Source organism: Polypterus senegalus, chromosome 2 (assembly GCF_016835505.1).
Source record: "Polypterus senegalus isolate Bchr_013 chromosome 2, ASM1683550v1, whole genome shotgun sequence".
In the NCBI taxonomy this organism is placed as follows: Eukaryota; Metazoa; Chordata; class Cladistia; order Polypteriformes; family Polypteridae; genus Polypterus; species Polypterus senegalus.
Genome location: NC_053155.1, coordinates 1,462,552 through 1,534,640, shown reverse-complemented (window position 1 = coordinate 1,534,640; position 72,089 = coordinate 1,462,552). Strand labels below are relative to the sequence as shown.

Here is a 72,089-nt window from a genome sequence, read left to right as displayed (position 1 = left end):
GGGGTCGAGTACAGCAACGTTCATTTGGTTACACGTTTTGGGATTAATTGGCTTTATAACTGAAGTCATCACAAACATTCAAGTCCTAGTGGCTTCAGTTATCTCGTGAATTTCACCTTGGGATTAAGGTTTTAAAGATAATGATTACATCTTGCCTGAAGAAGGGGCCTGAGTTGCCTCGAAAGCTTGCATACTGTAATCTTTTTAGTTAGCCAATAAAAGGTGTCATTTTTCTTGGCTTTTCTCTACATTCATAATGGCTAACACGGTACAACAACCTAGTACTACCTTGGGATTAATAAATTATCTATCTGTTTCTGTATAGTGCCTTTCTATCTGTCTATTATCTGTCTATTTGTTATATCGTGCCTTTCACATCTATCTATCTATCTATCTATCTATCTATCTATCTATCTATCTATCTATCTATCTATCTATCTGTCTGTCTGTCTGTCTGTCTGTCTGTCTGTCTGTCTGTCTGTCTGTCTGGGAGGAGTAGGAGGAGTGTAAAGGGGAGTAGTGATGGTAGTCTGATGTATGCCTTTTTCTTTTATCCTTAATATTGGGCTAGTCTGTCATTTGACTGTGTATATTGGTAATATTTTTTTTTATGTTCATAATAAAGGTCATTTTAAAAATAAAAATATCTATATCTATCTAGTGCCTTTCACATCTATCTATCTATCTATCTAGTGCCTTTCATTTCTATCTATCTATCTATCTATCTATCTATCTATCTATCTATCTATCTATCTATCTATCTATCTATCTATCTATTATATAGTGCCTTTCACATGTATCTATCTATCTATCTATCTATCTATCTATCTATCTATCTATCTATCTATCTATCTATCTATCTATCTATCTGTTATATAGTGCCTTTCTATCTATCTATTATCTGTCTATCTATGTTATATTGTGCCTTTCATATCTATGGTTTGAACCTGTGACATTGTCATTTTTACAGGAGATTGTTGGTCATTTAAAACCTGCAGGGTCCCCAAACGATGGTGTCCCGCCTCGACTCTTTAAAGAGGTTTTATCCACAATTGGACCGCTGGTTCTTGAACTGGAAAATCATAGTTTGTCATCAGGTGTGGTCCCTAAGGATTTTAAACATGCAGTGGTTCAACCTCTGATTAAAAAAACGGCTCTAGATCCTTTAGCTCTTGCAAGTTATAGGCCTATCTCCAAACTACCTTTTCTTTCTAAAATCCTTGAAAAGATAGTTCACAACCAATTGATGGCCTTTCTGGAAAAACAAAATATTTTTGAGATTTTCCAATCTGGTTTTAAACACTTACATAGCACCGAATCAGCCCTTTTAAAAGTTTTTAATGATATATTTTTAGCTACTGACTCTGGCGACTGTGTTGTTCTTGTGCTTTTAGATTTGACAGCTGCGTTTGATACAGTGGACCATGCCATTTTACTCTCGTTTGGAGCAGTGGGTGGGCATCCAGGGTATAGCACTAGAGTGGTTCAGGTCCTACTTGGCTGAGCGAACCTTTTGTGTCAGTCTTGGTGACTATGTGTCCTCTTCCACTCCTCTCTTGTGTGGTGTCCCACAAGGCTCAGTTTTAGGCCCCCTCCTTTTTTCTTTGTATTTGCTCCCTCTTGGTTTTATACTTAGAAAACATGATGTTGGGTTCCACTTTTATGCGGATGACTGTCAGATCTATGTTCCTCTAAAGAAAAAGGCACATTTTCTGTACAGCCATTACTTCAGTGCCTTGATGATGTTAAAGCCTGGATGGCTTCTAATTTCTTAAAATTCAATGAAAAAAAGACTGAGATGATCATTTTTGGTGGCCCCACTGAGACCCCTAAAGTGTATTTAAGTTCCTTGGCCCAGTACAATAAGCCAATTGTCACAAATCTTGTGGTCAAGGTGGATGCTGATCTTAAGTTTGATAGCCAGATTAAGTCCGTCATTAAATCAAGCTTTTTCCAGTTGAGGCACTTGGCTAAAATAAAGCCAATTCTTTCCCGGCACCATTTTGAAACAGTAATCCATGCCTTTGTTACTACTCGGCTGGACTACTGTAATACACGTTAAGTAGGAGTCAGTGCCTCATTGATTACTCATCTCCAGAGGGTCCAAAATGCTGCTGCTCGTCTTTTAACTGGCACTCGGAAATTTGAGCACATTTCCCCTGTTTTAGTTACACTTCACTGGTTGCCCGTTTCTTTTAGGATCCATTTTAAAATTCTTTTATTTGCTTTTAAAGCTCTTCATGGCCTTGCCCCACCCTATCTCTCTGAGCTCCTACAGCCTTATTCACCTACTCGCTCTCGCAGGTCAGCTGATCAGCTGCTCCTGAATGTACCAAGGACTAAGCATAAACTTAGAGACCACCGTGCTTTTGCTGTAGCAGCGCCCAAGCTATGGAATGATTTGCCTCTAGAGATTAGACAGGCCTCTTCTCTGTCTGTTTTTAAATCTCTTTTAAAAACCCATCTCTTTACCCTGGCCTTTGACACCTTGTGAGAAGTTCGTTTTAGCTCATTTTACTTTTGTTGTTTCTAGTTGATTTTATCCCATTTTATATTGTTTTATTGTAAGGCTGTTTTATTATACCATTTTTATTCTATTCTTATTTAAGTGCAAGAATGTTGTGTTGTTTTACCTATCAACTATTTATTGTACAGCACTTTGATCCTGTGCTGGTTGTTTTAAAGTGCTTTATAAATAAAATTGGATTGGATTGGATTGGATATCTATCTATCTATCTATCTATCTATCTATCTATCTATCTATCTATCTATCTATCTATCTATCTATCTATCTATCTATCTATCTATTATATAGCCTTTCATATCTATTATCTATCTATCTATCTATCTATCTATCTATCTATCTATCTATCTATTATATAGTGCCTCTATCTATCTATCTATCTATCTATCTATCTATCTATCTATCTATCTATCTATCTATCTATTATATAGTGCCTTTCACTCTATCTATCTATCTATCTATCTATCTATCTATCTATCTATCTATCTATCTATCTATCTATTATATAGTGCCTTTCACTCTATCTATCTATCTATCTATCTATCTATCTATCTATCTATCTGTCTGTCTGTCTGTCTGTGTATCTCAAATGACAAATCTGAATGATATTTGTAGGTCCTACCATTGCATGTCCAAGTCCTCTTGGGTTTTCAGACATTTCTTCACCCCGCACATTGCAGGATGTGTGTTAATCTCCTACATCTCAAACACTGACTTGTACACCAGTGTGCCTTCAAACTCTTTCATTCATTTGTTGCACTATACAAATTCAAACTTCATTTTCACTCCAACTGGAACATTAAAAACTTTCTTTTTGCTATTTATATTTGTTGAGTCAAATCTGGGTGTCACCAACGGTGTCGATACAAGTGTGACAAAAAAGTTAGTTGTACCACAAAATGCAAAACCAAATGCGTTGTAAAAGGACTCAGAAAGAGAAAGAGAATTCTGATAAGACCCAAGTGTGTCCTTCTGTGTGTCCAAACAGAAACTGACAGTGAAATCAAGAGGAGACCTGAGGAAAGAGAGAAGACACTGAAGGAGATGGAGCTGACAAGGGCAGTGGAGAGGATGAAGGTGAGTGGAATTAAGATGACATATTAAATGAAAGAAATCAGAAATGAATAATGACAACCAGAAGAGCCAGCAGAGCTTCACACGCAGTGACAAGTAGAGTCCAGAAAAGGGAGATGGAGAGAAGATGTTTTATGTTATCCTTCATTGCACTTTACAGTCAACAGTGCTTCTTGTTATTTCATGACAGATTCAGACAGTGTGACCCTAAATTAGTGAAAGACGGATTCACCCGTCTAAACCCATGCTTTTCTTGACTTGTGTTGCTCAGTCTTTTTCTTCTACTGATTGTTTCCATTAATGCACCAGTCATACATGCTAAACTTACAGTTATTAGTACCCCTCTGGTTCAAAGGTAACCCACCCCAGGACACATTTTCAGGTATGCATTATGCCTTCTGATCTCCTCCTCACTTGTACCTGGACTAGCACATGGCACAGGTAAAACTTTTGACACGATCACCTCAGCTTTGCTCTTTCCTCCTTGTTTCTCCAGCAGGGCTGTCACTCAATGACAAGTAGATAACATTGACACTAACATGGGTTGGCCAGGAACATAACACTCCATATGAGGCTATCTAAGGTCAGGAGCAAACCTTCATCCCGACTCCCATAATAATTCAATCCCATACTCTCACTGCTTCCCTCTTTCTGGGTACTGGTTTTGAGGTCAACATTTAGGGTCTCTCATTCCTGCTTACTATCTCAGTCTCTTTTGAGTCACCATCTACCTGTGAAAGGTCCTAAAAACAGATGGACATCTCCAGCTTTGGGGTTGTTGACCCTGGACAGTTTGCACCTCTTACACTTATATTATTAGACTATGACACCCTACTCGATGTCTTGGCCTAAGTGACTTTGAAGTGTGCACTCATCTCCTGCAACACCTGGGTGAGCCATACAAATATACTGTAAGCCATAGTAGCAATGGCAGAGTTACCTGTGGTAATGAGAAGCTAACAAATGAACTAGCAATTTATCAACCTGGGAAATGCTGACTCAAAATCCTGACTTTGGCACTGGAACAGAGATGAGGGACAGTAAATAATCTAGAGCGTTCATGAAATGACATGGTCAGAGTTTCCTGACCAAGCACAACATGATCATGTTTGATATCTCCAACTGACAGGTTTGACATTATGACCAACATGGAGCCCCCAAAGCAGAACACAACTACACAACACACAAGTCTCTCCTCCCAAAAGTCTCCACAAGCAACACACAACCTTTTCTTTATAATATCTAAACTCCCTTTCTTCTTCTAATCCCCAATCCACCTCACCTGGCTAAGCAGGAGAGACTGATCTTTAACTTCCAGCACATGCGAGAGACACCCCAGAAGCCCTTCTGGGTTAGAGTTCTCATAAGACAAAGGTGTTGTCCCCTCAGTAGATCCTTCAAATAGCTCTAAAGGACCTCAAATGGGCCAATTGTTCAGACATTCTATCCCATTTATTCTTGAAGGCACCCGAATGGAAGGACTGGCAGAGGGAACATTGTATGAAAATATATAATGGGGACGCTTTCTCTCACTGTCCCTCCACTATTCTAGTCTCCTGTTCGAGTGAGACACCACCAAACATCTTGACCAGGAAAACCTCCAATCCACACTTATCCTTTACAACATCAGATACCAACAGAAGTGTCCCATGACTGGTAATTCTTATCATCAGGTGACTCAATGCAATGTCTTTCTTTCTTCACTCAGATATCAGCAGAACGAGAGGTAGCAGAAAATGAAAAGAGATTCACTGAACTGATCAGCTGCATTAAAGTAGCTCAGGAGAATTTGATTGCGAGGATTAGAGAACAAGAGAAGAAAGAAAAGGAGAAGGTTGAAAAAGTCATGGAACAATTAAAGAAGGAGAGTGAGGTGCTGAAGAAGAAAGGTGATGAACTGAAGGAGCTTTCAGAGATGAAGGACCATGTCCAGTTCCTGCAGGTGAGAGCAATACTTCACAGGTAGTCGGATCAGATTGGGGTGTGTGGGACCTGAGAACATTTAGAAAGAAATTGAATACATCTGAGGAGTTTTTACATCATGGCAAGAAAAGGCCAACAAAGAATGCCTTTTTATATTCCCCTAATATTTCTCTTTCCGTCTGCGCTTTTTCCTTGTATCTACACATGTCTGTGTGAGGAACAAAACAGGTATGAAGTGTACAATCAAATAACTTTTTATTAAAAGATCCCAGCAGATAAAGACAACTCCCCTTATATTTTACGCCCCTCTGTCAGGTCACCTCCCAATGCCTCTATCGTAAAACTCATCAGATTCAAATCCTTCAAACCCCACAGTTCAGTCTTGTCCATCTTCTCTCGACTGTCTCTGGTTTCTCTAGTATGTAGACTAACACTGCATGCAGTTTTCCCGATTGTGGACTCCCTAGCGTGTTCTACAGATTATGGAGATCCTCTTCTTGATTAATACTTCACACATCACAGCTCGGCTTCTCACTGGCCTTCTTTCCTCAATCTAGTTGAGGATGGTGATGAGCACACAAAGTCTTCATCACAAGGTACACCTTCCATTGTGTCATTACGCTCAAGAGCTTTCTTCTACATGTGTAATTGTGTGCATTTAATTAATTTCATCTCAGAACTCTGAAAAGCCCAATGTCTTGCTCTTTGTGTCAAGTCCGTTCTTCACCCGTCTGCCCGATGTACCCTCATTCTCTTTAGCAACAGTCTGATGACTCATCTCTCATGGAGTCCTGCATGGAAAGCTTATTGAAAGTCATGTCGATGATACCTTGTTTCCCACTACACTGACATACTCTTGTCATTAATAACCAATAAATGACTGAGAGGTAATCTCGCCATTTAGATCTAAGTTGGATGTCCATCACGAGTGTGGTGCGGACACGTAATATATTTCACTGGTTTGTCTGACCGGTCTCTCTGTTGTGTCTTCTTAAATGTGAGCAATGTCTCTATCTGGGGCATATAGAAAAAACTGGAAAGAAACAAGCAGGCATTATGAGCAATAACGAGGACCTTTGTGCAGTACGGTCAGTTGTGACAATTTCTGGGAAGCTGCTATGTTCATAGATGTCAACCTACAGTTAAAGAAGGAGCATAAAATGGAAAGAAAGAAGGAGCAAAACAAAACACAAAGTTTATGGAGGATGAAACAGTAGACGTGGACCATCTAAGACCACAGAGAAGATTGCCTCACTTGGATATTGAGTCCTCTTTTGTTTTGGAAGGGACCACCTTGAAGAATTTCCCAGGCTGGCTTTTCCTGAGCTGACGTAGTACATCAAGAAAGGAACGGGACAGTTTGGAGAATCAAGACTGGGGGAGCTGTAGACGCTCTTTTTAGTCTGGGGTGCACGCCAGAAGTGATAAAACTCTATGAACACACTTGTCTTATCGTTTTTCCTCATGTATTATTTGTATACTGTATGTGTTGGGTGTGTTGGGTTACGAATTCCAATTGTTGTCACTTACTTTTGTGACTTGTGTATTATTTTTTATTGCATTTTGTTCTCCGCTCTGTCTGTTTCACAAACACCAACAATTTGGACACTTCTGTAGACCTTGCATTTCCATAGGAGCCTCCAGGGTCTGCCCATAAGAATGTTATGGACATCCTTCACTGTACCACCATTATTAGAGTACCAAGTCCAATGATGTGGCTCAGGGTCCAGCATTCGGTACCCCCTGACCTTTAGTAATATCAAAAAACATGGACCACTTTGACTACGGTCGCCAGAACAACCTCATAGCAAATTCCTGTCACACAGACTTCTTATTGGTACTCTGAAGATCCAGCTTAGGTCCTGTAGGCTATCTGGCACGTGCTAGGAGAATGAGGCTGGAACCTACCGGACTCCAAAACCAGGCTGTTTCTAATGAGTTTGCATGCAGTTTGTGTGAGGAACCTGCAGACTTGGGCATGACTGCTGATCCTAAGGTGATGTGAAAGACCTACCATGACAAGACCCTGAAGGTTGTTGCTGAGGGACGTGTTGGTGCTACTGGTGTTCCTAGACGGAGGTATTTCATCTTGAATGATCTCATCAAGAGGAGTCACAGCACACAGCTTGATGGCCACTCATGTCTGTACCGGGAACTGAGAAAGACGTCTGCGAGGGCTCTAAGGGCAGATGAGCTGGCATTTATTACAGAAATCTGTGAACAATTGACACACCATCTATTGTCTAGTGACCCACATCCTGCTTACAGAAGAGTCAAAGCATTGCACACATTCAAATCTGTTCCTTGGAGTGTCGCCGTCAGGACAGGTGATGGAACCGTCCTTAAGGATGACACTACAGTTGTGACCTGCTGGACTGGCTAATTTGAGCAGCTGTTTAAAGCTGATCTTTGGCGTGGAAGTTGGACATCTCTGTGTCCACGGTTCTTGAGGCTGGTCCTCCAATTAGCTGTGAGCCCCCCAATTTCATTGAGAGAATCCCCTTTATCTCATAAGCATTTTGAAAGTGAACTGCCAGTGGCTCAATGGCGATTGCAAATGGCAGTGGTGACAAGAGGCATCCTGGTCTAGTACCACGTTCTAGTTTGAAGTAGTCTTAAATATTTCTTTATATTAATTTCTTCATCATATTTAATCTGCTTGTATCACAGGAAGGGGTGCAAGACCAGTTTTAGGTTGACCGGCTTTCCATATCATTTCCATATCAAATACATCACTTAAAGCATTGGTGAAATATATCAGTATCATCCTGGACAGGGTGAAGGATTATACCCTAATCCATTCTAACACATGTTTCTTTTTGTTGGCCCTCTCTGAAACCTTATCTCCTCTTCTCTCTTGATGCAGAGATGGTCATGTTATTATAATGCCCTTCCTACTGAAGGAGACTTGATCAACTTCAAAGCTACATATGAATTCTCTTCTGAGGACCTGAAAAAGGAGCTTTCACGTCTAAGGAAGAGTCTGGAGAAGATCAGTCAGTGGGACATCAAGACATTGTCTCCAGCAGGTACAACATCTGTTCATGTTGTTGTGAAAGGCCATTAAATGTTGTAACCGCAAGGGGGTGCCACTGAGCACCAATCCTCAGACACAGTAATGCAGATACAGGGTTTTATTGGGCCCCAACGCCTTCTTCACTAGAATGATGACGATAAAAGGCATTTCAAGCACTATCCTCCTCCTCCTCCTCCTCCACTGCCTCCCGACTCTTGACTCAATCCAAATGAGGTAGTGAGTTTTCTTTTAAGTCCAACCCAGGAATTGCTTCCGGTGTTTTGTCCCAGTCATCTGGAGCACTTGTGCAGAAACCAGGGCAGTCAACCCCGACAGCACCCTCTAACAGACCCCAAAGACTCCTTTTCCCATGCAGCCCTGCAGGTGTCCTAATCGGGTTTAGCTGTGTGGGGGAATGACCTGATGATCCTGGAGAGTCCACTCTCCCAGTCCTTCCAATCCAGCCAGGAATGCCTGTGCTCTGTCATGGGCACCCACAATGTCCTCTTATTGTCGTCTTTAGAAGGACCAGACTGATAAGTGGATAATGAGTGGTGTTACACTTGAAGGAGGCCTGTTTTATTTTATACGTCACTGTCTGGAACTTGAGAGCAGATGCTGAGTCCAAAGTATATAGAAGAAAGCCAACGTTATTCCAATCAAAAGAGGAACACTGGGGGGATTTATTTGAATGGCATCTACCACTTCAATGCACACAGACACGGGGTTAGACACAGTGACAGGGCCAGGCCGGGTAAGATTGTTCCCCACATCAACCATCAGGTGACAGACGTGTTACGCTCCGAGGTTGTGACGTTTCAGTTGCCTTGGTGGCACCACAGACCCGCAGTTGCCTCGGCAATGGGCAAGGAACCCTCGCCACATGCATCATCTGCGTTTTGGCGTGTGCCACAGTTGGGAGGGTGTCAAGAGCTCAGAAATCTCAACATATTTAGAGACTTGTATCTTTGCACACTGCATGTTTTCTCTGCACTTGTCAAGTTATGAGCTTTAGCTGCTTGTCATTTTGTGTTTTATTTGTAACTAGCAAAATACCCGCGCTTCGCAGGAGAAGTAGTGTGTTAAAGAAGTTATGAAAATGAAAAGCAAACATTTTAAAAATAACGTAAGATGATTGTTAATGTAATTGTTTTGTCATTGATATTGAGTGTTGTTGTCATATCTATCTATTTATATATATATATATATATATTTATATATATCTGTATATATCTGTATATATCTGTACATATATATTTATATATATCTGTATATATATATATTTCTGTATATATCTATATATATATATATCTGTATATATCTGTATATATATATATATAGCAAAATACCTGCGATTGGCAGGAGAAGTAAAAGAAAAGGAAACATTTTAATAATAACGTAACATGATTGACAATGTAATTGTTTTGTCATTGTCATGAGTGTTGCGGGCATATATATATAAATATATATATATATATATACACTGTGTGCACAATTATTAGGCAAGTGAGTATTTTGACCATATCATCATTTTTAATGCGTATATTCCAACTCCAAGCTGTATTAACTTGACTGCTTATTGGATTTAAGCACGTCAGGTGATGTGTATTTGTATAATGAGGGAGGGTGTGGCCTAAGGAGATCAACACCCTATATCAAGGTGTGCAGAATTATTAGGCAGCTAGTTTTCCTCAGGCAAAATGGGCCAAAAGAGATTTAACTGACTCTGAAAAGTCAAAAATTGTAAAAGTCTTTCAGAGGGATGCAGCACTTTTGGAATTGCTAAGATATTGGTGTGTGATCACAGAACCATCAAACATTTTGTTGCAAATAGTCAACAGGGTCGCAAGAAACGTGTTGAGAACAAAAGACGCAAATTAGCTGCCAAAGATTTGAGAAGAATCAAACGTGAAGCTACCAGGAACCCATTATCCTCCAGTACTTTCATATTCCAGAGCTGCAACCTACCTGGAGTGCCCAGAAGTACAAGGTGTTCAGTGCTCAAAGACATGGCCAAGGTAAGGAGGGCTGAAACCCAACCACCACTGAACAAGAAACATAAGTTGAAACGTCAAAACTGGGCCAAGAAATATCTGAAGACAGATTTTTTCAAAGGTTTTATGGACCGATGAGATGAGAGTGACTCTTGATGGACCAGATGGATGGACCTGTGGATCAGTAATGGGCACAGAGCTCCACTCCAACGTGGAGGTGGGGTACTGGTATGAGCTGGTATTTTTAAAGAAGAGCTAGTTGGACCTTTTGCATTGAAGATGAACTCAAAATCAACTCCCAAACCTACTGCCAGTTTTTCGAAGACACTTTCTTCAAACAGTGATACAGGAAAAAGACCATGATTTTTATGCAGGCCAATGCTCCATCACTTGCATCGAAGTTCTCCACTGCGTGGCCAGCCAGTAAAGGCCTTAAAGATGAAGGAATAATGACATGGCCCCCTTCCTCATCTGACCTAAACCCTATCGAGAACTTGTGGGCACTTCTTAAACGCTAGATTTACGGGGGAGAAAAACAATCCACCTCTCTGAAGAGTGTCTGGGAGGCTGTAGTCACTGCTCCACAAAAAGCTGATCGTCAACAGATCAAGAAACTGACAGACTCCATGAATGGAAAGGCTTATGACTGTTATTGGAAAGAAGGGTGGCTATATTGGTCATTGATTGATTGATTTATATTTTTTGAAATGTCAGAGATGTTTATTTGTAAATTTTGAGGTGTTTGTTTATTATTCTCACTATAACAGATGAAAATAAACAAGTGAGATGGGAAAATTTTCATTTTTCCTTTAGTTGCATAATAAATCTGCACACTAATAGTTGCCTAATAATTGTGCGCACATATGTATTCCCCTGATGATGTTCACACTCACATTTCCGTTGTGAAACATTCAGGTTTCAGGTTTATTAACATTTTGGATTGACTGATAGCACTGTGTTTGTTCCATATTAAAATTAATCCTCAAAAATACAACTTGCCTAATAATTCTGCACTCCCTGTACATCTATACACATATATATATACACAGTTATATATATATACATATACACACAATCATATATATACATACTGTATATATACATACTGTATATACACATATACATATCTACATACAGTGGTGTGAAAAACTATTTGCCCCCTTCCTGATTTCTTATTCTTTTGCATGTTTGTCACACAAAATGTTTCTGATCATCAAACACAATTAACCATTAGTCAAATATAACACAAGTAAACACAAAATGCAGTTTTTAAATGATGGTTTTATTATTTAGGGAGAAAAAATCCAAACCTACATGGCCCTGTGTGAAAAAGTAATTGCCCCCTGAACCTAATAACTGGTTGGGCCACCCTTAGCAGCAATAACTGCAATCAAGCGTTTGCGATAACTTGCAATGAGTCTTTTACAGCGCTCTGGAGGAATTTTGGCCCACTCATCTTTGCAGAATTGTTGTAATTCAGCTTTATTTGAGGGTTTTCTAGCATGAACCGCCTTTTTAAGGTCATGCCATAGCATCTCAATTGGACTCAGGTCAGGACTTTGACTAGGCCACTCCAAAGTCTTCATTTTGTTTTTCTTCAGCCATTCAGAGGTGGATTTGCTGGTGTGTTTTGGGTCATTGTCCTGTTGCAGCACCCAAGATCACTTCAGCTTGAGTTGACGAACAGATGGCCGGACATTCTCCTTCAGGATTTTTGGTAGACAGTAGAATTCATGGTTCCATCTATCACAGCAAGCCTTCCAGGTCCTGAAGCAACAAAACAACCCCAGACCATCACACTACCACCACCATATTTTACTGTTGGTATGATGTTCTTTTCTGAAATGCTGTGTTCCTTTTACGCCAGATGTAACGGGACATTTGCCTTCCAAAAAGTTCAACTTTTGTCTCATCAGTCCACAAGGTATTTTCCCAAAAGTCTTGGCAATCATTGAGATGTTTCTTAGCAAAATTGAGACAAGCCCTAATGTTCTTTTTGCTTACCATTGGTTTGCGTCTTGGAAATCTGCCATGCAGGCCGTTTTTGCCCAGTCTCTTTCTTATGGTGGAGTCGTGAACACTGACCTTAATTGAGGCAAGTGAGGCCTGCAGTTCTTTAGACGTTGTCCTGGGGTCTCTTTGTGACCTCTCGGATGAGTCGTCTCTGCGCTCTTGGGGTAATATTGGTCGGCCGCCACTCCTGGGAAGGTTCACCACTGTTCCATGTTTTTGCCATTTGTGGATAATGGCTCTCACTGTGGTTCGCTGGAGTCCCAAAGCTTTAGAAATGGCTTTATAACCTTTACCAGACTGATAGATCTCAATGACTTCTGTTCTCATTTGTTCCTGAATTTCTTTGGATCTTGGCATGATGTCTAGCTTTTGAGGTGCTTTTGGTCTACTTCTCTGTGTCAGGCAGCTCCTATTGAAGGGATTTCTTGATTGAAACAGGGGTGGCAGTAATCAGGCCTGGGGGTGGCTACGGAAATTGAACTCAGGTGTGATACACCACAGTTAGGTGATTTTTAACAAGGGGCAATTACTTTTTCACACAGGGCCATGTAGGTTTGGATTTTTTCTCCCTAAATAATAAAAACCATCATTTAAAAACTGCATTTTGTGTTTACTTGTGTTATATTTGACTAATGGTTAAATGTGTTTGATGATCAGAAACATTTTGTGTGACAAACATGCAAAAGAATAAGAAATCAAGAAGGGGGCAAATAGTTTTTCACACCACTGTATATACTGTATATACACATTTATATATACAAATCTACATATATATATCCACATATATATATATATTAGGTGGGACTCGATTAAAAAATTAATCCAATTAATTAGAGGCTGTGTAAGAATTAATCTTGATTAATCGTATGTAATCGCACGTAAATTTGCCCCAAATCGCAAATGTTTTTTTTTAATTTAAAACGGTTTTAGTGGGCTTACAGAATCAAATAATAGACATGGACATGAATATTGTAAACTGAAGCTGTTTTAATTTCTGAAAAAAAGCCTTTAAACTGCATTTGAATTCAAAACAGAAACAAAAATATCATCCCTGGTTAAAATTGGGCAGACTTAAAAATAAAGTGGTAGTTTAAGTACTTTAAGTACATTTTCAGAATAGTATTGTCTTTAAATAATAATAACCAAAATTTCAACATAAAGTGCAGTTTTTCTTCTTAAAAAATAAGTCAGAAACATAAAAGGTAATTTGACCAGCTTACTCTTTAAACTCTGAGTAACATTAGCCAAAATTATTTTGTACATTAGGCTAAAACAGTGTGATCATTGAACATTTTGTAATTAGATGTATTTAGAATTACTAACGGTCACGGAAGTCCAATGATCCCCAGTAAGAGCCACAAAGTCCGCTTTCTGTAATGCATCTAATTTTGCTTGCTTTTCAGTGTGCACAAAACCATGCTTTTATCAAGGCTTCTCGGGTAGTCGAAATGATCAGTCGTAGGACGCGCTTTATTCCGACTCTAACATTTTTGTAGCTGTGATGTGTGCATCAGTGTAATGGATGTACCAGGAAATCATGCATTGACAAAAGTTCCCGCTTGCTTGGAATTGAAAGTGTGATTAAATGCGTTATTTTTAACGTTATGGAGTACATGCATCGAAGCTTCTCAGCTGTGCTTGTGCTAAGAAAGGGAAAATTTTAAAAATAACATAACATGATTCTGCGTTAACCTAATATTTTTTCATACGTCCCAAACCAAGGAGATGTGAAGGTAAAATGAATCGGTAGCGCGTACATAGTCAGTACATCCCTCTCAGGAATCGAACCTCAATGTCGGCATTAGAGGCTTAAGACTCTACAATTGCGCCACAGAGTGTGGCTTGTCTATGCTAAAGTATGTATTGTAGATCGGGTATATATATACATTATATATATATACCCGTACGCAGTGGAGAAGTAGAAGTTATGAAAAGAAAAGGGAACATTTTAAAAATAACGTAACATGATTGTCAATATACAGTAATTGTTTTGTGAGTGTTATTGAATGTTGCTGTCATCAAGGATTTGATTATCATTATTTCTTTCAATCAGGCTCGTATTTGTAGGATGTGTTGTGTTCAAGTTACATTCCGTGTTTGTCAATCGTTGTAAAGATAAGAGGTTTCATTCATCGATTAGTTCTTACTGCATCAATAAACAGCTCGTCTTCTTCTTTATCTGAGACCTGACAAACTGCATGCACGGGTTTTTTTACACTGTCTTCCTTTAGCGGGACATTGACTTTTTCCACCGTGTGCTTTGTTTCCACAGTAGCTGCATTTATGAATATGCTTATCAGACGCTTCATATTTTTGCTGCCTTTCAATTGTGTAATTCGGTTTTGTTCAGCTCTTTGGAACTGTTGCTTTTATCTGTGCACTGCGCCAGTTCACGTGAGCAGCTCGGTGTACTTGCATCGAAGGTTCCCAGCTGTGCTGGTGCCATCTCGTGCTATGTCCATAGCTGTATTTAATGTTACCTTAGTCCTGGCACTTAAAACTTTCTCTCGCAGTTTCGCTGAGTTTGTGTCAAACACCACCCTGACCATCTCATCTTCCTCTCCATAAGCACAGTCCTTCACCCGTGAATATTTACCCGTGGCAGTTTGCTATTGGATTGCCGCTGACGGACGGCCTTATATGGGCAGGCACTAAATTACAAACGCCAGCGGCAGCCCGTCTATGAACTTAATTTAAAGTGTAGGTTTACATCGTGCTTTGTTTCCGAAGTATCAGAACTCATGAATATGGTTGTATATGTCACTCGCTCGCTTCTTATTGTTTCGCTGCCTTCTCAATTATATAATGCATGTTTTCTTGAGCGCTTTTTTGAGGTCTTCCTGGTTTTCTATGTAGTGCGTGATTACGTGGGAGGCGTGATGATGTCACACGAAACTCCGCCCCCACGGCGTTGAAGCTCATCTCCATTACAGTAAATGGAGAAAACTGCTTCCAGTTATGACCATTACGCGTAGAATTTCGATATAAAACCTGCCCAACTTTTGTAAGGAAGCTGTAAGGAATGAACCTGCCAAATTTCAGCCTTCTACCCACACGGGAAGTTGGAGAATTAGTGATGAGTCAGTGAGTGAGTGAGTGAGTGAGTGAGTGAGTGAGGGCTTTGCCTTTTATTAGTATAGATTCTTGTTGAAGTATTTAACTAACATTACACAATGCCTTCTTCAGTTTCCGTCATTTTCTTTTCTTTTTTTTTTTCCAGGCCATAAAGCTCCAGTTTTTGTCCTAAAGTCTCCTGAGCCTCGAAGCAGAGACGAGTTTTTACAATGTGAGTTTTTGCTTTGCCTCTATGGATCATCTCAACAGAAATAATTTCTCTTTTAATGTCTCAGGTCAGGTTATGATAACAAAGTGTAACCATCAGAAAGAGCCGTGTGAGTGTTGTGTGAATGATGAGAAGGAAGTGTGGGGGTCCAAAGACTGGTGCATTATGGGATAGAGGGACTCGAGAAGTGAATCACCAAGGCAGTCATTGGACTTGAGTCTCTTAAGTGTCAATAAAAATGAAGTCCTGCCGACTACGCCAAGTCACTCAAGTCCTTTAACTTTTGTCTTTTTTTGTTTGCACTTTCTTTATTCTTTCTGTTTTCCAGTCTCTCCTATCTGCTGCCTTTCTATTTCAGTTAAATATTGATTATAATTTATTTAGGGCAGCATGGTGGCGCAGTGGGTAGCGCTGCTGCCTCGCAGTTAGGAGACCCTTAAGGGTTCACTTCCTGAGTCCTCCCTGCATGGAGTTTGCATGTTCCTCCCGTGTCACTGTGGGTTTCCTCCCACAACCCAAAGACATGCAGGTTAGGTGCGTTGGTGATGTGTCCTGTAGTAGGGGTGGCGACCTGCCCGGGGTTTGTTTCCTGTCTTGTGCCCTTGTTGGCTGGGATTGGCTCCAGCAGACCCCCCGTGACCCTGTAGTTAGGATATAGCGGGATGGATGGATAATTTATTTATGCAGCACACTCCATACCATGAAAGAAGACCAATGTCCATCACACACACAACAATATAAACTACAATTAACAAACAGATATACAGTCATGTGAAAAAGTAAGTACACCCCTTGATTTGTGTTTCTTTTTCACATATGTGGACGTATGAAGATTTGGTCTTCATTTAAACAGTATTTATAGACAATAGTGAGGTTATTGAAATATAAAGCAAAATTAAAATTTCATTTTGCCACAATTTATTCAATTAAAAATGAACAGAAATACCTCTTCAGTCTGTGAAAGGGTTAAGACCCCCCATGTCTCTAATAGCTGCTGTTACCCCTCAAGCTGGCATTTCCTCTGAACGTCTCGCAGTCACTAACATCAGCTGGGACATTTGTGCACCGCTCCATGCAGAACTCCTTCAATTGTGTGAGGTCTAGGGGGCTCGTTTCAAATCCCCCAGAGCATCTTGATGGGATTCATTCCAGGCTTTGACTTGGCCATTCTAGAACCCTCCATTTCCTTGGTGGATTTGCTGGTATGTTTAGGCTCTTTGTCACATTATCTTTAGGATGGCTTACATGATGGTGACTGCGCAGCCCCAGATCAGAGTGCTGTACACTTGGTCTCAGGTTCGACTGCTCAAATGCTGTCTTTGGTTTGCACTAAACGTGTCTCCTGATACTGTGACCAGATGTCTTTATTAGGCCTGGGAAAGTTCATGCGCTAGTTGTTGGGATTTACGTGGCCCGTTAAACGTGTTTAAAAATATTGTCACATCTAGAGATGGCAACGAGGCCATCGCCTCAGGCAGTGCTTTGGTCAGGGCGGCATTTTCATGCAGTTTTTTTTACATTACAAAACAGTAATACTAAAAAGTTAAATGTGAACCTAAAGAATTACATATACACCCAGTACCGTAATTATATACCACCTTTAAAAATATGGAAAAGTCAGATTTTTATGTACAGTTGTCAGATTACACGGTTCATTACGCCTTACCACATGTGAGTACGTGGTATGTGGGTGTTTAATTTTCTTGATTTATACGGTACATAGCAACATAGGTGTAGAGGGGTGGGAGGAAAGGGGGCAAGAAGGGGGTCTTATGGAGCCAAACTAAAGGAAAGTGGCAAAGGTAAAGATCCCATCCGTTCATCCATTCTCCAACCCGCCATATCCTAACTACAGGGTCACGGGGGTCTGCTGGAGCCAATCCCAGCCAACACAGGGCGTAAGGCAGGAAACAAACCCCGCGCGGGGTGCCAGCCCACCGCAGAGGTACAGATCCCACTCTTTTCCATTTCTTAGATTTACTTATTTGTCTGCCGTCTTTATCCAAGGTAACCATGCGGTGGGCTGGTTTGTTTGTTCCTACCTTGCGCCCTGTGTTGGCTGGGATTGGCTCCAGCAGACCCCCGTGACCCTGTAGTTAGGATATAGCGGGTTGGAGAATGACTGACTGACTAACTTGCATCATTCATAACCCCATTGGTTACATTTATTTATTTATTAATAAAGCACTTCAAGGCTAACCAAAGTGCTGTACAATAAAACCCAACATATCAGACACACAATAACCAAAGGGTAGAAGAAACAGAAACACACAAGAGCTGAAGAGACTCATAATAGATAGTCACCAGATCATACTGGGTTAGCGGCCGGGGAGTGAAAGTGTCTTTTTACTGGAAATAGGATTTAAAGACGGCAAGTGAAGGAGCCTACCTAATGTGCAATGCCAAATGGCTCCAGATTTCCATTACTGATGGCTTTCCAATTGGGGTCCAGGCAGGTCAAGTGACCTCCTCAGGGTCACACTGGAGGGATTTGATCCCACAGCCTCAGTGCTTGAAGTCCAGAGCCTTAACCACTACGCCACACTGCCTGTGTCCATATGCATACTGAATCTTTGAGTGGCACTCTAGTATTTAACTTGCCAGTCTGCCTTGTAGCTTACAGTGCTTACTGCCCCTAATGCAATGACAAAATTCTTATAAACAGAAGTGTGGTGATTATCCATGCCCATGAGTCCAGTTTACAGTATCATTGTGAATGTATGCAAAGAACACAATCAAATCATCCTCGCAGGTGGTGCAGTGGCACTGCTGCTGCCTTGCAGTGAGGAGATTGTGGGCTCACTTCCTGGGTCTCCTCCCTGTGTGGAGAGCGCATTGAGTAGTGACAAAAGTGCTACAGAAGTGTGAAGAAGCAAGGCAGCTGCCACTGAGAACTTTTTTAGCATGCCAGGAGCGAAGGTGCAGAGCTGTGATTGCCAACCATTTGTTTCTGTAATGGCACACTTTTTGTAACCCAAAAAAAATCGCAAGGCACAGTTCGATTCGACCCACCACAAAACCACTAAATCTCATACACTGGCTAGACTGTCTGAAGAGGCAGAACTATCAGAGACGCGGGCAAAGAAAAGAAAAGCAGGCAGCTTGGAGGTTGGCGCTGGCAGAGCCCTTGGGATTTGCCAGCTGCTTCACCCCTTTGCCTGCTCATATAAATGGTCCTCTCTCTACCTAAATCTGTAAGTTGTGTGCCCACTGTCTCCTGGCTCGGTGAGAGTCGGTGGCAATCACGCGTCCAGGCCGATGGACCCCCAACGTGTATTCTGGCTTATTTTTCGATTGCCAGCCCTAATCTGTCTGTGCTGTTCCAAACGTCCTGCTCTTCGCCTAAGGATTCAAGGACAGACTTTAGCGTTGCCCTGATGATCTTTTCTGGTTTCGTTTTGGTCTTCTTTGAGACTTCTCTCAGCACCTTTTGTCTGAAGATCTCTTGAAATTCCTTCCCAAACTCAGAGGCATCCATACCCTTCACTGTGAAGGCCTCAGAGAGCTCTTTTGTGATGACACACACTTCAACAAGAGCAAACCAACTTAAACGTGGGAGGTTTCAATAAGAGGACAGCTTCAGACGAGATCCTCCTCATCATCACCAGGGGCCTCATGTATAAACGGTGCGTACGCACAGAAATGTTGCGTAAGAACTTTTCCACGTTCAAATCACGATGTATAAAACCTACACTTTGCGTAAATCCACGCACTTTTCCACGGTACCTCATACCTTGTTGTACTCAAGTTCTCCTCTCGGTTTTGCAGACTGGCGGCACCCAGCGTCAAAGCAGTGCTACTGTTCTTGTGTGATTACTCATTATTTTCATGACGCGGCGTTATAAATACACTGAAACTAACCGCATATTGTATATTAGTGTAATGCATCTGATTGTAATTAACTCTTAACAATATAATGGTCCAGGGAACAGCCATAGTATTCCAAATACCATACCATGACTCGGAGTATTTCTATCACTGTATCTGAGTGGGAATCACAGCAGCAGCTGATCAGAAAGAGAATTATCGGTATACAGCTTCAAGCCCACGCTGTCTTAGCCACTGCAAAACGTTTCAAAGCCTTTCCTGTACGGACCTCGCGGTTCAGAAACAGTTTAATCCCAAGAACTTTAAATGCACTCAATCAATTGCTCCTTGTAGAACGGTTTGTACTTATAAGTACAATCACCCCACTGTAAACTTGCACTACCTGAGCCACTTTATAAAGCGCGTATTTACATATGATGACGATATCATTTTTAAGGTGAAATGCAGCAAAATATGTTTGTTAAATTATACACATAAAACTTGAACTTCATTTAAATAATCTATATTCTTCACTGGGAGTGTCGTGAAGGATAGAATAATTAAACATGTACTACGAAGATATTTCAATGTTCTTTAAACGTTTTGAAGAATCGGCGCTAAGCTTACAGATGGCTTAACGTCTATTACAGAGCTGATTGTATGGCGATCGGTTACTTGGGGAAAGAAAAGCAAGGACTGCAGTGGCGGCTACGTTAAATGCTTGTGTCATGAGCACGAGGCGGCTATGCAGTGTCCGCAACGGACGTGGCCATCCACCGTGCATGACATTGGCGGGCGAAGGAGCCACCGATTCTTCCTCTGCCCAGTGCCACCACAAGCCAAGAGCCGCCCCTGAGTACTGCTGCAATAAATTATTTAATCGAAGTGAAACACATGTTTAATAACGTGCTTTAACTCCTATCATCATGAAAATGACATCACGTATACATCTCAGTATTTTAGTTATTCAGAGAGCTGTAATATCACAAATGTAATTGATTCTGTGTCCTGTCGGAGGAAGAGAGCCAGTTTAAAAAGCAAGTAGTGATTCACACACACAGAGCACATAGAAGATCAAATACAAAACAAAGCATTTAACGTGCTACTTTAATTACGATGTGATTTAAGAAACTGGTTAATTAAACGATTTTAAGATGACGTTTATGATGTTCTACTTTAATGACAAAATAAACTACGTGATTAAAGTGGAAATGTCGAGATTGAAGTTGACATTTCGTGCTTTTTCCCCACCGTGTGCCTTTTTTTCTCTGTACCCTAATAAACTTTCATATGACACTCAGACAGTGGGCTTACAACTCTTCTTTTCACGGCGACTTTGATATGTGACTTCTTTTTATTTCCGGCACTGTGCGATTTTGTGAATGTGAGCTTTCAAGTTTCTCCGACACTACGTCACTCGATCAACTTCCTTTTGTTGATTATCCACGGTTTATTTGAACAAATTGTATGTTTTTCACGCTGATCGGGATTTATGTAGCGGAAGAACGTGGAAGTTGGAGTACGCACAGATTCCTGCATCTGGATTTTTCTGTGCGTAAGCACATTTCGGCTTTTGTGCTTACGCCGTGTTATAGTGCGAGTTCTACGCACGCCGTTATACATGAGGCCCCAGGTGATTCTAATTTGAGGTGCTGATCAATGGAGGGGTGCACTTACTTTTTCCGTATGTGGAATTTGCATTTCTGTTTGTTTAAATTACACAATGGACTACAGAATGTAAAAGAGGCCTGACGTTGGTTGTGTTTTATCAACTTTATCTAAAGAGACTCTTTAAAATGAAGATCAAATCAGGATATGTCCACATACAGCTCCCTCAGTAAAGACTTCTTCACATGTTGTTATGTCGCAGCCATGTTCTAAAATCCTTTCAATTTACTTTTAAACCCAAAATCAAGCAACACTCTACACTTGGCAATGCAAAGCGAAACTGACAGAAGCAATCAGACCCTTTAGTCAGGACTTACTTGAAGCCCCTTTGGCAGCCTGGAGTCTTCTGGGGTCTGATGTGACAGCTCTGCACACCTGTATTTGGGTGTCAGGCTGGACGGAGACCACCAGTGGACAGCAGTTTTCAGGCCTCTCCAGAGACGTTCAAGGCCGGGCTCTGATTGGGCCAGTCATCCATAAGCCACTCCTGAGTTGTCCTGGCTTTGTGCTTCGGCCAGCTGTCCAGTTAGAACAGGGGGTCTGAGGGGGCAAAGTCAGTCCTGGAGGGGCCGCAGCAGCTGCAGGTTTTTGTTCCAAACCAGTTGTTTAATTAGAAACCAATCTTTGCCGATAATTTAATTTCATGGCTTGTTGGTGCTTTTTGGCACTCCCTGGGTGTCTTGTCTGTTGTCCTGAATATCAGGTGAGGGTCCCAATAGTTGTGTTTATGCCATTGTCATTTGTTTTATTGTGTACGTCTGAAATTAAAAGCAAAGAGTCTGCTCTTTGGAATAAAGAATGGCAGTTGACAATCACTGTTGTCAGTTTACACTTATATGACAGAAAATGATGATTGTGGGGATCGAAAACTACTGGGGGCATGTCGGTGATACAAGCAGTAGAGAGATAGACATGAAAGGTGCTATATAATATACAGATATTAAAGTCAGTGTTGATTGTGGGTCAGCACAGTGGCACAGTGGGTAGCGCTGCTGCCTCACAGTTAGGAGACCCATCTGGGTTCGCTCCCGGGTCCTCCCTGCATGGAGTTTGCATGTTCTCCCCGTGTCTACGTGGGTTTCCTCCCACAGTCCAAAGACATGCAGGTTTGGTGGACTGGCGATTCTAAATTGGACCTGGTGTTTGTGTGTGTCTTGCGGTGGTTTGGCACCCTGCCCAGGATTGGTTCCTGCCTTGTGCCCTGTGTTGGCTGGGATTGGCTCCAGAAGACCCCCGTGACCCTGTGTTCGGATTCAGAGGGTTAGAAAATGGATGGATGGATGGATAGATAGATAGATAGATGTGAAAGGCACTATATAACAGATAGATAGATGTGAAAGGCGCTATATAACAGATAGATAGATAGATGTGAAAGGTGCTATATAATAGATAGATAGATAGATAGATAGATAGATAGATAGATAGATAGATAGATAGATAGATAGAGGGCAGCACGGTGGCGCAGTGGAGCGCTGCTGCCTTGCAGTTAGGAGACCTGGGTTCATTTCCCGGGTCCTCCCTGCGTGGAGTTTGCATGTTCTCCCCGTGTCTGCGTGGGTTTCCTCCCACAGTCCAAAGACATGCAGGTTAGGTGGATTGGTGATTCTAAATTGGCCCTAGTGTGTGCTTGGTGTGTTTGTGTGTCTCCTGCGTTGGGTTGGCACCCTGCCCGGGATTGGTTCCTGCCTTGTGCCCTGTGTTGGCTGGGATTGGCTCCAGCAGATCCCCGTGACCCTGTGTTCAGATTCAGAGGGTTAGAAAATGGATGGATGGATGGATAGATAGATTGATGTGAAAGGCGCTATATAACAGATAGATAGATGTGAAAGGTGCTATATAACAGATAGATAGATAGATAGATAGATAGATAGATAGATAGATAGATAGATAGATAGATAGATGTGAAAGGCACTATATAATTAATGGACGGATGTGAAAGGTGATTGATAGATAGGCTGTGTTAAAAGTAGAAAAAGATGATAAAATGTTGATTTGTAACTTTTACTGAAATCCCAGTCAGCCGAGCGCTCATTTCCAGCACCCACTGAGTCCATGTCACTTTTTCAGAATGTCGGACATTTTCCTCTCTGACTCGTCCTCTGGCCACTTTACAAGTTTACTGATTGGAGTCGCTCAGTAGAATTCAATCAGGGACTCGGTGATCGGTGAGCAGCAGCTGATGGAGCTCTAGGACTCATTCATTCAAATCAGGAGACCAACGTGGCAGTTCCACTTCTTAATACGTCTTATTTTATTTTAAAGTTAATTTCTACTGAATGACAGAGCAGCTTCAGTTCACTCCAAGATTAATTTTTGTTCATTAACTGCACATCTCTCACCAGTCAATGGCCGTCTTGTTTGCTGTCCAGTAAATCATGAAGCTGACAATTCATTACAAACATTTCATTGTCCGTCAGTTCTTATTTTATTTTTATTTTTTATTTTCATATTCCATGTAGCCCTGACCTGTGGAGATGCACCTGAAAGTTTAGTAGACCAAAGTACTTTGGTGTGGTACTGCGTTAGCCATTATGGATGTAATGAGATGTCAGCTAAAGTGACCTCTTTTATTGGCCAACTAAATACATCCTGCCTGAAGAGGGGACCTGAGTTGCCTCAAAAGTTTGCATATTGTAATCTTTTTAGTCGGCCAATAAAAGGGCTCATTGACTTCTCACTAGTAGACCAAAGGAAGTGGAAGAACAAAAGGAAGGAGCAGAATGAGGATCAGCGGGTTTATTGTGAGGAAAGGAAAATTCAGTTTGTGATGAGTATGATGAGTGTGACAGTTGATTGTCCACCTCTTTAATTTAAAATCAATCAATAAATAGTGTCATTTCATAAAGCCACCGGTTGTTGTGGAGAATCCATTAGAACTCTGACCTCGACGGTGTATCTTATGGTTTTCATCGTAATTCCAGAATTTTATTTTTAATTCTGTCCAATCAGATGAGCTCTTTACTGTTGATGGCACGGTCTTGTAGTCAGCTCCTGATTGGTTCATGTTCATTGTTGTTGTTGTGCCCCGCAAGCCACAGAATTTCTTTTCTCTCCTTTCAGACTTCTGTCCCCTCACACTGGACATCATCACGGCACACAGGACCCTCTTTGTGTCTGACGGGAACAAGAAGGTGACACGTAAAAGGAAAAAGTTTGACTATCCTGATCATCCTGACAGATTTGACCGCTGTGCCCAAGTCCTGTGCAGAGAGCCTCTGACTGGGACTTACTGTTACTGGGAGGTGGAGTGCACTGGAGACAACATGGACATCGGAGTCGCGTGTAAAGGGCTGGACAGGAAAGGGTGGGGCTGGGAGTGTCGCCTCGGAAACAACGACAAGTCCTGGAGTCTGCGCTGTTCTCATTCCCAGTACACTGTGTATCACAAAAACATCAAGACTGACATCAGCCTCCCCTACAGTCCCAGAATAGCCGTGTTTCTGGACAGGTCTGCTGGCTCTCTGTCGTTTTATAGCATCTCGCCCACAATGACCCTCCTGCACACGTTCAGCACCATCAGCACTGAGCCCCTCTATGCAGCGTTTGCTTTAGAGTCTTTGTTTTGTTCTAACGCCAGCATAACAATCTGCGATCTGATGCCATGAGACCACTCACCAGTACCCCCCACCACTCACTCGATGTCCCCACACGCGCAGCTCTTCTTTGGGTTTGAAAATGAATTTTACAGGATGGGGGAAGGGGGGCCAGCAGCTCTGTGACTGAATTTGGGGGTGGGAGTGCAGGGCGGCTCTCGGGGTCTCCGTTATTATTGGTTTTGAGCAGCCAATCACGCGCGTGTGTGTGTCATAATAATAATAATAATAATAATAATAATAATAATTCATTACATTTATATAGCGCTTTTCTCAGTACTCAAACATGCTGAGGGAGGGAGGAACCGGGAAGCAAACCCACAATCTTCCATAGTCAGGGGAAGAGACAGCGCAGACCAGGCCAACCAGCAGGGGTCACTGTTGATTCACAGCCACACGTCCTACAGGCTGACACTCCCAACCTGAGCCCAACTTTGAGCTCGACGCGTCTTATTAACATTATATCTTTTGGAGTTACACTTTGGCCTGTTTTAATTTAAGAATTATTTAGATATTACATCTGTGTGTTACACTTTGGCCTGCTTTGATTTTACAATTATTTAGATATTACTCTGTTTTGATTTTACAATTATTTAGATATTACTCTTTTGGTTTTAGAATTATTTAGATACTAGAAAATCCCCGCGCTTCGCAGTGGCAAAGTACTGCCTTAAAATTTTTATTAAGAAGAAAAGTAAACCTTTTTAAACTGAGGGATAATATACCAATAATTATTTGTTAAGGATCTCTTTGTATACCACGTTGTCAGTTTGGCCCTCCGGTTGTAACAAGACCAAGCTGTGCGCTGAGCTTACTCTTGAGCATGTAACGTACAGTTGGCCATGTGAAAAGCAATGTTGCCTCAAATCAATGCCAACCTTTTGTATGGTCTGTCCCTGAGACTTATTAATTGTCATTGCGAAGCAGAGCCTTACTGGAAATTGGAGGCGTTTGAATTGAAATGGGAGATCAGAGGGTATAACGGGGATGCGAGGAATAAAAACTCTCTCCCCTGAGCCACTGCCAGTAAAAATAGTTGCCTCAATGAGGTACTTTTGCAGACATGTGACCTGAAGTCTCGTGCCGTTACAAAGTTTCAGTGGCTGTAAGTTTCTCAGTAACATTATTGGTGCCCCAACCTTCAAAGTGAGATTATGCTCGGGAGTGCCTGGAGAAGTCAGAGTGTGGAGAAACTATACCGGATGGTGCACCGCGTCTTCCACTTCTACAACTGGATCCATAGACTGATATGTTTTCAGTTGTGAAGGTAGTTCTTGAAGTAAAATGTGGTTTATAGTCGTAGTCATGTCATTTCTTGGTGTCAGGATAGCTCTCTTCCCTCAACCATGACACCTTGTTTTCATTGTAAAGTTCAATATGGCGGCCGACAGTGGCGTCATACCACTGAAATAAGTACATACATTGGTTTCAGTTAGCGCAGGGAAGCTGCCTACTGAATTTCATGAAGATGGGACCATAAATAATAAAGTTTAACATGGCGGACGCTATCGACTGTTATGACCGTTATGTGTAGAATTTCGAAATGAAACCTGCTTAACTTTTGTAAGGAAGCTGTAAGGAATAAGCCTGACAAATTTCAGACTTCTACCTACACGGGAAGTTGGAGAATTAGTGATGAGTCAGTGAGTCTGACGTTGGGAAGTTCAATATGGCGGCCAACAGTGGAGTCATACCACTGAAATAAGTATGTACATTAGTTTCGGTTAGCGCAGGGAAGCCGCTTACCAAATTTCATGAAGATGGGGCCATAAATAAGAAAGTTCAACATGGAGGACGTTGTCAACCGTTATGACCGTTACGCGTAGAATTTTGAAATGAAACCTGCTTAACTCTTGTAAGTAAGCTGTAAGGAATGAGCCTGCCATGGAGAATTAGTGACGAGTCAGTCAGTCAGTGAGTGAGGGCTTTGCCTTTTATTAGTATAGATTTACATCTGTGTGCTACACGTTGGTCTGTTTTCGTTTTACAATTATTTAGATATTGCTCTTTTGATTTTAGAATTATTTAGATATTACATCTGTGTGTTACACTTTCATCTGTTTTGAGTTTAGAATTATTTAGATGATGACTCTTAGGTTGTGCTTTCAGAGTTCATGTTCGGTAACTGAAAGGGCAGGTGGGTACAAATGTCGTCATGAATATTCATGAGGTACTTCTCCAAGACTGTCCAATTTTGGAAGTTGATCAAATTCTGGGGTGTATGCAAAACTGACAGACAGGCTTTCTGGTAAAAATAAGTATAAATTGTTAGAGAGTGTTCTTGTTTATTAGAATGTAGAGGTTTAAGCTTACTGTGTGTGTGTGTGCTTAAGAGTACCGGTATGTAAAATGGAGGCTAGGCATTTTAAGATGTTTCATTTTCAAAGTAACTTAAATGAACAATCAGCCAGACCATTGGAACTTATAGATTGTCCCAAACTTTACCTGATGCGTGTGACGATCTTACGTAAGGCATGTTTGATTGACCCCATTAATTCAAAGGATTTTCGAAGTCACTGCACATCATAACTGCCAGGCCTAGGACGAGAGAGGAAGAGAAAAAACTGCCAAAGAGATGCCCACTCGGTCAGATTCTGCCACCTACAGACGGCCCCTTCTCTTCCAAGCATCACGCCTGGGCTAACAGCAGAATCCCTGAAGCCCACGATAATATTTGTAATGCCAGGCCACCTTAATTTAACTCGTACCTCCGCATCACTGCGCTGATTACCGCCTTTGTGTTGTAAATGTGTCGATGGGCACTGGCAGCCCGCTCACCGTTCTCTCCGCTCAAGGCTCTTCATCTGGCAGCGAAGTGTCTGGAGTTGTACAGGGTCAATAATCTATCGTTATCTGGAATACATGCAATTCAGGAGTGTTCCGTGTCTACAATGATCATGAAATGCAAGGAAAGAAATGTTGAACACACAACAAAAACTGAAACTTTATTCTTGAATAAAAGACCTTTTACGAAAGCGTTGGATATTTGGGCTTCGCCATCCTACACTTCTGACGTCGTTATTACTCTTAACATATAAAACATGTTCTGGTTTAGCCGTGTGTTCAGCATTTCTTGCCTCACATTTCCTCTGTCATTCTACATTTACACAGACACAGAACGCGCAGAAATGTATGGATGTCAAATCCCGCTATTTCATGGCCTATATACTGTAATTCCTTACAAGCGCATCATTGCCAGGTAAACACGTCAGCGCAGACTTGCAGGGTGGTCTGCTAATCCACACATTTGTAAAACCAAAGTGGGCTAACAGTGCAGTGATTAGGAGCTTCTTGGCGTATGTCAGGAAAATTGAAGGAAGATGGGGACAACGAAAAAAATTGCAAACTTCAGGGATTCTGATGTTAAGAAACCAATGACTGCAAAAATCAAACCCAAAGTCACCTGAAACGCAACTCACAGTGTGACCCTAATGTGAGTCATTCATCTTGTATGTTGTCATCTCTAACATTGATGCCTGCTTTCTCCTTCAAATAAACATAATTAATGGCTGAAATGCTTTAATGAGTGTTGCTTTGTTAAAGTTGTCCTGTTGTCATTTAGCGATGACTGATGATTGCGTCCATTTAGGTGTCATACTGTCCTTGGTGGCTGTCAGACTGCATAGGCCTTTCTGTGGCAGCCATTGGGACACGAAACCCCGGCAGGAGTAGCCGGGTATTCAGAAGTGCAGCAATACCAAGACAGATTGACACGAATCCCGGCAGAGACGCCTGCTAAGATATTGATCCTGAGGTAGCAGCCTCGGCCACTGTTGAGAAATTCATTCTTGCTTTGTATTTGAGTGTTGTCTGTGCTGAGTGAATTTGAACTTGTCCACCAATACAAAGAGACCCTTGCCTGGACACTTGCACCACAAAACAGGCTCCCAAGTGTCACCTGTTAAGTGGTCCTGCTGGAGTAGCACTATTGAAAGGCGCTATATACAATTAAGTATTAAGAGCTCTTGATTAGTGACTATATGTAGGAGCACAGACGTTTTGTGGCCCTCCATTGGTCAGTCGAGGGGTCCATCACTTCTGAATGTCTGAAGACGAGGACTCGCCAGTCAGTCAGATGTTGGCCATATTGTCAGTCAGTCATTATTCAACCTGCTATATCCTAACACAGGGTGCAAGGCAGGAACAAACCCCGGGCAGGGCGTCAGCCCACCTCAGGAACAATTTAGGATCGCCAATGTACCTAACCTGCATGTCATTGGTCTGTGGGAGGAAACCCACGCAGGCACAAGGAGAACATGCAAACTCCACGCAGGAAGGACCCGGGAAGCGAACCCGGGTCTCCTTACTGTGAAGCGGCAGCGCTACCCCTGTGCCACCGTGCCAGCAGACCCCTGTGACCCTGTGTTAGGATATAGCGGGTCGGATGATGACTGACTCACTGACTGTCAAACGACTTCTAGGGCTGACAACAATATATGAGAAACATAATTGCTTCATTGGCTTCCTGCGATGCGTGATTGAGACTCTGCGCCCATGGAGCCATACAAGTACAGGCTGGCACAGAATGAGAGAGAAGGAAACAAAAGAGAGGCTGAGTGAGTGAGAGAGAGGGGGGGTGAGGGGTCAGGGGTCCCACGAGGACTTGGCACTCTAGGGATGGATCATACCCACTGATTGTGCTGAGGAGAGGTGGGTACGATCGAGGAGGCGTCCTCTACAGGGATCTGAGGGATGACTTCGAGGGCATGAAGGCTGATGAGAGGACAAGTGACCCCGTGTGGTCTGGCAGACACCGATGGAGGCTGCCAAGACTGGAGTCAGCTGGGGAAGTCTTGGAAGGAGTTGGGCTCGGCTCTTTTGACCCAATGACTCTTGTTGTATTAAACACTTGGATTTTTACCTTTTTGTTGATTATTTATTGGAACGACTGCACTTGTAGGACATGAACTGTTTTAATGAAAGCACTTGCACTTTGTACCTTCCCTTTGCTCCAAGAGCTGTTTTTTTGTCCCCATCTGCCAGCTCATTCGATTACGTTAGTGATGGTGTTGGGTTCAGGAAGCTCCCAAAGCTGGAAGAGGAAGCGTGGAGCTGGAGTCTCACGATCACAAAGGAGTGTTACATCTTTAGAACGTACAACACATGAGAGATGAGCAGAGGGCTTTGCAAGTCAGAAGTCCACAAATGAACAGATTTGACAAATGCCAGTCATCCCAAACACCATTGGGAGTTTATTTTACAAACTGTAAAATTGCTTAAATTTGCATTTTATAAATACATAACCATTGTGTCTTTTTCCTCCTTCGGCTTATCCCGTTAGGGGTTGCCATAGCGGATCATCTTCTTCCATATCTTTCTGTCCTCGTCATCTTGTTTTGTCACCCCCATCACCTGCATGTCCTCTCTCACCACATCCATAAACCTTCTCTTAGGCCTTCCTCTTCTCCTATTACCTGGCAGCTCTATCCTTAGCACCTTTCTCTCATTGTACCCAGCATCTCTCCTCTGCACATTTCCAAACCAACGCAATCTCACCTCTCTGACTTTGTCTCTCAACCGTCCCACCTGAGCTGACCCTCTGATGTCCTCATTTCTAATCCTGTCCATCCTCATCACACCCAATGCACATCTTAGCATCTTTAACTATGCCACCTTCAACTCTGTCTCCTGCTTTCTGGTCAGTGCCACTGTCTCTAACCCAATTAACAAGAACCAATCAGGAGCTGAGCTGATGTTTAATGGCCTGCTAAATGGGGGGTGACCCAGCAGACGAGGGCTACACAAGTCAAGTCATGCACTGGTACAGTGTGTTACCGCACCCACCACACGACAAAACAACTCGAGATCCCTGTTGGCAGCCCCCCAGGCAGACACACGGTCAAGTCCCACCTCTGGAAATGACCATCTATCTGCCACAGCCAGGTGTTATGTGGGCGACCCCTTGGCTTGATCCAGCCACTCGGGTCCCCAACAATGAGGACCTTATCAGCTGGATCACTCCCGGGGAAATGCGCCACATGACCATAGTGCCATAACTGACGCGCCCTTACAATGCAGGTCATGTGCCTCATTCGGGACTCTGTGAGCAACACAAAGTCAAACCAACGGTACCCAAGGATTCTCCAAAGAGTAACAGTATTGAAGGAGTCCAGTCTTCATCTCAGGTCACTGGATAGCGTCCATGTCTCTCAACCATATAGCAAGACAGGAAGCACCAGGACTCTAAAGACTTGGACCTTCATCCTTTTCCAGATATCGGGAGCACCACACACCCCTTTAAAGTGACCTCATGACCTCCCATGCTCTCCCAATTCGTCTACTGACTTCATAGTAAGAGTCACCAGAGACCTGAATGTCACTGCCGAGGTAAGTAAACCTCTCGATGAGGTCGACACTCTCTCCGCAGACAGACACACTGCTGATGGTCGTGCCCAAGAGGTCATTAAAGGCTTGGATCTTGGTTTTTATCAGGACACTTGCAAGCCCAGACATTAAGGACGGTTTCCTGTATCAGATGATTTCTGATTGCATGGGTCATGGGCGGATTAAGCAGTTGGTGGTGCCAAGTGGGCATAGGGAGACGGTTTTAAAAATTTCTCAGTCATATTTTGGAGGTCATCGGTAAAGATGAGGGAACGCATTTAGAAACGCTCTTACTGGGTGAATATGAGCTGGGATGTGGAGCCATTCTGTAAGATCTCCCCGGACTGTCAAATAATTTCCACTCACACACCCCGCTAGGCACCCCTTGTACCGATGGCTGTTTTAGACGTCCCCTTTGTGATGGTGGGATTAGATATTGCTGGCCCACTTCCCCTTCAGTATATGCTCGTGTTAGTCAATTGTGCCTCAAGATTCCCAGAGGTGGCCGTACTGCGGTGGGCGGATGTCCAGACTACTGCAAAAGCACTCTCAGACACATTCGCACGTATTGGTATCCCTCGTGAGATTATGACTGATCAAGGCACATCCCTTTATCTCTCGCATCATTAAGCAACTAATTACACTCCACGGTTTATCATCCACACAAATGGCTTGATGGAACGATTTAATAAGACCCTAAAGCAGATGATTCAGCGGGTGGCCCTGTTTGCTGTTCAGGAGTCCCCCAGGTATCTACCGGGTTGAGTTTTTTCGTACTGCTATTTGGCTGCTGACCACAATGTTAGACATTTTTCAGGTGGAATGGACGGGGGTTTACAAAGCTCTTCGCTTCGGAGATTCATCGATCGAGTCATCTGGCTCCAGGAACAGATTTCAAAATTGTCCTCTATTGTGGTGGAACCTATGCAGCATGAATAGGAGACACAAAACAACAACAACAACAACATTTATTTATGTTGCACATTTTCATACAAACAATGTAGCTCAAAGTGCTTTACATGATGAAGAAAGAGAAAAAGACAAAATATATAAGAATTTAAACGAGGAACACTAATTAACATAGGATAAGAGTAAGGTCCAATAGCCAGGGAGGACAGAAAACACAAAAAAAACTCCACACGGCTGGAGAAAAAAATAAAATCTGCAGGGGTACCGAGGCCACAAGACCACCTGACCAGCCTCCTCTAGGCATTCTACCTAACATCAGTGACCCCAATCAGTCCTCATGGTATTCAGGGTTCTCATGGAGGACCTTGATGATGACGGTCACGTGGACTTCTGGCCTTTAATCCATCAATGTAGGGACATCACGATGCTTTGATCAGGCGGTGGTGGCGCAGGTCACCACCCCAGAATACCGGAAAAAGAACAGAAGAGGAAGTAGGGGTTAGTATGGATTTTGGAGCTACCATAAATTATAATGAGAATTAATTGAATATACAGGATGGTCCAGTTCTAATTATGCAGATCTAAATCGTCTGGATGACTTTGATTTATGTGGGGACGATTCCAGTTCAGTGCGAAGACGATTCTTTACGTCGTCAGTCCGCACACTTCTCGATGGTCCGGGATTTTTCGTGTGATTTTCTATGTAATAAACTTAATAAGTTATAGGGTAATGAAAATTGCATAATTAGATCTGGACCACCCTATACAGAAAATCAGGATTAAACTAAAATGAAGTTATGAGAGAGCCATTTTAAAGTAATGTGTTTTTAACAGTTTTTTAAACTGCTCCACCATATCAGCCTGGCCAATTCCTATTGGCAAGCTATTGCAGATTTATAAATTTACATTTGAAAAATGTAATTATATCAAAAAAGCAAACTGCATGAATTTCGTACTCACATAAGTTTCGGATTCGGCCCAGCAGTAGTAGAGGAGCACACTAGTTCAGTGAATTATAAAATTATTGTTGGAGGCCTGTGCAGATTTTACATCTTAACCTTGTGAAAGAGTGGCACGATCCGCACAAGTCCCTGGTCACGTCAGCATATAATATCCATCTGGACAATATCAATATCCCTCTCACTAGAGACTTTTTATCTTGCCTGGAGAGTTTTGGATACCAGCAGCACACTGATGTTCCTACTCATTGTAAAGGACATATCTTGGACCTGATTTGCTGCTCTGGTGTTGTTCCTTTTGATCTTACAGCAGATGAACTCACTATAACCGACCACTTTCTCCTCTCATTCAACGCTAAATTTACCTTTTCTGTTCCTAAGCTTCCACGTCTCATAGCCTTTCGTAACATTAAGAATATCAACTTGAATTTGCTGTCTTCTAGAATTGATTCGCAAATGGACTTTTATAATTTATCCTCTCCCATGGAACTGGTCTCATATTGTGACACTTGTCTTAACGGTATTCTTAATTCTCTGGCTCCACTAAAAACCAGATCTGTTTCTTTTTCCTTTTCTGCCCCCTGGTTTACGCCTGAACTTGCTTCTGAAAGCTAAAGGCAGGCAACTTGAAAGGTTGTTTAAAAAAAACAGACTCTCTGTCCACAAAGAGATGTATAAAAATCATCTACTCTACTACAAGGATTGTATAGCTCAAACCAAATCTAATGATTACACTCAGTTAATTACTAGTAATACAGGTAACACCAAGTCTTTGTTTTCTTTACTTAATAATGTTACACAACCTCCAGACTCTTTACCATCTCACCTTCACTCAACTGCCTTCTGTAATTCTCTTATGTCTTTTTTCAATGAGAAAATCCAAAAGATACATCAGCACCTTGGTCCAGATCCTTTCTGTATTTCTTCTGAACTACACTCACCTATTCACTCTTTCTCTTCTTTCCAGCTTCCCACTTCCTCTGAAATCTCAGATCTCATCTGCAAATCCAAGTCATCTACTTGTCAGCTGGACCCCCTGCCTACAGTTTTGGTTAAAGCCTGCCTCCCTCTCTAGTCCCTCTTATTTCTGCCATCATTCACTCTTCTCTTACTACTGGTATTATTCCCTCATCTTTCAAAACTGCTGCTATAACCCCAATACTAAAAACCTGGTTGTGATCCTACTAATTTCAATAATTTTCCCCATTTCTAACTTGCCCTTTATCTCCAAAATTCTTGAAAAATAGTAGCTATCCAACTTCACACCCACTTGTCTCACAATAATCTATATGAGAAGTTCCAGTCTGGTTTTGCCCCTTCATAGTACAGAAACAGCACTTGTTAAAATTACTAATGACCTCCTTATGGCTGCTGATTCTGGTCTAATCACTATTCTCATCCTTCTTGATCTGAGTGCGCCTTTGATACTATTTGTCATACCACTCTCCTTAATAGATTATCTTTGATTGGCATTACTCACACTCCACTTGATTGGTTTAGATCTTACCTTTCAGGCCGCACTCAGTTCATACAGCTTAAAACTTTCACATCCCAACCCACGCTGTTACTTCTGGTGTGCCCCAAGGCTCTGTCCTGGGGCCTCTTCTTTATTATTTACCTTCTTCCCTTGGCAATATTTTTCGCAAATATAACATTAATTTTCACTGTTATGCTGATGACACCCAGCTCTACCTTGCTGGTAAACCCACCTCCTCTTTTCCACCACCCTCACTTATTGACTGCATTTCTGAAATTAAATCCTGGTTCTCTTCAAATTTTCTTAAATTAAACAGTGACAAAACTGAGGTTCTCCTCATTGGTTCAAAATCATCATTATCCAAAACCAATAATTTTCTTTTATTATTGATAACTCTGTTGTTTCCCCATCATCTCAGGTCAAGAGTCTGGGTGTCATCCTCGACAGTACTCTATCTTTCCAATGTCACATTAATAACATCACCCGGTCTGCTTACTTCCACTTACGTAATATTAATCGCATTCGTCCCTCCCTCACTCCTCATACTACTGCCATTCTTGTTCATAGTCTTGTCACTTCTCGGCGGGACTACTGCAATTCACTCCTCTTTGGTCTTCCTAATAAATCTCTTCACAAGCTTCAGTTAGTCCAGAATTCTGCAGCACGTATCATCACTGGAATCCCATCTTTTCACCATATTACTCTGGTCTTGCAGCAGCTTCATTGGCTCCAGATCAAGTTTTGTATTGATTTTAAGATTCTGCTACTAACTTTTAAGGCCATCCATAACCTCGCACCTCCATATCTGTCTGACCTTCTACATGTTGCCATTCCATCCCGTAACCTTAGATCCTCTTCCTCCATCCATCCATCTGACTGTTCCTCCCGCCCGTTTAACCACCATGGGGAGCAGAGCTTTCAGCCGTTCTGCTCCCAAGCACTGGAACTCATTACGGCGGATCTCCGAAATATCAAATCATATTCATCTTTCAAATGTAAACTTAAAACACATTTGTTTAAAAGGGCTTTTTCTTCTTCCTCCTAATTATAGTGGTTTTGTTTGGTTTTAATTTTTAGATTTTCTGATGTTTTAAGTTGTTTATAATTGTGTTTTGTATTTATTTATTTATTTATTTGTTTGTTCGGTGTCCTTGAGTTCTCTGAAAGGCGCCTTGTATAAATAGAATGTATTATTATTATTATTATTATTAGCAGCAGTCGCTCAAACTGAATTTCGCTATTGGTGAGAGCTTGACACAGGCCCAGAAGGCAGAGTTGCTGACATTAATCAGAAGAAACTCTGGTGTCTTTTTGGCCTCCGGTGTTGCTGTACATGTGCCCCCGTATCACCTGCCAGAGGCAACAAGGAAGGTAATGCACGAGGAGGTGGAAGAGATGCTCAAAATGGGCATTATACACGAGAGCAGAAGCGAGTGGTGGAGCCCAATTGTTCTGATCAAAAACCAGATGGCTTGGTCCGGTTTTGTACTGTTTTTCGACCCTTGAACAAGATTACTACGTTTGATGCATACCCGATGCTGTGTGTAGATGACTTGTTGGAGAAACTTGGGCGAGCCTCATATATCTCCACCCTGGATCTCACGAAAGGGTACTGGCAGGTGCCCCTCGAGAAATCCAGTTGCGAGAAAACTGCATTCACCACCCAAGATGGGCTATTTGAGTTTACCAGACTCCCTTTCAGTCTCCATGGGACCCTGATGACTTTTTAACGGATGATGGACCACATTCTGTGTCCCCATTCCACGTACACAGGTGTGATTCTCGACGATGTGGTCACTTTCAGTAACGACTGGAGATCTCATCTCATCCACCTGCAGGCGGTGCCTGACAGTTTGAGGCTGAAAGGATGAACAGCCAACCCTAAGAAGTGCAGGCTGGGTATGTTGGAAACCAATTATTTGGCATATGCCATGGGGAAGGGTTTGCTCAAGCCTCAAATGGACAAGGTGGGGGAAGGTGCTTGCTAATCCGCATCCCAAAACACAACTATTAGGACAATGGAGATGAGAACAGGCCATTCAGCCCAACAAAACTCACCAGTCCTATCTACTTAATTCTGCTAAAAGCATCAAGTGGAGTTTAGAAAGTCCCTGAAGTCCTGCTGTCTACCACACTACTTGGTCGCTTATTTCAAGTGTCTAAAGAAAAACTTGCTAATGATTGTGTGACATTTACCCTTTACAAGTTTCCAACTGTGACCCCGTGTTCTTGTTGAACTCATTTTAAAATAACAGTCTCGACCCACTGGGCTAATTCCTTTCATCATTTTGAACACTTCAGTCATGTCACATCTTCATCTTCTTTTCTTTAAACTGTAAAGGTTCAGCTCTTTGAATCTTTCCTCAGAACTCGTCCCCTGGAGCCCTGGAGTGTGCCTCGGCTCTCTTCTCCAGACTTTTTCTAGCGCTGCTATGTCCTTTATGTAGCCAGAAGACCAAATGAGGCCTCACCAGTGTGTTATTGATCGTCTGCTAAGCCCACGTCACTCAATGGAATGACTCCAAAATACTTCTAATGAAACTTGTGAGGCTTTTGCTGTATTTTGTAACCAAAAAATTAATGATATTAGAAATAATATAGTATACCTCCCCAACACTGCAGATCCCCTTAAGCCCCAGTACTCCATTTTAAACAAATTAAATTCTTTCACCAGGATAGATTTACCTAATTACATAAAATAATTTCTCAACTGAGACTCTCCACCTGCGTCCTTGACCCGATACCAACAAGGTTTTTCAAAGAAGTATCAGGCGTGCTAATTGATAATATTCTTGACATAGTAAATTCATCATTAGATACGGAGGTCTTCCCAGACTGTCTTAAGACTGCTGTAGTTAAACCCCTTCTTAAGAAACATAATCTTGACCCCTCGGCTCTTGAAAATTTTAGACCCATCTCTAATCTGCCTTTCTTAAGTAAAGTTCTGGAGAAGGCAGTCATTATGCAGTTAAATGACCACCTCAATAAACCTGCTATTCTTGATACTTTTCAGTCAGGTTTCAGAACAAATCTCAGCACAGAAACTGCACTCATTAAAGTAGTAAATGATTTGCGGGTGAATGCAGACAGAGGCCATTTATCTGTTCTCATCCTCTTAGATCTGAGTGCTGCATTTGACACCATTGATCACAACATTCTTAGAAATCGCCTTAGTCAATGGGTGGGCCTCTCTGGCAGGGTCTTAAATTGGTTTGAATCCTACCTGGCAGGTAGAAAATTCTTTGTGAGTTGTGGTAATCAAATCTCAGCGACACATGATATCCGATATGGTGTTCCACAAGGCTCTATCCTGGGTCCGCTGCTCTTCTCAATCTACATGCTTCCGTTAGGTCAGATTATCTCAGGGCACAACGTGAGCTACCACAGCTATGCTGATGACACACAGCTGTATTTATCAATAGCACCTGATGACCCCGACTCTCTTGATTCACTAACATAATGTTTTACTTATGTTTCTGAGTGGATGAGTAGTATATTTTCTCAAACTAAATAAAGAGAAAACAGAAATTTTAGTGATTGGCAAAAATGGATATAATGAGGTTATTAGAAATAAACTTGATCCATTAGGATTAAAAGTCAAGATGGAGGTAAAGAATTTAGGGGTAATTATTGACTCTGACCTGAATTTTAAATCACATATTAATCAGATTACCAGGGGCCTCATGTATAAACGGTGCGTACGCACAAAAATGTTGCGTAAGCGTGTTTCCATGTTCAAATTGCGAAGTATAAAAATTAAACTTGGTGTAAAGCCACGCACATTTCCACGGTACCTCATACCCTGTCGTACGCAGGTTCTGCGCTCAGTTTTGCAAACTGGTGGCATCCAGCGTCAAAGCAGTGCTACTGTTCCAGTGGGGTTACCATTTCATTTTTAGATCCACATCCCTGATGCGGCTTTATAAATACACTGAAACTAACCGCATATTGTTTATTAATTTAATGTATCTGATTGTAATTAACTTGTAACAATATAATGGTGCACAGAATGGCCAAACTGTTCCAAATACCATAGCTGCTTTAGTGTTGTTACTCTCACTCCACCTTCTTCTTCTTCTTTCAGCTGCTCCTGTTAGGAGTTGCCACAGCGGATCATCTTTTTCCATATTCCTCTCACTGCACCACTCGGAGTATTTTTATCACTGTATCTGAGTGTGAATCACAGCAGCAGCTGATCAGAGAGAGAATTATCGGTATACAGTATCAAGCACACGCTGCCTCAGCCATGCTGTCTATTTAAACTGCCCTCATACGGCAAACGCTTCAGAGCCTTTCCTGTACAGACCTCGCGGTTCACAAACAGTTTCATCCCAAGAACTTTAAACTCACTCAATCAGTCCATCAATTGCTCCTTGTAGAACTGTTAGTACTTATAAGTACAATCACCTCACTGTAAACTTGCACTACAGTTATAATATTACACAACCTGAGCCACTTTATAAAGCGCGTATTTACATATGATGACGATATCATTATTAAGATGAAATGCAGCAAAATATGTTTATTACATTATACAGATAACATGTTAACATCATTTAAATAGCCTATATTGTTAATAATTAAACATGTGAGGACATGGTGCCGCAGCGCTAGTGAGGAACTGGCGCTCCGTTCATGGATTGTTCCTGCCTCGCACTGTATTCTTGCTTGTGCTGGCGCGGCACTGGAAGGACAGAATACTTAAACATTTACTACATATTTTAATGTTCCTTTAAAGTTTTGAAGAATCGGCGTTCTGAGCTTACAGATGACTTAACATCTATTACAGAGCTGATTGTGTGACGATTGGTTACTTGGAGAAGGAAAAGTAAGGACAGGAACTGGGGGTTAGTACGCTTGACAGAGACAGTACATCTGTACTAAAGTATTTCATCGAAGGTCTTGCACGGCACAGCAAACATCTTGCGTGAGACATGAACAATCATTGCACCAATGTGTTCCCATGTCAAATAATACACTTTAACTCCTATTATCAAGAAAATTATATCACGTATACTGTACATCTCAGTATTTTCATTATTCAGAGAGCTGTTATATCCCGGAAGCACATAGTGATTCACACACATAAAGCACATAGAAGATCAAATACAAAACAAAGCGTTTAACGAGCTACTTTAGTTAGGATGGGATTTAAGAAACTAGTACTTTGTAAATTAAACGATTTTAAGAGGAAGTTTATGATGTTCTACTTTAATGACAAAATAAACTATGTGGTTAAAGTGGAAATTTTGAGATTAAAGTTGACATTTTGTGTTTTTTTCGCACCGTGTGCCTATTCTTTTTTTTTTCTCTGTACCCTAATAAGCTTCCATATGACACCCAGACAGTGGGCTACGACTCGTCTTTTTGATATGTCACAACTTCTTTTTTTATTTCGGGCACTGTGTGACTTTCTTCAACACTCTATGTCAATCAATCAACTTCCTTTTGTTGTTTATACCACTTTTTAAACCAACAAATAGTACGTTTTTCCTTTCTTCCACTTGGTATGCACTGAAATTCTTCTATTTTCCCTCGTGCTTTTGCCATTGCCTTTTCACAGTACGCCAAGCTTAAGGGCTATTTATATTGATTTGCATATTCAAAGAGGTGTAATTCTAGGAGGAGATGGGGCAGGACAGCAGGCACGTGTGTTACTTTGTATGCTGACCGGGATTTATGGAGCGGAAAAACCTGGAAGTTGGCGTTCGCATAGATTTATGCATCTGGATTTTTTTGTGCATATGAACATTTCTGCTTTTGTCCTTACGCCATGTTATAGTGTGAATTCTACGCACGGCGTTATGCATGATGCCCCAGGACAGCATTTATTCACTTAAGAAATATAGCAAACTTTAGACCTCTTATATCTTTGAAAGATGCTGAAAAATTAGTTCACGCTTTAGTTTTCAGTTGACTAGATTACTGTAACGCTTTGTCCACTCCTTCCTCCCAACTCTGGCTCCTGAATGGAGTGAGGTGGCTCCTCTTATTCAGGTCCCAGGCCTGTTCCAGGTGGCTCATCACTATTCCTTGTAATCACACCTAGGTGAGCTGGCGGCCCCCACGCAACCCAACAGGGCTTCACCAAACTCCAGTTCCCGACAGGCCCAGCAAGAATCCGTGGCGCCACAGCCACCCAGGAGGGCTGCCCTCTAGTGTCCCAGGGGAGGTATTGCCTCATCAATGCCCGCTCCCCTGGTCCTTCCACCCATCACAGGGTCTGCTTAGAATTCCAAGAGCTAAACTTAACAGAGGTGGTGAGGCAGGCAGATGGCCTTCTGTGGTTATGCACCTCAAATCAGGAATATGAGTTCACCAATAGAAATTGACCGGGCTGATACAGTGGAGCACTTTAAGCAAATGGCTAAAAACTGGTCATTGTAACGTGGCTTTCTCAGAGCTTCACTTTATTGTAACCCTGATATTAGTTCTCATTATCATTCCTGGGGGTGGCGCAGTGGTAGCACTGCTGCCTTGCAGTTAGGAGACCTGGGTTTGCTTCCCGGGTCCTCCCTGCGTGGAGTTTGCATGTTCTCCCCGTGTCTGGGTGCTCCAGTTTGCTCAAACAGCCCAAAGACATGCAGGTTAGGTGCATTGGCGATTCTAAATTGTGGGTGTGTTTGTATTGTGTGTGTGTGCTCTGCAGTGGGTTGGCGCCCTGCCCGGGGCTTGTTTCCTGCCTTGTGCCCTGTGCTGGCTGGGATTGGCTCCAGCAGACCCCCATGACCCTGTAGTTAGGATATAGCGGGCCAAATAATGGATGGATGGATGGATATCATTCCTGGTGGCTACTAACCTCTCCTTTCTCTGCTGTTCTTGTTCCGTTTTTTCAGCGGCCCCACCACCCAATCAAAGCACCGTGCTGTCCCTACATTGAAGGATTGAAGGCCAGAGGCCTACATGACTATCATCATCGTACTCTTCTTTTATGTGACCACCATGAGGACTGATTGAGGTGGTTGACATTAGGTAGAATGCCTAGAGGAGGCAGGGTGGTCTCGTGGCCTCGGACCCCCTGTAGGTTTTGTTTTTTTTCTTCAGCCCTATGGAGTTTTTTTTTTTTGTTTTGTTTTTTCTGTCCGCCTGACCATCAGGTTGTACTTTTATTCTTTGTTAACTAGTATTGTCTAATTTTATTTTTAAATTTTTGTCAATTTTTTTCTCTTTCTTCATCCTGTAAAGCACTTTGAGCTCCGGCATTTGTATGAAAACATGCAACACAAATAAAAACTGTTGTTGTTCTAAAGCTTGAGCAGACCCTCCTGGGACTTGTACTCCACACGTCAAGGCGCTATATAACCTGACACTCAGTTGTTAGTGTGGAGTCCACTGTGACTCCTTTCTACCTCTCATATGGTGTGCACTCTCAATCTTCAGATGGCCCTGTGACACAAGTGACAAATGTCCACCACTGTAGCCCTTTGGACTGAAGCCTCTAGAAAGCCAAACTCTGCTCTAAGTTTTAATTGGACAAAAAACACACAGAAAGTCCCGATCTTGCGATATCTGAAGCCTTTAAAGGCCCTCAGCACACAGTCTTCTTCTGTTTCTTATCAAGCTGTCTAGCTGAGTGCTACACGCCTGACAACCCGAAGACCGACTGTGCTGAAGTGGAACAAACATAAAGTGAGAGCTGCTGAGTCTACCGATAAAGTCAGTGAACCCAATACAGTCTGCCTTGTATTCTATGAGCTGCGTGTCCCTTTTTGTCACATTTGGACAGTTTTGTTAAGTAGGGAATGGATCTGAGGTGGCAAAGGCCTTCTTAACAGCAGCCGTGATTCTCTTTCCTTTCGGGTGCTGAAGTTTCAGATTTTATTCTGCAGTTTTGTGAACATCTCAACTGTGAGTGGGTTAGGATTAAGGTTAAGGTTATCTTTTGATAGCTTGTGTCCCCTGTTGGTGTGTGTGTGAGGTTGTCAAAGAACGTCAATTTATTTATTTAGCACATTTGAAACAACATAGAAATGCTGTGGCCAAAGTGCTTTATGGAAATAAAATAAATGAACATCAATAAAATACTGTAAATAATAACTAGAGGTCTGATTACGTAATCAGAATGAGGATTACTGAAGGTCCCGGAAAGCAAGTGAATAAAAAAGTTAAAACAGACCTTTATTAACAATTGTAACATAATTGCAGTCAAATTAACAGCCAACATTCAACAGCACTTAATAACAAAGTGTTCCTACTCATACTGTAGTTCTAGACATTCATTTTCCATGGAACATAAAACATGATTTACAGCCCAGATTTCTCTAAATACATTTAATTGATTAATTAGTTTAAAATATGCAAATTCAATCTTCAATCTCTTTTGAAGGAGGACCTGAAACATTAACGGAGCGTCAGTAGATTCCAGATCTTTATCTCTATTTCTTCTTGTTTTTAAAGTTGCGATCTTGGCCTGGCCTAACAAAAAATTACAAAGTAAACATTGTCTTTGACACCGACATTCCAAAAATATACAGTTGTGCTTGAAAGTTTGTGAACCCTTTAGAATTTTCTGTATTTCTGCATAAATATGACCTAAAACATCATCAGATTTTCACTCAAGTCCTAAAAGTCGATAAAGAGAAACCAATTAAACAAATGAGACAAAAATTTTATACTTGGTCATCTATTTATTGAGGAAAATGATTGAATATTACATATTTGTGAGTAGCAAAAGTATGTGAACCTTTGCTTTCAGTATCTGGTGTGATCCCCTAATAACTGCGACTAAATGTTTCTGGTAACTTTTGCTCATTCCTGCACATCGGCTTGGAGAAATTTTCGCCCATTCCTCCGTACAGAACAGCTTCAACTCTAGTATGTTGGTGTCTCGCTTCAGGTCACAATTTTTCGTTTGGATGAAGGTCAGGACTTTGACTTGGCCATTCCAGAACATGAACTTTATTCTTCTTGAACCATTCTTTGGTAGAAGGACTTGTGTGCTTAGGGTCGTTGTCTTGCTGCATGACCCACCTTCTCTTGAGATTCAGTTCATGGACAGATGTCCTGAAATTTAGAATTCTCTGATATAATTCAGAATTCATTGTTCCATCAATGAAGGCAAGCCGTCCTGGCCCAGATGCAGCACAACAGGCCCAAACCATGATACCACCACCACCACGTTTCACAGATGGGATAAGGTTCTTATGCTGGAATGCAGTGGTTTCCTTTCTCCAAACATAACACTTTTCATTTAAACCAAAAAGTTCTATTTTGGTCTCATCCGTCCAGAAAACATTCTTCAATAGCCTTCTGGTTTGTCCACGTGATCTTTAGAAAACTGCAGACGAGCAGCAATGTTTTTTTTGGAGAGCAGTGGCTTTCTCCTTGCAACCCTGCCATTCACACCATTGTTGTTCAGTGTTCTCCTGATGGTGGACTCATGAACATGAACATTAGCCAATGTGAGAGAGGCCTTCAGTTACTTAGATGTTACCCTGGGGTCCTTTGTGACCTCACCGACTATTACACGTGTGCCTTGCTCTTGGAGTGATCTTTGTTGGTCGACCAGTCCTGGGGAGGGTAACAGTGGTCTTGAATTTCCTCCATTTGTACACCATCTGTCTGACTGTGGATTGGTGGAGTCCAACCTCTTTAGAGATGGTTTTGTAACCTTTTCCAGACTGATGAGTATCAACAACTCTTTTTGTGAGGTCTTCAGAAATCTCCTTTGTTGGTGCCATGATACACTTTCACAAACATGTGTTGTGAAGAGCAGACTTTGATAGATCCTGTTCTTTAAATAACACAGGGTGCCCACTCACACCTGATTGGCATCCCATTGACTCGAATTTCACCTTCAAACTAACTGATCATCTGTGAGGTTCACATACTTTTGCCAATCATAAATATGTAATATTCGATCATTTTCCTCAATAAATAAATGACCAAGTATAATATTTTTGTCTCATTTGTTTAACTGGTTTCTCTTTACCTACTTTTAGGACTTGAGTGAAAATCTGATGATGTTTTAGGTCATATTTATGCAGAAATGTAGAAAATTCTAAAGGGTTCACAAACTTTCAAGCACAACTGTATATGAGTTTGTTAAATACAATTCCCAAAGCTCATTTTGAACAGTTCAGTTGTAGGCGACTCCTTCATGTGACGAGGTAGAGAGTCCCACAGGCGATGAGCAGCAACAGCAGTAAATGCCCCTGTGTGCCCCCATTAGCTGAGGTGCTAGCCACACTTTCATTCATCTTCCCCTTTTCTCTTTCCTTTCAGGTGCCAAAGTTTTAGTTTTCATTCTGCAGTCTTGTGAACATCTGAACATCTCAACCGTGAGTGGTTTATGATTCGTGATGAATATCTTTTGACAGCTTGTGTCCCTTGTTGGTTTGTGTGCGTGTGCTAGCCACACTTTCGTTCATCTTCCCCTTTTCTCTTTTCTTTCTCTGGTTCACTCTGCCTCGTATTTCCCTTTTTCTAATTCATTTTCCTTTCTGCCTAAGACACCACATGTTGCTGTAAATAGGAGAGTGAAAGAGGAGAGAGGGAGTTCTGGAGGGACACCACAAGGCATGATGGGTAAACATTAGAAAACAAGTGCATGAAAGAAGGAAGAGAAATATACTGAGTGTGTAAAAGAGCAAAGGTTTAGGGTGAATGATAACTATCCTGTGCCATTAAGCCAGTCCTGATTCTAAACTGGTGGGCATTGACCAAACAGCTGTAGAGGTTTGACCTCTACATATGGATATGGATGCCGGGATTCAGTGAGGGTGAACCCTGAAGTCCACGTCAAGTCTCCAGTGTGGTAAGTGGTGGGCGAGGAGTGTGTAGAGTAAGATTAGGACAATCCCACCTGGCAGATTTAATAATAACTAGCAAAATCCCTGCGCTTCGCAGCGACGAAGTACCACTTTTAAATGTTTATTAAGAAGAAAAGAAAACCTTTTTAAACTGAGGGAAAATATCCCAATAACTATCTGTTAAGGATCTCTTTGTATAGCACGTTGTCAGTTCAGCACTCCAGTTGTAATATGACCAAGCTGCACGAGCTCACTCTTGAGAATGCAACGTATAGTTTTGTCCAGGAGAAAAGCAATGTTGCCTCAAATCAATGGCAACCCTTTGTAGGGTCTGTCCCTGAGATTTATTACTTGTCATCGCGAAGCAGAGCCTTACTGGAAATTTCAGGCATTTGAATTGAAATGGGAGATCAGAGGGTCTAACGGGGATGTGAGGAATACATTCAGAGTGTGGCGCTCTGCTGTTTGTTTGTGTAGCTGCCTTCACACAGCTTCTCCGCTGCTTTATAGACGAACACCATATAAGGCCGTCGTTTCTCCTTGCTTCGCGGTTCTCTACTGTTTTATTGTTCATTTATTACGATTGTTATAGTTATTGTGTAGCTATTTTCAGGTACCCATTTCCTTTATTTAATCCACGGCTTGTACGCTATTTTTTTGGTCGTTTATTACGATTATAGTTATTTATTGATTCTCTTCTTTAGCTGACTGCCTGCTCATATAAGGCACTCTGTTGGTTTTTTGTGAAGCAGCCTTTAGACAGCTTCTCCGCTGTTTTATAAATGAGAACGACATATAAAGCCATCCTTTTTCCTAGCTTTACCAAGGATGCTGCCTTTTTATTTAATCCACGGGTTCTCCGCTGTTTTATTGTTCGTTTATTACGATTATTATAGTTCTCTTTGTATAGCACGTTGTTAGGTCAGCACTCCGTATACGAGTAGGGTCTGTCCCTGAGACTTATTACTTGTCATCGCGCAGCAGAGCCTTACTGGAAATTGGAGGCATTTGAACTGAAATGGGAGATCAGAGGGTATAAAGGGGATGTGAGGAATACATTGAGTGTGGAGAAACTCTAGAGACAGCGTGTGTATTAACTTGTGGATTTTTCTGTGAGTATTTGGTGGCAGCGTGACGAAGTTGCCTCCGCAAGACCGCGTTAGCTGTGGAGCTCAGCTCGGAGCATATTCTTTTCCTACCTTGTCAATTGTGTAATGCGTTTTTTGAACAGGTTTGATTCATGGAAGTGATCACTCGTACTACGTTCAGTCAGTTTACGTGAGTTGCTCTCTTGTGTGATGTTGCGATGCCCACGGCTTTATTTAATGTTAGCTAAGACCCGACACTTAAAAGTTTCTCGCTACAGCAATTTTCACTCTGTTACAAAGTGATCCAAAGTCTCGTTTATACCTCGTGTCTTCTCATTAAACTTGTATCTCACGAATAAAGTATTCGATGAAGGCATGAGAAACGGCAGCGGGAGCGTGTCCATAAACTTAATTTAAACTTACAGTTTACACCGTGCTTTGTTTCTGCAGTAGCTGCACTCATGAATAAGCTTGTATCCGTTTTTCTTCAGCGCTCTTTGGGAGCTCTTCCTTCTTTTCTACGTACTGCGCTCACAGTCCGTTCATGTGATTACGTGGGAGGCGTGATGATGTGACACACAGCTCTGCCCCCCACGGCCATCGAGCTGCAGTCTATTATAGTATATGGACGAAAAAATAGGTTCCAGTTATGACCATTATGCATAGAAGTTCGAAATGAAACCTGCCCAACTTTTGTAAGTAAGCTGTAAGGAATGAGCTGCCAAATTTCAGCCTTCTACCTACACAGGAAGTTGGAGAATTAGTGATGAGTCAGTGAGTGAGTGAGTGAGTGAGTGAGGGCTTTGCCTTTTATTAGTATAGATAATAATAATTCTTTGCACTTATATGCCTCTTTTCTCATGACTCAAAGCGCTCAGCAATTGCAGGGTTAGGGCCGCCTTGCTCAAGGACTTAACAGAGCAGAGTCCCTTTTGACATTTATGGGATTCAAACCTCCCTAACCCTAAGCCTAACCCTACTCTTACCAAGAAAGCAGACAGAGCGGACACTTTTACTCACCTCAGGAACTGACGAGGTTTATTTGTTGGCTTTCCCAGTGTTACCCACTAGAGGAAGTTGAAAGGTGTAACTGTTTTAAAAACTTGATTATCGTTTCTCAGCTTACTTTACAGCAGAACTGTTCTTAAAATCTTCATTAAGGAATAAAATTCAATGTATGGACGAGAATCAAACCTGTAAGGCAAGCGTGCTCACCGTCACCCCACCGTCTGTTCCTCTGTCTCTGTTCTCTGAGCCCAAAGTGTGCCACAATAAATAATGAACTAACTCATCCAAATACATAATCCACCATAACACGCAGAGCTCGTGGACAATACAAGTGGAGTCTAATCCACACTGGCTGCTCCATTTCTTCCCAGCCCCGCACATCTTTCTCCCCCCTTCTACCCCGATGACAGCTGGCAGAGACCCTTCATCTGCTCCGCTCCCTTAATCCACCGACCGACAGCCTGCAGAATGTCACAGGAGAACAGCGGAGCCGACCATCACGAGTGACCCTCTCCCCTCTCCCACTCAGCGCCACAAACCCCAAACAGCTTCACCTCTGATGTTCCTCCGAGCTCCTCCCTGTCTGCTCTAAGGTTTCACTTTAAATTTCCTCGCTTGTCTGACTGACACTCTCTCTGCCTGCTTCTCCTCCAACAGATGATAGCCGAAGACCTGGTGTTTGTCTCACAGGATGAGTTCATCTGCTCGGTGTGTCTGGACCCCTTGACTGACCCCATTACCATCCCCTGTGGTCACAGTTTCTGCTTGCAGTGCCTCGGTGACTACTGGGATCAAAGACAAGAGTGCAGATGTCCTCAGTGTGCTACAACCTTCACCACGAGGCCCGAGCTGCACATAAACACGGTGCTGAATGAAGTGGTCAAGAAGATCAAGAAGCCTCTTCTCAGTCCCCTTGTGTCTCCAAACTACACTGACCCTGAATACGTAGAGTGTGACGCCTGTACGGGGAGGAAGTCTAGAGCAGCAAAGTCCTGTCTGACCTGCAAGATCTCCTACTGTCATCCTCACCTGCAGCCCCACTTTGAAATAGAGGCCTGGAAGGACCACAAGCTGACCAATCCTGATGCAAATCTGAAGGAGAAGATCTGTTCGAAACATCACCAGAGTCTGGACATGTTCTGTAAAACTGATGACATGTGCATCTGTATGATATGCGTGGTCAATGAACACAATGGGCATACAATGGTGGAGCTGGAGCCAGAAACAGAAGAAAAGCAGGTGAGGGGGGTTTAGTGTTTGGTGAAAAATGCAATTAATTAAGGGATATCTGATGGGAGGCTCATAAAAACAATTAGGCAGCCATTTGAGAAGAAAAAGTGTTCTTGTCTAAGATAGTAGGGAGCTGCAATCTATACTGGTGAGACTGGGCGCAAGACATCAGGTGTATGATGAAGGAATTCATCATTGGATATACACGGGAACACTGTGGAGTTGAGAGAAATGTGTGCGTGATGTACAATTATAATGGTGGCTTCATGGAGAGAAAAAAAGAATGGACAGAATGACACAATTTAACTAACAGATAGATAGATAGATAGATAGATAGATAGATAGATAGATAGATAGATAGATAGATAGATAGATAGATAGATAGATAGATAGATAGATAGATAGATAGATAGATAGATAGATAGATAGAATTCTTTATTGTCATTAGGCATGCACATAATGAAATTTTGTTGGTAGTACTCGGCTTCAAGGTAGAATACTTAGGCACTATATAATAGATAGATAGATGGGTGGATGGATGAAAGGCACTATATAATAGATAGATGTTTTGTTTTTTGGTGGGTTTGCTTGGTATTTAACCTTTTGCTCCAGATATTTTAATGTTTGGTGTGTAACTCTAGCCCACTGCAGGTCACACACACACACCAAGCACGATTTAGGATCGCCAATCCACCTAACCTGCATGTCTTTGGACTGTGGGAGGAAACCCACACAGACACGGGGAGAACATGCAGACTCCACACAGGGAGGACCCGGGAAACGAACCCAGATGGGTCTCCTAACTGCGAGGCAGCAGCGCTACCCACTGTCCCACCATGCTGCCCTCCCACCTTGCCTGTTCTGCCCCTAATCTTGTTGCCACTTATTCAGACCTGGATAATGAAAACTGTAATCAGCAGCCTATCAATGTGTCCAACGTGGACGTCCACCTCTGAAATAAGAAAGCAGCACGACCATATCTGTCGCCTGAGCACTGCTGTGTGTCCATGTACCCTGTTGTAGCCCACTGGCACACGGGGTCCATGGCTGTAGAATGGCATCTGTGGTCTATGAAATGTCTATCTGCTGCTCTGAGCTCCCCTCCACGTCTCTGGCAGGCTCTCGTGTTTCCTTTATGAGCAGCTTGTATGCCACTCATTGATTTTGCAGCCTTGGCTGTAGCCCCCCGGCTCGTCTTGCAGGCCCCACTCCTCTTTACTGAGGGTCTCAGTTGCCAGTTCATGTCCTCAGTGCTCAAAGCTGAATGTGGTCCCCTTTCACAAGCTAAAGCAGTCCACCAGGTAGTAACTGGTTTCCTCATCTTCGTCATTGGCATGTGTTTGTGAACACTCCGTTGTCTTCTTAATTTCTTTTGAAGAAGTGTTCATTTTCTCTGCGATTCAGTTCTTTTTTTTTTGATGTTGCTCATTTGATTTGCTGTCCGGTTTATCTGAGCTCAGTAAATTGATCGTCAGACAAGAACGTGAAACTGAAAGTGAATTCTCACAAGACCACCGCGTGTCCTCTTGTGTGTCCAAACAGAAACAGCTGGGGGAGACACTGAGGGAAATCAGGAGGAGAGTCCAGAAGAGTAAGAAGAAGCAAAATAAGATGAGGAGGGCGGTGGAGCAGTTGAGGGTGAGTGGAATTAAGATGACAATTCAATAATTGAATAAAGAGAAACAAACGAAAGACAGAAGAGAGTAAGGACATGCAGGGAGGGAGATGGAGAGAAGACTGCATGTTGTGTCCTTCCTAGCATGTCCCTGTCCTCCATGTTCAGCTCATACAGTGTGACCCCGACGTCCTTTCACCCCTAACATGAACTCAACCTGCAGGTTGGCACTGCTGTTCTGAAGGAAATCAGTGGGCACAACCTTCCTTTTTGGCCGTTTCTCGTTCATTTTTCACAACGTTTGTTTGACTTCATAGGTTTAGGTGTTCTAATGGTGAATTGAGTGCAGTTTTGATTGTTGATTGTTCTTCAGACATTTGAGACGTCTTAAAAATGTCCTTGCATTCGAATCACAAAGACTCTAAAATATCAATTTCCTTAGTAAAACTCTCGCCTAGCCCTTTTGTTTTGGGGTGGTACTGTTGTTAAGAAGTATTGACGGCGTGCCAGCTCCATGTCCCTGCTCAGTTCTGCTGCCTCACATATCCGGTGTCCTCCATCGGTGGTCCTTGTTCGGTTTGTGTTGTCTTCCTGTGTTAATTGGCAGTGACTCTAAATCAGTCCATTATGATTGCGATGAGGGGTCTGTGTGGCCCTGGGTTTGACTGGCACACTATCCAGGGTTGCTTCTTGACAAGTTGAATTTTTGAGAAGGTTTTCACCCAGAACTCTTCACTTACACTTTAACAAACTAATTTATTCAGAATTGAAGAGTTCAGCACCATCGAGTGTGTTTAAAGTGCTAAACGCGGCAGGTCCAGACCAGTTCAGAACAAATGTCACTCAATTAAGAGACTGATGAACTGAGCAGAGGTGACAGTCGAGGAACAGCAAATGAGCGCCTGGCAGACGGACAGACCACCAGAGTGGTTTAGGCCTTTCTGCTCGTCTGCTTTTGCGGATTCCTCATTGAATTGCTGCATCTTAGTAAAACATGAAAGTCCACTTCTAAGCCGCTGCTGACTGCCCACTAAATTACGCTCATTTCTGAGACATTTCTTTAAGAATTGACTTCATTGATTTCCATGTAATGAATGCTACGCTTGCATTAGTGCCCCTCGGGTTCAAATGTAACTCATTCAGACCCCTTTGTTCTGCACCATAATTTCAGACAGCCGTTAAATCTCCTAATGTCTTCAGCCTTACCTGGACTGGTGCGTAGCACAGGTAGAGCTTCTGAGGTGTCCACTTTGTCAGTTCTCCTCCTCAATTTGGCTCACACATCTGGTTTCATCCTGGACAATGACAAGTGAGCCTGAGCCCAGCCCAAAGACTTGTGTACCCATCCACATAGGACTTGTACCTGTGCACCAGTAAATCGAAACCTTCAGCCCCAGGATGAAACCTGCACCTCAGTTTGACCCGGCGATGCGGTCCTGGCCTTCATTTCTTTTCTCTCTTTGTGTGCTGCTTTGGATGTGTCAGTTGGGATGTCTCATTCCTACCCAGCGCCTGCTCCCACATGGCCTTCCTCCGTAAAGGGACTCTCGCTACCCTGCCTGAGTGAGTCTGATGTAACTGAATTACTTACTTGAACGCCTTCTTCCTGTTTCTTCGAATGTCTTCATTGAGGTGTTCTGTTGTCAACTGTGTAAGCGTCTCGCGTCAAGCACAGTATGAATCAAACCCTCAGCCTCCACAAGATGAAGAACCAGCACTTGTACTGGTGCTGTCTGCCTACAGTAATCTTCAGTATTTCAGTCACACTCTGTCCCCTCCAACGCCTGAAATAGACAGTCATCCTGGAGCCACCCTCTGGTGACAAATGAAAGAAGAACTGTGGGAACTAAAATGTGACCGCGACAGATGTCATCAATAAATTAGAATGGAGGCAGAGATGTAATAAACATGCTAAATAACCGTTAGAATACAAATCTAGAGACAGATATTGAAAATGCGGTACATCAAAGTCATCCCAAGTGAACAACACTGGCAGAGTCCACTTAAGGAAACGTGACAGGCGGTCCAGTTCATTTAACCTCGCCGGCTGAGCCTCTTTACTGTCGATGGCACCACATCGATCTCCAGCGCTGTACATTTCAAAGCCGTAACGGTGTGTGTGTCACACGTTTATATAAAATGTTCTGTCGAGCAGCTCCTAATGCTACTTTTGTGAGGGTCCCACCCAAAGCAATGGACAGGGGCACAGGAGTAAAGAGAACGCCCTTTCGGTATGACAGTTTGGTCTGTGGTGAAGTGAAGTGGTGATGGAGTCACCGTTAAGGACATCTGGAAAACAGAAGGAACAAATAATGTTCAGGTTTCAAAGACTGACGAAAATCTTACTGAAGTGCGAAAACGGAGGTCTGGAGATAATTGACTAAAAAATCACCATTTAAACAATACAATTAAAACCCGATACCAGAAGACAAGTACTACTCACAACTCTCCAGTCCATGAAGAGTCCCTTTACTTTTACACGACTACTGTACACTCTCAACACACAAGATTTTCATTACGGACTTCTTCTTCTTCTTCTTCTTCTTGTTCTGCTCTCCTGCTCTGCTCCAGGTCAGTGTTGTCCTCCTCCACTCCCAGCTCCAGCCTACACTTTTTAAAGCTGAACTCTCGAGTATTTCCAGCAGGTGAAAGGTGTTCTCCACACGCACCTCTGGGTCAGACAAAGGCCTCAAAGCACAGTGCAGTTGTCCTCCAATACCTCACTCTAGCAGCTCCAACAGACCTCAACATGGCTGCCTGTTCAGACTGCGTAATAATAATAATAATAATTCATTACATTTATATAGCGCTTTTCTCAGTACACAGGGTGGAACCGGGAAGTGAACCCACAATCTTCCACAGCCTCCTTACTGCAAAGCAGCAGGACTACCACTGCGCCACCTTATGTGTATCCCATAAAGCCCTAGGAGTGCCTAAATGGAAGCACTGGCAGTGGGCAGATCCAGAGAAATTATTTCCCTTGGAGAAAATCTTACCTGCCCTTCCATTATTCTACTTTTCTATTAGGGGTAAAGAACCATGGTCCACCCCCAATGTGATGCCAGCCCATCCAAATGATCCTTTACAACATCTAAGTGCCAACAGAAGTGCCCTGTGACTGGTCAGTCTGGTTAGGTAACTTAACTCAGTGTCTTTTTTCCATCCAAACAGATCTCTATGGAAAATGAAGTGGACGAACATGAGAAAAGCTTAACTGATCTGATTTGCTGCATTGAAGAAACCCGAAGGAAACTGATGGAGAGGTTCAGAGAACGAGAAAGGATGGAAATGGAGAAGGTTCAAGAAGTCATGGAGAAACTGGATGAGGAGATTGAGGAGCTGGAGTGGAAAGATGCTGAGCTGAGGGAGCTGATGGAGACTAAAGATCAAATCTGTTTCCTGCAGGTGAGGTGACACGTCATTGGGTGTCTGATCAGACTGGGGTGTGTGGGACCTGAGAACGTTTAGAGAGAAACTCAAAAGATCTGAGAAGTGTGTACACATGACAACAACAGACCATTCAGTCCAACGCAGATCATCTTTTCATACTCACCTCAAATTTCTAAGAGGCCTGTTTCCAAATGTCAATGTCGAATTCATTTATATAGCACATTTAAAACAACACTGAGGTGGGCTGGCGCCCTGCCCAGGGTTTGTTTCCTGCCTTGTGCCCTGTGTTGGCTGGGATTGGCTCCAGCAGACCCCCGTGACCCTGTAGTTAGGATAAAGCAGGTTGGATAATGGATGGATTTAAAATAAAATAGGACTGCTGTGGCCAAAATGCTTTACAATAATAGAGAAAAAGAAGAACATACAATTAACATAAATAGAAATAAAATAAATGAACATAAATAAAATAATGAATAGAAGTAAAATAACATAATCACAATGAGTATTACTGAAGGTCACGGAATGCAAGTGAATAGAAATGAGTCTTTAATCTCGTTTTGAATTGTCGACGACTCCTTTATATGATGAGGAAAAGAGTTCCAGGGTGGCACGGTGGCATAGTGGTAGCGCTGCTGCCTCGCAGTTGGGGGACCCGGGTTCGCTTCCTGGGTCCTCCCTGCGTGGAGTTTGCATGTTCTCCCCGTGTCTGTGTGGTTTCCTTCCACAGTCCAAAGACATGCATGGATTGGTGACTCTAAATTGACCCTTGTTGTGTGTGTGTGTCCTGTGGTGGGTTGGCACCCTGCCCAGGATTGGTTCCTGTGTTGGTTGGGATTGGCTCCAGCAGACCCCTGTGTTAGGATTCAGCGGGATGGATGGATGGAAAAGAGTTCCACAGGTGTGAGGCTACACAAGCCCTGTGTGTCCCCTTAGTTTGACACTTGGTACAAGAGACAACTGACCAGAAGATCTAAGCTCTCTACATGGCTGGTGTAAAACACACAATTCAGATAAATAGGCAGGAGGCAAAGCCATGTAAAGATTTAAAAACTAGAAACACGATTTTAAAATCAATTTGAAAACTGACAGGCAGCAGCCAGTGTAAAGAAGCTAAGATTGGAGAAACAGACTCAGACTTTCTTACCCAACCAGAAAGTGAGCTGCAGCATTTGGGACCAACAGTAACCTGCGTATCAGAGATTTGCTAATCCCAGAATACAGCGAGTTGCAGTAATCAAGGAGAGAAAAGATAAAAGCACGAGTAGCTTTCTCAAGATCCCTAGAAGATAAAAAAAGACTTGATCTTACCTAAAAGACGAAGCTGGAAAAAACAACTCTTAACTACAGAAATAATCTGTTTCTTAAAAGAGAGGTAACTGTCAAAAATAACAGCAAGATTGTGGACTTGAGGTTTGTAAAAGACAGAGAAAGAGCCGAGAAGTCCAAGACCAATTTGGGCTTTAGCTGATGGACCCGCTATAAGGACCTCCGTTTTATTTTGATTCAGATTAAGAACATTATTAGCCATCCAGGATCTTAGTTCAGAGAGACAGTTGTGCAGCTGACTCATTGCAGAGTTGAAGACGGGAATATAAACCTGAGTATCATCAGCAAAGCAGTGAAAAGAAATGTTAAATTTCCTACAAATAGCTCCAATAGGGTGAAGGTATATAGAGAATAAAACAGGAGCCAAAATGGATCCCTGAGGAACACCACATTTAAGAGGAGCAGAAGACGAAAGAGAGGAATTTAAAGTCACTGAAAGTGTCTACCAGTTAGATATGACCTGAACCAGTTAAGAGCGGCCCCTTGTTTAAGGCGCAGCAGCAATATCTGATGGTCAATAGTGTCAAAGGCAGCGGACAGGTCAAGGAGGACAAGGACTGCAGCGCCACCTGAATCAGTGATAATAGAGATGTCATTGAACACTTTAAGGAGGGCCGTCTCAACGCCATGATAACGTCTATAAAGTTTTTGAATTGCTGCTTCCATCTGTACCACCAGATAATTTGGCCAATTGCGTGAAATCATATCAAACTAAAACTAACTCCATTTTAAAATATAACATCTAATAAAAGATGACACCAACTCGGTTCATATCTTTAATCACTTCGGTCAGGTCACGTTCTAGTGTGATGAGACATTCCCAGTCCTTCAGCATTTCCCCCCAGCTCAGACCCCACAGTCCACTCTGGTCACTCTCCCCTCGACTTTATGTTCTGCTGTTATATCATTTATCAAATAAGGAGACCAAACCTGCACACGATATTCTGAATTTGGACTCCCAACTCCAGTGTTATTTTCATAACGAAAACGTGAAGTAGAACTAAAAATATTTTTCATTTTACAAGCACGAGAACTGAAATTAAGGCAAACAGAGAAGCTAAAACTAAATTAAACTAAAAATGAGTGATATGAAATATGAACTAAAATGAGAACGATAATTGAGTAAAAACGAAAAAAAAAACAGCAATAGCATTTTCGTTCAGTCGTGCAGAGGGGTTGTTTGTAAGTCGCCCTGAGCGTTCAGTTACTTGGCACTGTTCACTATGCGCTGATCTCGTACCTGGGGCCCACTAGAGTCACGTGGCGCAACTTCCGTAAAGGACCATTGTCTCTTCGCTGAGCACATTTGGCTTGTCGGGTTCAAGCTGTAAGTACGTGTGGTTGTCAATGGCGAGTTTTGCGCAGATGTTTGTGGGTAGAAAGCGAGAAAGTAACGTGTGGAAATACTTTAATTACAGCGTAGATGGTAATAAAGCCAAATGTAGCATGCGAGAAGAAGAAAAGAGTCTTGGAGTTTAAGTGCAGGACCAGCTGGATCAGAACTTAGTGAAGTCCAGCACTTCTCTGGCACCAGGACTGCACTTCAGTACTGGCAGCAGAAATGGTCAACTGGAGCCAGTGGCTGAGCACCTTAGTGGCCAAAGACCTCATCTGTGCACTTGCATCACAGGCGTTCATCAAGCGAATAATAATAATAATAATAATAATTTTTATTTATGTAGTGGCTTCCATACACTCAAGGACACTTTACAATTCAATTCACACAAGGCAGTAGAAATTACATACTCGAAAAAGAATAATACTAAAGATGTGTTTTTAACAGAAGTTTGAAATTAATAATAGATTTTTCCTCACGAAGGCTGAGAGGGAGAGAATCCCAAATTTTCGGGGCTATCACTCTGAAAGCTCTGCCCCCATAGTTACTAACCTGTATTTAGGTACAGTGAGTAAGTTAGCGTCCGATGATCGTAGATTGTTGAACAAAATCCTGAAAAGTGAGAAGATGTCTGAGGAATGGAAACAAAGTATATGAGTATCAATTTTCAAGAATAAGGGAGATGTGCAGAGCTGCAGTAACTACAGGGGTATAAAGTTGATCAGCCACGCCATGAAGATGAAGTGATGGATACTCAGCTGAGAGGAGAGGTGGTGGGTGACCTGTGAGCAACAATATGGTTCCACGCCAGGAAAGTGTACAGCAGATGAAATGCTTGCTTTAAGAGTGTTGATGGAGAAGTACAGAGAAGGTCAGAAGGAATTGTGGACATAGAGAAACCATATGACAGGTTGTTAAGAGAGGAGTTGTGGTACCTGTGAGGAAGTCGGGAGTAGCAGAAAAATATGAGAGGGTGGTGCGGGATACGTATGAGGATAGTATGACTGCGGTAGAAATGACAAGCTGGTGAGAGTGAGATTACATCAAGGATCAGCTATGAGGCCTTCTCTGTTTGCAATGGTGACGGACAAGAGTCTTCATGGACTTTGATGTTCACGGATGACATTGTGATCTGTAGTGAGAGTAGACAGCATGCTGAGTGAGGCAAATCTGGAGATGTGGAGAACAAGGGAATGAAAGTCAGTAAGAGACAGAGTACATGAGCCTGAACGACATGGGAGGTGGTGGAAGGGTGCCACTGCAAAGACAAGAGGTGATGAATGTAGTCAAATTTAAAGATCTGGGTTCAAAAATTCAAAGCAACGGAGAGGGTGGCAGAGTAGTGCAGGCAGGTTGGAATGTGTGGAGAAGAGTGGCAGGAACAGTAATTTGTGATGTAAGATTTTCTGAAAGAGTGAAAGGGAAAGTCTGTAAAATGGTAGTGAGAGCAGCCATGTTGGATGGTTTGGAAAGGGTGGCGATTATGAAAAGACAGGAGGCAGAGCTGGAAGTGGCAGAGGTGAAGATGGTACAATTTTCGCTTGAAATAACGAGGGTAAGCAGGATTAGGAATGAGAAGGACAATACCGATAACGACAGTTCAGTGACAAAATGAGACAGGTGAGATTGAGATGGTTTGGGCCCATGCAGTGGAGAGATGAGGGCTACATTGGCACAAGAATGTTGAGGATGGAACCGCCAGGCAAGAGGAAAAGAAAAAGGCAAGGCCAAAGAGGAGGTTTATGGATGTGGTGAGGGAGGACATGAAGACAGTCGATGTGGCAGGAAATGATGTGAAAGACAGGGAGAGAGGCAGAGACGGATGATCCACTGTGGCGACCCCTATATGGTGGAAGCAAAAATAAGAAGTGACCCAAAACTGGGCATCTTAAATTTACCCCTTAGCCCATGTATGACGACACATCTATGAGGAGAGCGTCTGTTCAGTGTTTTTGAGTTTACCGCTGTGCTTCCTCACTAGCACTTTTTTGGGTTTGTTTGAGATATAACACAAAGTTTTATTGTGTTTTTCCACATATCATATTCTTATATGCCGATGTATAATCCTGGAATGTTTCAGGTTGCTTCACACGGAGTCCAGAATTGACACCTTTTACTGCAGAACAGGGCAAACTTGATTTGTGCAATCACAGCGCTGATGACACCTGCTCTGCAGGCTGTGGTCACCAGGATTAAAAGCAATAAAATCAGAGAAGACATTCTTGAAACACAATCTGCAAAACGGAAATGATGTCAGTCATATTTTTGAAAATGCTTTCTTTGAAAACCCTGGGAAAAGTCCCTGGAAAATGTTTGAAAAACCCTTGGAAAGCACCCAAGACACCCTGGAAAATGCTTCACCGACGTATCATTACAGAGCTTGAGAAATGCTAAACAAATCTGGAAGTGTGAATGGACCCTAATTCTTCTTAAGCTCCTTACACCATAATGTCTTGTGTTGTGTGCTTAGTCAATTCTGCACCCGTCTGCCCGCTGCACCCTCAGTCCCCTCATTTACAGTCCAATGGCTCACCTCTCGGACATTAAGAGATTATTAAAAGTCAGGGACGATAAGAACTTGTGCGAAACTACACCGAAGTACACTCTCATAAAAATGCAATACATTAACAAAATATCATTGACCATTTAACCAGGCTGGCGGTCCACCAACACAGAATCCGTAAACCAGAAGAGCTTCTCCTAACAAATCTTTCTTTTATTTCTCCATGTCCTGTCTTCTCTCCTGATGCAGAACTTCTCATCTCGCTGTGTCCTTCCTGCTGAAGGAGACACGTTCAGCTTCGATGTCTCTGTGAACTTCTCTTCTGAGGACCTGAGAAAGGAGCTGTCATGTATGAAGAAGAGTCTGGAGAAGATCAGCCAGTGGGGCATCATGACATTGACGTCAGGTACAGTGTCTGTTCATTTTGGGTCTGTTGTTAAAGGACCAGACCGATGAGAGATGATGCTCTTTAACATGTGTCTATTGGCTTTTACTGTTAAAAGATGTTTTATTATATATAGCGCCTTTTACAGTGACTAGCTGAGTGACATCACACTTGGTGATATTTCAGTTCTGATATTAAATCATTTTATAAAATTATTATTTTTTATTTCATTCTAGCTTTCAGTGGAGTCAACAATTTTTATTTTTTAGTTCTGTGTTTAAAAACGTCGTTTTTATTTGATTTAGTTCTGGCCTTTTTACATAATATTAGTACAATTTTAGTTTTTCTCTGTCGTAAGACCACAAATGCTGGCCTTCAAATATTTCATTGCCAGTTATGTTTCAGTCAAAATACACTCCCAGTTCACAATGCCGTTAAACACAGCCTGACTATCAGTGACCTGACAGATGAAGTGGCCTGATGAGTGTGGTCAGCAAGATCAAATGTTTCAGCCCAAGACACCAGTCTGTGCAGCAAGCTGGTTACTGTTAAGCTTTAAACAAGCGCACATTTTGAGAGATTTGTTCATGTTGTAACGACATCCGATGCACAGATAGCCACACAGTGAAAGTGTTAGCTTGTGGTGCAGGTGTACAGACGAGGTCCTCAGCCACTGGTGCCAGCAGACTGTATGAAGACGATTTGTGCTGCCAGGACTGAAGTGCAGTGACGTGCGGTGAGGTTCATGGCTGGTGACTCCTTCAGAGTCGGAGTTATAAATATTGTCACACTTGGGTCACCGATTTGCACAGAGATACTCGGGATCGTGGAAAAAAAGAAGGAATTTTATTCAAGCTCAGCAAACAAACATTTGACATTTCAAACTTGCACCTTGACAAAGATGGCTGTTTCGTCTTTCAATTAAAGGTTACATGAGTTTCTTCTTCTTCGAATGTAAACGCGTCAGGAGCAGAGGTAGTCTGAGAGAGAGAGAAAGCAAAAGAAATCAATACCAAAGCTGACAGGTGCTGCGCACGGCTTTTAAAGTCAGCGGAGTACCAGTATCGCGCGTTATAGTGCAAGGTTAAGGAGCAATGCGAGTGTAGTCTGTGTTTCGGGCTTTGTGGTTTTCCCAGGGGCGTCCGTATCTTCTTGGGGTACGATCAGCCCTCCAGCTCACAATATATGAACCCAAAGAGAAGCATATTCACTATTCAACTGGCAAGCAGGCCCATTGACTACTGGTTATGTTTCACATCTCATCAGCATTCTTTACACACACACTGCTAAGGTTCATATTTGGTTACGAAAGAACGTTACATTTACAGCGGTGAGAGGGAGCGGAGAGAGCGCATTTGCTCCTCACCCTCCATGTGTTCTCAATTTGACATTACAATTCCACAATTCACACTCATTCAACACAAATGAAAGTATTAAGAGGTGTACAAAAAATGGATTCCAAATTTGACCTTCATTGAAATATTTAGTTGTTTTTAAAAAGCTTTTAATTCTGATGCTTTAATTCATTTTAATACAGACTGTTCAACAAAAGGACAACAAGGAAAACAAAAGGATATTTTATTTAAGGTTAAAAATTTAGTTTTTAAATATAGAATTTGTTTTCTTAGTCTGATCCCATTTTTTATAAAATTGAAAAACCGTTTATGGTCTTTACCTTTATTTGTAAATGAAGCCCATGCGCCTATCCTTCTCCACGAAAATCTCCGTCCCTTTCCTGTAAAAGTCCTCCTCCTTTTCCTTTAGTTTAAAAAATCTTAAATCTTCCATTTGGTCAGTCAGTCGGAACAAAAAATCTAAATAAACAGTGCACTTGACTTTCTGATGTCGCTAACTTATCGGCGCCTCTGCATAGAAGAACAGCAGCAACGAGCACCCATTGGGCTCACGTGCGCCCCCTTCAGTGCAACACGGTACTGTCTGCCTCACCCTGTGCCTTCTCACTGCGGTTTGATGTCTGATCAGCAAGACTAAATATGTCACACACATTCATTAAAGATATTAGCCAGACTGTGGAAAGTCAGGGTGTATAATAAACGTGTCTGCAAACCTTAGATTGGCGACACACAGGGAGACAGCGACAGGCAGTCAGTGTGTGAGGGAGAGCGCAGTCCGAGGGGAGGTGAGGCTTGTCACTGCCGCACCTCGCGTTTCTCTCGAGTATTTGATCAGGAAATGTGCAAATTTTTACTATAAAAATGATCAAAATTATTGGAATCATACAGAAAACAATTTTATAGCACAGACCAGTGGACACATTTATTTTGTGTTATGATTATTAGTTTTTGTTTTTACTTTTGATGCCTCCCCTGACCGCACGTCCCTGTATGAAGTTCTGATCCAGCTGGTCCTGCACTGAAACTCCGAGACCCTTTTCTTCTTCTCGCACACTGCATTTGCTCTTATTATTTGTATTTGCACACGTTACTTTCTCGCTTTCTCCCCGTAAACATCTGTGCAAAATTCACCATCAACCACACGTGCTTACTGCTTCAACCTGACGAATTAAATATGCTCAACAAACAAAACAACGGTCCTTAACGGAAGTTGCGCCACATGACTATAAGTGAGCCCAAGTTACAAGATCACCGCATAGTGAACAGGAATGTTCAGGGCGACTGAACCGGATTGAATGGAAATGCTATTGCTGCTTTTTTCATTTTTACTCAATTTTCATTCTCGTTTTAGTTTGTTCACATATTACTATTTTTTATTTTAATTGTTTTAGTTTCTCTGTTTGCCTTAATTTCAGTTCTCGTTTTTGTAAAATGAAAAACCATTTTTTTAGTTCTAGTTCTTGTTTTCTTTATGATCACACTCTCATAGCAAACAGTTGCTTTCACCATTTCTTATCTCTTCTTGATTGGCCATTTGCAGATGTCACTTTCAATGATCATATCAGCTGTTTTTCTGTAGGTTGATCACACTTAATTATATCCATACATTTTTCAAAAAAATCTTTTTTATTTACAATTACCAAAGAAAAGTTTAATTCTATAAAGAAAGCAGCTGTTTGTGCGTTGCTGTTATCCCATCATGTTTTGTTCTTGAGCTGCTTGTCATTTTGTGTTTTATTTTAAGCTCCAATTTTCACCCTGCAGACTGCTGAACCTCGGAGAAGAGCGGAGTTTTTACAATGTGAGTTTGTGCTCTGATTTAATGAATTGTCACAATTGAAATCGTTTTTCAGGCTTGTGATATGAAAGTGTGGCCATCAGAAAGAGCTGTGAGAGTGTTGAGTGACTGATGAGATGAGCGTGAAAGGAGTATTATGGGATAGAAAGGTTCAGGACAGAGAAGCACCAAAGTAGTCTGTTAGGTGTAAATCTCTTCAAGTGTCAAGTGAGCTCATAGGAAGTAAAAGCACAAAAAGAGCAAATGAAATCCTGCCGACTATGCTAAGTCCTCCTGTCATACAAGTGCAACCTCTAGTGTTCTTGTTGTCCACTCCAAATTAGTTTTTTTCCTTTTCTGTTTTCTATTCTCTCCTTCCTGTGTGCGATTCTATTTGCTCATTCTCACATAATTATCATTTTAAAGATGATAATAATTTCTTTATATAGAGCAGCTAAAAACAAACTCTGATTGTGAATACATATCGATAATTGATGTTACAATATACAACCTGATACTGTTAATAAAAATGACAGACATTCCAGTAAGCTGAGTGCTCATTTCCAGAACGCACTGAGTCTGTGTCGCATTTTCAGAATGTCAGACATTTTCCTCACTGACTCATCCTCAGGCCACTTTACAAGTTTACTGACAAGTTTGTGCCAGTCAATCGAAATCAATCACCTTCTCAAATTAATCTGTGAACAGCGACCAATCGTCTTCACTAACTGATCCATTCAGGGAAGCAGACCATCATGGTCACAGGACCCAGATTTTGCACTGTCCGTAAGGCAGGGCTCACAGAGCCACAATCAGACACGGCCAATTTAGACTTGGACATGTATGGGGTGTCAGATGAAAACCAGAGTGACACTTGAAGAACATGGAGAACTGACAAAGTAGACAAGTGGATGCCATAATTAAAGCTGAAAAGCTGAATCTGTGTGGGCACAGCTTCAACCACTTGCCCATCATGATGTTCTGACTCAAGTTTTTCAAAGTTCAGTTCCATCTTTACATTCCTTATTATTTTGAACCCATGTCTTTTGATTTTAGAGGTCTTTCTATTAACTAAATCATCTGCCTTGATGACCAAACAGCTTCCGCTCACTCCATGAGGATTTTTTTAATGAACTCCATTATCTCTCAGCACTCGATGGCCATCTTGTTTGCTGGCAGTCAGGAGTTTGTGACAATTCTTCACAAACGTTTCATTTTCAAGCAGTTGTTATCTTTTATTATTATATTCCATGAGCCCCTGATCAGAGTGACAGCTCCTAAATATTTAGCAGGCCACTGGAAATGAATGAATGAAAGACTGGGAATGCAGAGGCACATAGGTGGCTTGTGGGTGAACAGAAAAAGAAAGAGAGCAATGCTATATCTATTTTATCCCTTATACCCCAATAACCGCTAGTGCCAACACAACAATATGCTCCACAGCTGTATCACTTGGCAACAATATGAAATCCACGTCAAAGTTATCATATGTAACAATGCACTAATTTAACCCAAGATAACAAAATGTCAAAAAAAGTTCAGAAGCATTATTTGTATGGCCAAATCTTAAACTTTGTGAACTGGAATGTTAAGGGTTTCAATCATGAATTAAAGAGAAAGAAGGTACTCTCTCATTTAACAAGTCTAAATATCAAGATAGTATTTTTTCAGGAGACTCAGTTTTTAAGCAAGGACCAATTTCAGTTGCAAAAAGAGTGATTTGGTCAAGTTTTTCACACTAGCTATACAAAGAAAACCAGGGGTGTGCCAATCATAATAGACAGAACTTTTCCACTTGTAGTGTCAGATGCAATATTTGATTGAGTAGGGCGATATGTCATGGTGATGGTCAATTTATCTAATGCTAAAATGATTTTGATTAATATCTATGCACCTAACATGGACAATACAGCTTTCTTCCAAAATGTATTTGCATCTCTCCCTAATGTGGACACTCACAAAATTATAATGGCCCGAGACTTTAATTGTGCTTTAAATCCAGTCCTGGATAGTTCATCACATACAAAGTCGATAGCATCTGATTCCACCAGGACAATTACACAGTTTGTAACAGATCTTAACTTATCAGACCCATGGAGGTTTTTAAATCCTAACTCCTTCTTCTCACTTGTACATCATTTATTTGATTATTTCCTCAAACATTATCATTTTTTGCCCACTATCAAATCTTGTAAGTATGATGCTATTGTTATCATTGACCATGCCCTTCTGATCATAGAGCTTAAATTACTGCGCCCAACACACTCATCTTGTAGCTGACGTCTTAAGCCCCCTGTACAGAATTCATATCCAAGCAAACTGAATATTTTCTTGAGACAAATGCATCATCAGAGGTCTCAGCAGGTATACTTTGGGAAACTCTGGAGGCATTTCTAAGCGGATAGATCATTTCATATCTTTATCATAAAAATAAATTGGAAGCCAAGATGGCATCTTGAGTTAATCGGCAAAATCACTAGAATAGATCTGGAATACTCCGTGTCTCCAAATGAGGCACTGTCTAGGGAAATATAGTTTTGCAATCACAATTTAACCACTTGACTACTAAAGAAAGGGAACATCTCATCTTTAAATCATGACATAATTATTATGAACACAGAGAGAATGGCAATAAGTTCTTGACCCAACAAATCCACAAACGGGAAGTCTGTAATGCAATAAGAGCAATTTACAACACAGACAGAGATAAAATTATGGACCATAAAAATATAACGGGCATTTAGAGAGTACTATAAGTTCAGTTTAAAGAGGATAAGATACAATCGAATGAGTTCTTTGATTCATTACAGATACCACAGCTACATACTCTTAGTGCTGCGAAGCGGATAAATCTCTGACCCTTTCAGAATTACTAGATGCTATAAACTCACTTCAAAGTGGGAAGGCAGCCGGTCCTGATGGCTACCCAGTGGAATTTTATAAAACATTCTCAAATAAGTTAGTTCGACTATTATTAGAAACATTTACAGAAGCTAACAACAACAAAATTCTATCTCTTACTTTTTGAAGAGAATTAACTACCGCCTTTCCTAAAAAAAATAAGGCCCTACTACAGTGTGCATCATACAGACCAATCTCTCTTATGAAGAACAATGCTAAAATAATCTCCAAAGTTCTAACCAGCTTCCTTCTGTAAAATCACAAGACCAAAGTGGATTTATTAAAGGCAGACATTTAACTTCTAACCTTCAATGTTTGTTTCATATAATATATTCACCCATTAAATTGAACTCCCCAGAGATCTTATTATCTTTAAATGCAGAAGAAGCATTTCATATGGCTGAATGGGACTACCTATTCACCACATTTCACAAATGTGGGGTTGGGCCTGAACAATATGTGCATGGATCAAACTACTTTAGGCCAGTCCAGAAGCCTCAGCTCGTATTAACATTATGTCAGACCAGACAACTTCAAAGTAGAATGTGGTACTTGACAAGAACGCATGCCCCTTATCACCTTTGCTCTTTGTAATTGCCATTGAACTGTTGGCTGTATACTTTTGAGAAGCAATCAGAGATAAAGGGGATTCTCAGAGATGGAGTTGAACATAAAATATCACAATATGCAGATGATATGGTACTGTACTTATCTGAACCATAAAATTCTGTGTCTGCAGTCCTAAAAGCATTAGCTAGATTCTCAAAAGATATCTGAACTTCAATCAATCAATTTGAAATAGGGTTCTTTTACCCGTGAATTCTCCAGCATGTAAGATTGGACTGGACCCCATCCTGCTGTGGACGCGGCCCAGACACAGACAGGCGGACATGTTGTAATCACCACCACACGTTTATTAATACAACTATTTACAAAAGTTATGGTCACTAAGACCCAGTCCAAAAGTGCACAAACCCCAAAGTCACAGTCCTGGCCACACAAATGCCTCTCTTTGGGCCGCCTCCACTCTCTCTTCTGCCTTGTCCTTCTTCCACCCGGACTCTAGCCCTGAATGAAGGGAGATGGCCCCTTATATACTCTCCCGGATGAGATCCAGGTGGCTCCCGGCATTCCCTCATTGGCCACGCCTACGTGTGGCGGAAGTGTCGGCTGCTCTCCCGGCAGCTTCCCGGGTGTCCTCTTAATTCTTCCCCCCCAGCACTTCCTGGTGTGGCGGAAGTGCTGAGGTAACAGGTCCCAAAGGCATTGGGGCGCCTCCTGGCGGTGACCCCCCAGAGCAACCAGGAAGGCAGCCCCCACGTGATCCAGGGTGTGCGCAGACCCACATCCGGTCCCTCACGGCATCCCGGCCGGGTCGTTGCCCCTGGCATCCCTGACACCGCGTATATTATCACATCAGTTTAAATATCGAGGGGTAAACATTACAAGTAAACATAAAGCTCTTTTTCAACAAAATTTTGCTGTCTCCATGGAAAAAATGAAACAAGACATGAGTAGATGATCTACCCTTTACCTCACATTAGCTGGGAGAATCAACATTGTTGAGAGCACCGTCCTTCCCAAGCTGCTCTTCCTATTTCAAAGCATCCCCATATACATTAATAAATCATTGTTTTTAGGAAATTAGACTCAATCATTTATTTGGAATGTGAAATATCCACGCATCCAAAGAATGACTGTACAATGACCTAAAGCAGGAGGGGACATGGCCCTACCTAACTTTTAATTTTATATACAAGCTGTAAAGTTGCGGGCATCTCTCTCTCATTCATGCACATGTACGCCATCTTACTCCTACTGACTTCCATTCCCCTTCTCAACAGATCGTACCTCCACCTCTCCAGGCTCACCTCTGCTTGCTGTCTACTCCCATTACGTTGCATTGGATTTGCATTGAAGCGATTTTAACACAACATTGTCAAACCGGTTTAATCCCGTTCAGGCTGCATTGTGCTAAAGTCAGGTGCTCACACAGCCACAACTACATAAGGCCAATTTAGTGTCGCCAGTTAACCCAACATGCTCATCTGGGGAACGTATGAAGAAAACCAGGAGCGACATAAGTAGAACATTCAGACCTGACAAAAAACGAAGACTAGTTGCCATATTCCAAGTTTTGCCAGTTCAGTTCCGCTTCTTCTAATTTCCTATTATTTTGAACCCATGTCTTTTGATATTAAAGTTAATTTCCTTGGAAAGGATTGTCTTCTTTACTGACCAAGTAGCTTCAGCTCACTCCATGATTTTCTTCATTAAATGCACATCCCTCAGCATTCAACAGCCATCTTAGTTGCTAGCCAGTAAATCATCAAGCTCCCAGCCGTGAGTTTTATGACAATCTACTACAAACATTTTTCATCTTTTAATTTTTGTTTTTATTGTCATATTCCGAGTAGCCCTGAGCTGCATTAGGAACCCTAAACGTTTAGTAGGCCCCTGGCAATAGAAGAACAAAAGACTGAGAATGGAAGGAACAGAATGAGGATCAGTGGGTTTATTGTGAGGAAAGGAGAATTCAGTTTGGTGTTGAAGGGTGACAGGGGATTGATTTTAAATGAAAGAGGTGGACTGTGGCAATAAAATGTGTCATTTAATAAAGCCAGCGGTCGGTGTAGACAGTCCATTAGAACTGTGACCTCATTTATTGTAAATTCCCACAGATTCTGTCCAATCAGATTACTGTCAACAGCACACATTCGAGTCTCGTCAGTGCAGCTCCTGATTGGTTCTTGTTAATTGTCTGTGCTGTGTCCCGCCCACAAGTCCCTTTACACACTCACAGATTCTTTTGTCTCCTTGCAGACTTCTGTCCACTCACACTGGACATCAACACCGCAAACAGACACCTCCATCTGTCTGAAGGGAACAAGAAGGTGACACGCAAGGAGACCAAGATCAAATATCCCGATCATCCTGATAGATTTGAGTGGTGTCCTCAAGTTCTGTGCAGAGAGGCTCTGACTGGGACTCGCTGCTACTGGGAAGTGGAGTGCAGTGGATGTTGCATGAGGATAGGAGTTGCCTATGAAGGACTGGGCAGGAATGAATGCTACTGGCCGTGTGGCCTTGGAGAGAATGAGGAGTCCTGATGTTTGATATGTTCTAACAATAGCTACCACTCTGTGCAACACAATGACGTGCAGACTGAAGTCGACACCCCCTACAGCCCCAGATTAGGAGTGTATCTGGACTGGCCCGCTGGCTCTCTCTCGTTTTATAGCGTCTCTCACACAATGACCCTCCTGCACAGGCTCAACACCTCCTTCACTGAGCCCCTCTATCCAGGGTTTTGGCTCGGAATGGACGCCAGTATAACAATCTGCCATCTGATGTCATGTGACCACTGACCAGTACCTCCACCGGTTACTTGATGCCACTGCTTGATTGATTGATTGATTGATTGATTGACAGACAGACAGATAGGAAAGGCGATAGATAGATAGATAGATAGATAGATAGATGTGAAAGGCACTATATAATATATAGATAGATTGATGGATAGATAGACATGAAAAGCACTATATAATAAATAGATAGATAGATGTGAAAGGCACTATATACAGTAATAGATAGATAGATAGATTGATAGATTGATTAGAATTAGAATTAGAATTAGAACAATCTAGACGAGAACAGGCCATTCAGCCCAACTAAGCTCGCCAGTCCTATCCACTTGTTTCCTCCAAGAAAACATCAAGTCGAGTTTTGAAAGTCCCTAACGTCTTACTGTCCACCACACTACTTGGTAGCTTATTCCAAGTGTCTATCGTTCTTTGTGTAAAGAAAAACTTCCTAATGTTTGTGCGAAATTTCCCCTTAACAAGTTTCCAACTGTGTCCCCGTGTTCTTGATGAGCTCATTTTAAAATACAAGTCTCGATCCACTGTACTAATTCCCTTCATAATTTTAAACACTTCAGTCATGTCATCTCTTAATATTCTTCTGCGTAAACTGTAAAGGCTCAGCTCTTTTAATCTTTCCTCATAATTCAACTCCTGTAGCCCTGGAATCAGCCTAGTCGCTCTTCTCTGGACCTTTTCTAGTGCTGCTATGTCCTTTTTGTAGCCTGGAGACCAAAACTGCACACAGGACTCCAGATGAGGCCTCACCAGTGTGTTATAAAGGTTGAGCAGAACCTCCTTGGACTTGTACTCCACACATCAAGGCGCTATATAACCTGACAGTCTGTTAGCCTTCTTAATGGCTTCTGAACACTGTTGGGAAGTTGATAGCTTGGAGTCCACTATGACTCCTAAATCCTTCTCATAAGGTGGACTCTCGATTTTCCGACCACCCATTGAGTATTCAAACTTAATATTTTTACTTCCTATGTGTAATAATTTACTGACATTAAATTTCATCTGCCACAAATCTGCCCAAGCCTGTCTGCTATCCAAGTCCTTCTGTGATGATATACCGGATTCCAAATTATCTGCTAATCCACCTATCTTGGTATCATCTGCAAACTTAACCAGCTTGTTACTTATATTCCTATCTAAATCATTTATATATATTAAAAATAGCAGCGGCCCTAGCACTGCCCCCTGCTGGTCACCACTCTTAACATCGACCAGTTCTGATGAGGTTCCTCACACCATCACCCTCTGCTTCCTGTGTCTGAGCCAATTCTGCACCCATCTAAAAACATCACCCTGAACTCCCACTTCTTTTAACTTGATGCCCAACCTCTCATGTGGCACCTTATCAAATGCTTTCTGAAAGTCCAGATAAATAATATCATAAGCTCCACTTTGATCGTATCCTTTTGTTGCCTCCTCATAAAATTCCAGCCTGTTAGTAAAACACGACCTCCCTCTTCTGACCCCTTGCTGACTGTTCAGAATAACTCCTGTCCTTGCCATGTGTTGCTCAATCTTATCCTTAATAATTCCTTCCATTAATTTTCCTGTTACTGGCCTATAGTTGCTCTGATCTGACCTGTTACCCTTTTTATATAATGGGATGATATTTGCCATTTTCCAGTCCTTCAGAATTTCTCCAGTATGCACTGACGTCCTGAAAATATGTGTCAGTGGTTTATATCTGTACTCACTAGCCTCCTTAAGAACACGAGGATAAATATTATCTGGTCCAGGTGATTTGTTTGATGTCAGCCTATTTAATCTGAGCAGCACTTCTCTCTCTACAATTTCCAAATCCCTCAGTACCTCCTTAGTAGTCCCTGTTACTGCTCTGAGGTTATCCACTTGTTCACTTGTGAACACCTCAGAAAAATGTAAGTTTAGGGCGTCTGCTATTTCATTGTCTGTATCTTTTAATTCCCCTTTACTATTCCTGATGCACTTGACCTCCTCCTTAACTGTTCTTTTACTACTAAAATACTGAAAGAATCTCTTAGGGTCTTCTTTCGCCTTATCTGCTCTATTCCTCTCCAACTGTCTTTTAGCCTCTCTGATATCCTTCTTAATGGTTGCCCTCATTTTCTCATACGCACTACGGTTCTCTTTGCAGTCATGATGGATAGATAGACATGAAAGGCACTATATAATAAATAGATAGATGTGAAAAGCACTATATAATAGCTAGATAGATATGAAAGGCACTATATAATGATAGATAAATGTGAAAGGCACTATATGATAGATAGATAGATATGAAAGGCACTATATAATGATAGGTAGATAAATGTGAAAGGCACTATATGATAAATAGATAGACGTGAAAGGCACTATATAATAGATGTGAAAGGCACTATATGATAAATAGATAGATAGATAGATAGATAGATAGATAGATAGATAGATAGATAGATAGATAGATAGATAGATAGATGTGAAAGAAATAATAAAAGAAAATCTTGAGACGAAACTATTGCCAAGAGATTTTTTCACTTCCTGCCCTGCTCTCCACCATGTCCGGTTCGCGGCTCACACCCTCTCACGGTCCTCTTACTTCTCATTGGTCCATTGAATCCTTTTCACAGACACACAGTTCCTGCTCTCTCAGCTCTTATAAATTTTTACTTTTTTCTCACTTTAAGTTCCCAATAAAAAGACTTATTATGTTCAAATCTTATTGAAGAATTTCATCCAGAAGGATTATCAACAGATGAAATGAGTACACAGGCAATCCTAGCTACGAGAAACGATGAAGTGAAATGAATTAACAGGAAAATTGTTGATTGGTTACACGGCAAATCGGTTAAGTGCTAATAGACTACACTGAAACAGTTGGAGGTGATGATGCGGAAGATGAAAACATCAACTTACAATATCCCGCAGGATATCTACAAGCGTTAACATTGTCCGGTCTCCCACTGGCTGAATTACTATGGAAAGAAGGATGTATCGTGATGTTATTGTGTAATTTATGTCTGAGTGATGGGCTATGCAATAGAACGAGATTAGTTGTATTGAAAATTGGTCTAACAATTCTGACATGTAAAATTTTAAAAGGCAACAACTAAAGTAATGCAGTCCATCTTCAGGGGATAACATGAGGCACCAAAGGAGATCTTGATATGTCGTTTGTATTAAAACGTTTCCTGTTAGAATAGCTCTTGCTATGACGATTAACAAATCACAGGGACAAACATTTGAAAAAGCCTGTTTATTTATTAGAGAGAAAGAAGCAATATTTGTTCATGGACAATTATAAAAGTTCAATGTAATATTGCCATTTTACAGTTGTACAGTAAAAGTGTAAGTTTAAAAAGTATTTGCGTGTTAATTTCAAAGTTAGAACAAAAACAAATAACGCAACATAAAACATAATTTTCTTTGAATTTATTACATTTTACTATTTTCTAATATAGCTAATTACTCGCTGTAATGTAAAATAGTTAGTTCTATTATGCATATGTAATTCTGCATATGTAA

At 41.9% G+C, this 72,089-nt stretch overlaps 1 protein-coding gene across 1 annotated transcript; it reads left to right on the top strand.

Annotated features, from left to right (window-relative positions):
- The first annotated feature begins 44,692 nt into the window (after nucleotides 1–44,692).
- LOC120524118 (E3 ubiquitin-protein ligase TRIM47-like) lies at nucleotides 44,693–68,339 on the top strand. The gene is made up of 7 exons (XM_039745995.1): nucleotides 44,693–44,708; nucleotides 44,789–44,844; nucleotides 48,069–48,650; nucleotides 50,184–50,279; nucleotides 53,428–53,661; nucleotides 59,061–59,217; nucleotides 68,053–68,339. Exons 1-7 carry the CDS (start codon nucleotides 44,693–44,695, stop codon nucleotides 68,337–68,339), a joined length of 1,428 nt encoding a protein of 475 aa, XP_039601929.1.
- The last annotated feature ends 3,750 nt before the right edge of the window (nucleotides 68,340–72,089 follow it).

What these genes read in the sequence shown, in the direction of transcription:
- LOC120524118 (XM_039745995.1), top strand. An exon ending in ATCAAATCTGTTTCCTGCAG is followed by an intron (nt 53,662 to 59,060) that starts GTGAGGTGACAC and finishes CTCCTGATGCAG; the next exon opens with AACTTCTCATCTCGCTGTGT. An exon ending in CATCATGACATTGACGTCAG is followed by an intron (nt 59,218 to 68,052) that starts GTACAGTGTCTG and finishes GTCTCCTTGCAG; the next exon opens with ACTTCTGTCCACTCACACTG.